General features: G+C 41.2%; 3 protein-coding genes across 5 annotated transcripts; 2 read left to right on the forward strand and 1 right to left on the reverse strand.

Annotated features, from left to right (window-relative positions):
* Window positions 1-40,346: 40,346 nt before the first annotated feature.
* Window positions 40,347-43,326, forward strand: ccdc43 (coiled-coil domain containing 43). Its single transcript, XM_071203992.1, has 4 exons — window positions 40,347-40,546; window positions 41,382-41,475; window positions 42,173-42,367; window positions 42,528-43,326. The coding sequence occupies exons 1-4, from the start codon at window positions 40,373-40,375 to the stop codon at window positions 42,713-42,715; spliced, it is 651 nt and encodes a 216-aa protein (XP_071060093.1). The 5' UTR covers window positions 40,347-40,372; the 3' UTR covers window positions 42,716-43,326.
* A 46-nt stretch (window positions 43,327-43,372) lies between these two features.
* Window positions 43,373-53,405, reverse strand: moto (minamoto). Of its 3 annotated transcripts, none has more exons than XM_034088766.2 (8): window positions 53,326-53,405; window positions 52,947-53,055; window positions 47,407-47,424; window positions 47,007-47,111; window positions 45,335-46,814; window positions 45,055-45,189; window positions 44,555-44,726; window positions 43,373-44,478 (listed from the first exon to the last, which is right to left on the reverse strand). In XM_034088766.2, the coding sequence occupies exons 2-8, from the start codon at window positions 52,997-52,999 to the stop codon at window positions 44,288-44,290; spliced, it is 2,154 nt and encodes a 717-aa protein (XP_033944657.1). In that variant the 5' UTR covers window positions 53,000-53,055; window positions 53,326-53,405; the 3' UTR covers window positions 43,373-44,287. The 3 variants fall into 3 exon arrangements, with proteins under 3 accessions (XP_033944657.1, XP_033944655.1, XP_033944656.1); XM_034088764.2 differs by having other exon boundaries at window positions 47,407-47,552; XM_034088765.2 differs by having other exon boundaries at window positions 47,407-47,552; window positions 52,947-53,341.
* Window positions 53,406-55,078: 1,673 nt separating this feature from the next.
* Window positions 55,079-57,867, forward strand: fzd2 (frizzled class receptor 2). Its single transcript, XM_034088767.2, has one exon. The coding sequence runs from the start codon at window positions 55,651-55,653 to the stop codon at window positions 57,286-57,288; it is 1,638 nt and encodes a 545-aa protein (XP_033944658.1). The 5' UTR covers window positions 55,079-55,650; the 3' UTR covers window positions 57,289-57,867.
* Window positions 57,868-71,028: the final 13,161 nt, after the last annotated feature.

Consider the following 71,028-nt stretch of genomic DNA (forward strand, 5'->3'; position numbering starts at 1 on the left):
TGTTGTTCCATTGTCTGTCTCTCGTAGTGAGTTGGTGAAGCTCTTGTCCCAGGTTCGCCCCGCCGAGGAAATCACCAAACCCAAACCAGCGGTTAATGAGATGGTCCCTGTTCCTACAGCCTTTCCATTTAGACATCCGACATCTCAAAGGTTCCGAAAATGGTGTCGGGTCGCTGAGTTGGTGAATGTGGAAAGTAGGCAGTGGTAAACATAGGGTAACATTTACACCCGGGTAAGCTATGTTTAATTTATTCTATGTAAGTATAAGCTTTGTTATTAATTTGATGTTTCAGTGTCTTGGGGACCCTTCTTTTATGTAAGGAGGTGTAATGCCCAGTAAGATATATGGAACAAATGTATTGTGTACACTGTTTAGCATCACGGAGGAACTCCTTTTAACTGTTACACTGCCAAACTGCGTGCTGGGTACAGCTCCAGAGAGATAAGATCAATAAAGAGAGTCTAGAGATTTATGACATATTTCTGAAAAATGTTCTCAACAACTGTTTATCATTTTGACTTCGCTTTGTTACTGATTTGTTAAATATAATTTACCAAAATGTTAAATTTATCTACATGGGTTTTCAGTAGGTTGTGTAAGTAAACTATGTTATACATTTAATATATGTTTAGTAGTTTTCAGGAAGTTTTGGTAGTGCACCAACATTATTAAAAAGTTCATTATATTTGTTTTGATTTGTTTGTTGTATATTTATATTATAATGTCCTAATGTGTGTGTATTTATAAGTCAAATATAACATATTATTCATTTTGTTCATTATTTCAAATGTTTTGAAAGTTCAAGAAATGATATTGTTAAATTATTATTTTTTACTAAAATGTTAAATAAATGCATGATGCTTCTAAGTCAATGAGTAATTGTCAAAAATATTGCGATTTCAATGTTACAAAACAATAGTGATTATGATTCTTGCCATAATGAAGCAGCCCTAGTGAAGCAGCCCTAGTGTCCAGTGTTTCCTTGTTGTTCCCAGGAGAGCTGCAAACCAGAGGCCGAGCAATCAACCGGTCCTGAACACACACTGCTCTAATGCTTTTAACAGTTTTTGGTTCCACCAACTCATATGGGAAACATCTGGCTCTTTAGCAGCTAAATGCTCCACTATGTTCACCAGCTAGTCGTTAACTCTCTCAGTCTGCTGTTTGGTGCTGAGCCGGTAGTATACAGTTGGCCTGTAGAGCTTTTCGCCTGCTTCAGCCCAAATCGATGCTATGAGAGCAAACCAGAACAGTTAAGTTGCTAAGCATTGAGCTGAACGACCCTATAAAGCTCTGTAGAGTGGTGGGGAACTGCAGAGTCAGGACACAATTGTCTGTGGGTTCATCACTACTAATGGAGACCTGTGCATAACAGTAGTGATAGTCCATAATATTAGCTTCTTTAAATACGTAGTTTCAGGATGAGAAAACATATTTGGATATAGTGAATAAGCAGAAATAAAAAGGAGATCAGCTAGCAGGGACACACAAGACTGAATTAAACAGTAAAACAATCTCTCTCTTTTTTAACTCATAATTAATTCTATTAAATAATTAAGGGAACATTGCAAGTTGACACATATTGTCGAACAAGCATAAGTCCTAGTGCCAAACCAACCAAAAAGACCTCCTCTGGGAACAGCAATGTCCTCCCTTTTCATCTTCCTCCTTGCCTTAACTCTAATCCAGAAAATGCATATTCAGCCAGAGGAAACAAAGGGACCGAAGGAGAGGGACCCAGAGAGCGGGCATAAGAGTTTGTGTGAGAGTCTGAGAAAGAAAAAGAGCAGGTCCTGCATCTCAAGCCCTCCAGAGATCAATTGTACAAACTTCTCCATGAGTGCTCTCCCATGCCCCTGTACTCTCTGAACTAGCCAAATCAATGCCCAGCGTGTGTGTGTGAGGATGTGTGTGTGCATGTTATTTAGAAAGGCACAGGAGCAGCGAAGGACAACTGCAAGGGTGGAAGAGAAGTAGAGAGAAAGTAGAGGGAAAAATAGAAGCAGCCATAAAGGAATTCCTCAGATCAGATATTCTTAAATGTCACCAAGCTGAATTGTCTCTCGATGGTGTCGCACGGAATATAAAGGCATCTTACAGCAGACATTCAGCTGTAGTTTACACTAGGGATTGCTCCTTAACGCGCCACACACTCACAAAAGAACTACTCATGTGTAACCCCCACAAATGTCCCATCACATGTCCTCTATTTCAATGATCATGTCCTAGTTAGCTTTTGTTTGCTATAACAAACCCATACACACAAAACATGAACGTTGTCGAGTTGCCTCAAACAGCATTAACATTTAAACGCATCCATCACATTCCTCTCACCACTGTACTGTAACTGTAACAATGTCTGTGTCCACCCCCTCACTTATAACCTTATCATCTTGTGTCTTATGATTAAGTAATGATGATGGGTCCATTTATTTCTGCTGTGCCACTCAGTTGTATGTCTTTATTTACAATAAACTTCTTTATGGATCGGTTTTGTTGTACTTTTTGATTAAACTCTGCTAGAAAAATAACAGGAGAGGTGAATATATTACATACTTCTTTGTGATTTTACAAGTTTCAAGGCGAAGAAAAAGTGGACGATGGAGCAGAGTGTCTCCTTTATTAAGGCCCCTCACACTGGGTCTTAGTGGGAGATTTTGGCTTCACGCCTTCCTGCCACAGTTTCAGTAAATCGGCTTTCTGTGGCCATGACAGTCATTAGCTTTGCCCCTGGCAGTAATCCTCTAGTTTCTGTCTCTAATGGAAGCAGGAAGGGTTAGTAGCATTCACTCCGTTGCTGCTTCTGCTGCTGGGCCCCGTGGGGAACCTATAGGCCGTCAAAAGCCAAAGCCTGATGCACCTTCAGCTGCACGGTACGAACAAACATCTACAAGCACCACAGGCCACACACAAACTTGTTGTAAACACAAGTTCAGGACAGGTACTAATGGACAGCAGTGGAACGTGGATTTACTCAATAATTGTTTGGTAAAAGTGTGTACTTTTTACATGTTTTTCACAGAGGTGTTTACTGCTCAAGAACAAACGTTAACAGATAAGATTCAACGTAAAAAGAAAAATGACATACAGGACATATTTTGCTAATTTGCAGGTTTATGTTTGCCTATACTGTGACATGTTTACAAGCTTCAATGTTCAAAAAGGTATTTATTTTTTTCGTGCTGCCTGTGCTGCTGCACCTCTTTTCACCCTATGTCTGAAACCAGAGCCCAGTCTGCTCTGATTGGTTAGCTGGTCGGCTCTGTTGTGATATAATCGGATGAAACCCTCTTTAATGGTCACACAGCACACAGTGACATTTGTTCTCTGATTTTAACAGTGGCGAACCGTCAGGGCCTTCAAGGTATTCAGAGAATACCCTGGAACACTCAGATAAAACAAACAAAAAATCGATTTAATTTTATAAATAAAATGTATATAAAATGAATAAATGAGAATCGTATCCGTGTTGTTGATCTGTAATATTACAGTGTTACGTTGATTTGTTTGTGCTTCTCGGACCATGCACAACGCATTTCAGTAGAAAAGAAAGCAACCAATCAGATCTTGTTCTGGGTCTCTGGGTAGAATATCCTTCAACCAAGGTATTCTACATCCTTGATCGAATGGCCTGGCCGTTGCACTGAATGAGAGCGTACGTTTGGACTGACAGTTTGATCAACCAAACATATATTGATTTGTAGCCAATGGGCGTATTCTTTCAGAGTTCCCCTCGGTTCCAGGGTGTTCTAGAAGGCCCGCTAGTTAACTGGCTCGAGGCAGAGGATCTAGATGAATGCGAAGAAGCAAATCATGCCATTTTATTGTTTTTAACGTTGAAATGACAAGTGCAACAGGTGAAGATGAAGTTGTTGCGGAATTGTTGTGAGTACCCTTTTCAAGACGACAATTCAGTGAAAAGATGGACATTATAGTGCCGCGGAGGGGGGGGGGGGTCGGGGGGTGTTTACAGAAGGTCCAGTTGTGATGGCCACGGTTCGCCACTGGATTTGAACCCATCCTAGTACCAGGAGTCTAGTACTAGGAGCAGTGGGCAGCTATTGCACAGCGCCCAGCAGGGAGCAATGGGAGTGGGGGGGGGGGGGGGGGGGGGGGTCGGGGGGTGTCCGGTGCCTTGCTCAAGGGCACCACGGCAGGGCAGGAGGTGAACTGGGACCTCTCCAAGTAGCAGTCCACACTCCATATTTAGGTCTGGTCGGGGACTTGAACTCCAGTCCAAGCCCCTACTGACTGAGCCACTGCCGGACGGATTGGTCAACCGCATAGAGGTGGCCCACCTTTTAACCTATCACCTACAATGTGTTGGAGCCCTAGCCACTATAAAAGCGAGTGTTACATTGTGATGTCACTATGTTAGGAGTCCATTGGAGGGGAATGTGTGGGAGAGAAACTCCCTCTGAAGGGAACTCTGGGATTTTAGCCTTTACATGCACACAAACCTTTATAACACACTACAGGAAAAGCACAAGGCCTATCTCAATATCTATTTGAGACTCTAAGAGGGAAAATGTTACAATATGTGACAAAAAAGAAAGGATTCTGAGAAAAAATACACTTTTGTGGAAAGCTTATCCTCAAATTCACTCCTATTCGTCGTATCTAATAAACAACATTAATTATATGGATCCCTAGTACATTAACTAGCTCCACCTCAACCAGGTAAACAATCAAATGCAGCTTACACAATGTTGTTTATATCTTATATGATGATATATAACAAGTCACAGAATGCAGGATTTTTTATGATACTACTTCTATTGTTGTACTGGTAACTTTTACTTAAGTGTTAACAACGGCTATGAAGTCTTTATAGAACATGCTGGCCAAGGACAGGTTCCTTGAACACAACACGAGCGTAACGTGTCTTCACGTGGTATATGTCTCGTCTGAAAGGAGTGCTAAGAGCACCGGAACGCCGCTCCAGCCCTTAAAATATTGCAATACCCATAAGGAGCAGTACACATGCCGCAGTGTTTGCATGGCTGTGTCTTTAGTTGTAAGCACAGTGGCGATCTGTTGTTATTAGCATCTGGTTAGCTAGCTATGCTAACGAATTTAAAGAGCTTTTCTACAACCAGGTGGAAGAGAGCTCTCTCCTGAGAGGCTCAAATAACCTCAGCTCAGTGAGGTTAAGGCACACCTTGATATGATCACTATAGTTATTAATGAGACTAAATGAAAAACAGGTATAAAATACTATATGACAGTAACAAAAAAGTTGTTAAAAATAACAAGAATAGAGTTTAATAAGTGATTTGTAAAATATTCAAAAAGAAAAATATGCTTACAGTTCTGTTTCATATGGGTGTTGAGAGATGTATCCATATATCTCTTAATGTTGCTCTCAAAGTGTACCAGATTGATGCTTTTAACTTCAATATTTAAAAAAAAAAAAAATCTTGACTTAAATCATGTTCACATGGATAGGATACTAAATAAATTTGCACAAATCTTGTGTCCATATCTTTCTATTTTGGTGGTCATGCCACACCGTGCACGTGCATGCACACGTGAGTCATGGTGAGATATTTGGATTGGTTGCTTTTTCTTTGCACAGCATGAAAGAAAGGCCAAATGAATGGGCTGTGATTTTATTTTGTTTAAGCAGAGGTTGAGTTCAATCATTTGTACGACCCTCGGAGGATGTTGTAAAAATGTAAAGGAAAAAGGTTCCCCACCCCTGCTGTAAATAATAATAAAAACCCTTGATTTATAACTTAACATCTCTGTCTCCTATTGATCTGAGTATATTATAAAGAATAGCCAGTTAATTGAAGCGTTATAGCACAGGCCTTTGTCAGATGATATAAATATTACGCAGTTTCTTTTCTGCTTCGAATAGTTCTCTCTTTTTTCACCATACCTGTGTTTGCATCACTGTAACCAATGAGCACCTGCATGTGTATGAGAATGGCCCCGACACCATTTCAGCCCAGATTTACAAACTCCTGGCAGGACAAGCTCCAGCTCAATTCTCACACTGAATTAAAACAAAGTGAGTGAGGGACTGCAATATAAGAGGGAAAGAAAGAGAAACTTTAAAACTGTTAAATTGTTATGATGTGTAAAGACTGATATTGTTCTATAATCGTCTGAAACTGTTAAGTCATGATGTGAAACGGTTAACAAAGAAAAAGGGAAACTCAAGCTGCTGCTACACTTTATTTTATTTATCTCAAATTAAGCACTTTTAAGATGCACACATTTTCAAAGGCTATTTTATTTATTTTCTCTATTTTATTTGTAAATGCAGCCCGAGAGGAACATTACACATATCCACAGTATTTACTGTATATCTGTATCGTTCAATGTTAATTGTCAATAAATATTGTTGTTTTTGAATTGTACTTTCTTTATTTGATTGGCAGTCAGTTGTTGATTACATGCAGACGTTGATAAAGCTACAGCTACTTCAATATATATCACACTAATTCATAAAGCAAGTTAGACAGTTTGATGTTCCGGACCTTTGCATGGGGAGATTTTCTCTAACTGGACCTCGTTGAATTTTAGTTGAATACCCCTGCTATAGATAGACATCTTAGAAAACACACAGAAAATAAGTGACAAATGTGGAGCACCACTATGTGACAAATGGCAACCAGACCCCAAAATACATCATGTTTGCAGTGTAAGCAGTAAAGTGACAACAACGGAGAAAGATTACTGATGCAAAAACTGCTGATGCTGCCCATGCGGTAGCATTACAGGCAAAACTTGGAATAAAGTAATAGTTGACCTCAAGTTAGGAACTAAGGAACTGTTGTCATCCATTCAAAACGGGCTAACTGTTGTTTACAGTAGTCAGACATTGATTTAATTTAAGCAACATATCCATCAGACCTAAGGCTTTATTCTGAAGGTGTTGATTTGAAATGTAGCACTTGACAGGACCTTTCTTCAAGTCCACAAGCTATCCATAAAACCAACAGTGCACTCTGGGACTGTAAAAATGGAATGTGACAGAGGGGTCAAAAAGTGGGTAAAGTCTGTCAACAGCCATAATTTCAGTCACATAAATACAAAATAAACTGCTAATTGTGAGAGCCTAGTCACTTGGTCCTTGACATGTATTCAATTTACTGTGCTCTTCTCACTGATCTAATTCGACAGGGCTTAGTTGGGGAAAAGGTGATGTCACTCCTTGCACCAATCACAATCAAGCAACATTTTAATGTGATGATTGTTGATGGGTTGTGCAGTGACTGTAAATCAAATCAGATCAAACTACATGTGCAAATCGTATCAAGTTTCACTTTAGTTTTTCAAGTAACTCAACTCTAACTCTCCAACTCACTCACTCAGCATCATCAAGGTTTTCTTTTAAGAATATGAGCATGTCCACATTTCCAGGTAGAAGCTGGGATGTTTGGGCATGTACAATATCCCCTGCTGTGGAAAAAACTCTCTTGCTTGGTACTGATGTTGCTGGGACAGCAGTGGTCGTGTTAACCGAATATTTTTTTTAACAATGACGGAAAAATCTGAAAGCAATTTTGACGGATTAGAACAAACTCGGAACAGCGCCAAAGTTTCCCCGCAGCGAGGCTCTGGTGTTTGCCGTGTTATGCATGCCCTCGAAAATGAAATGATATAGCTTCCAAACCCTACTTTGCCATACGGATCATTTAAATGTCTGGGAGTTTTTGCTTTACGCTGTGCGCGCTCCCGCAAGGTGCATGCATATCTCGTTGGGCATGCATAACATCGCTCCCCCTCCCCCCCCCGTTGACAGTTCTCTCTCCAAGAAGGTGAGGCTTATTGACAGGGCGAGATATAAATATACTCTTGGTACTTGTCAATGTCTCTAGGTATGTACATGTAGCCCTGTAAATACGATGTCCTTTTGTGTTATCTGTTGTTTTATGTTCATGTTGTAACCTACTTGCTGCCATGTTGGACAGGTCTCCCTTGAAAAAGAGATCGATGATCTCAATGGGACCACCTGGTTAAATAAAGGTTTAAAAAAAAAAATTAACCATGAAACATTGCGGTGGATTTTGTCAGTCTATACAACGGTATTGAGACGTTTATTTATCTATACCGTGGTATTCGGTATATCTTTACATCCCTAATACCTGACTCTTCAGCTGCTAAGGTATGTTGGTGCCACAGAGTGAATGCATGTTTATAATAAGCTTTTAAAGAGAGAATGACTCAAGGAGCATTGATGTACAGTTGAAATGTCTTATATAGTTTTTACATTTCTTTTTTCTTGGATTTGTGTCTTTTCACCAGCAGAATATGAGTGTTTGATATATTACGGTGCCATCTTCATGATATCATCCACGTTTAGATGTGTGTGTTTGACAGGTGGCTGCGATATGCAGCCCACTCACACATCTCTCTCTGGACTGTCCAGGAAAACCGAGAGCAGACAGCACCAGTACATTTTGCAGGATTTTGCAGCGATCTTGGCAGATTTAAGTCTACAGTTAGGCACTTCATGAGCAATTCTTCACTGTGAATCCTAGCCTTGAAGCAGACAAGTGACAGTTCTATCTGGACCTGTGATCAATTTCTGATTCATTATTGAGAATACATCATCTTTCCCAAGGGTTGTCAGATAGAACACTATAGAATGCCCAGCTAGTCCAGATTTCATTGCAGAATGAGATTCATTAGAATCGTACTTTGAAAATTGAGAATAAATAGGTGGTTGTTGTTGTTATTATATGGGAAGGTACGGTGTTGATTCTATTTGAAAGACATAGGGCATAGGCTGTAGGCTGTTGGATGTCATTTATGTACATTTATTTTGAGGACCTTTGCTAGAATAACATATTAGTAACTGTACCTCTTTACATTTTAATTGAATACCCCTACCCTAAAGAATCAGTACCCCAGGAATCAGCAAAGAGAGATGTACACATTAATTCAGATATGGTATCGAGTCAATTTTTCTTTTAAAAAAGGGCAAAAGAGGTCAATAGTGCAAATGCTTTCATCGCTGTCATTGCAACATTCACTCTACACTCATCGATCAGAGCGAGCGGAGCACATTTTCTCATCCGCCTCACGGAGCGTGGAAAGTGAGGGGCAGGGTTGCCTTGTCACAGTCAATCTGCTCGACAAAATATGTTTGTCTTTTTTATTTTCCTGCGTTGATGGTTCCTTCAGGACTGCTTCTTAAGCTCAAATCACACTCTCGCAGACTTTTCCGGTGTTTCTAAATTAGATGACAATATATGTGTGTCATTTAAGAGGAAAAGATGCCTGTTTTTTTTTTGTAATTACTGTCAGGAAATGTACAACCTAACCCTGGTCCGCCCAGTAGTAATAGTCAGATCGCTACTCCTGCTGATTTTAAAGCTAGGTCTGGGTTGGGTTTCATCCACTTGAATGTGCGCAGTCTGTTAGGTAAACTAGATTTTGTCCGTATCTGGGCAAAATCGACTGACGCTGACGTCATTGTCTTGTCTGAAACATGGCTAAACAAATCTATTTTGGCCTCTGACATTGCCTTAAATGGTTTTAATGTGTATCGTACCGACCGGCCTAATAAAGGTGGTGGCGTTGCAATTTATGTTAAGAATAAGTTCAGTGTAACCACATTAGTTTCCAAATCGATCAGTAAGCAATTTGAATTTTTAGCCATAAATATAGAAGTGGCAAAGGGTCAACAGGTCATGGTGGTGGGCTGCTACAGACCCCCCTCAGCTGTCAAAGACTCCTTGTCTTCACTAGCAAATCTTTTATCACAACTAGACTACAAGGAAATAGTGCTACTTGGAGATTTTAACTGGGACTGGTTAACTGCAGTGTTTGTATCTCACTGAATGTTACTCAGATTGTGGACAGTCCTACTCGCCCAAATATTAAGTCCCCTAATAAATCCTCCCTAATTGATCTCATTTTAAATAATGTTCCCCATAAATATTCATCTGTGGGAGTATTTGCAAATGATCTGAGCGATCACTGTGTTGTAGCCACAATTAGGGACACTAAGGTCCAAAAGGTTAAACCTCGCATTATCATCAAGAGAGACATAAAACATTTTGTGGAGCAGGGTTTTGTTCATGATCTGTTTGGGTTTGATTGGGGTAAAATCGATCTGTGTGCTGATGTGGAAACCGCATGGTCTTATTTTTATCTTGGTTTTATGGAGATCATTGATAGACATGCACCCCTGCGTACATTTAGAGTAAAGGGACGAGACAATCCTTGGTTTTCTGCTGAACTGTCCAGTCTCCTTCATGAGAGAAACAAGGCCTGGGCAAAGGCTAGGCAATCAGGCTCAGAGATAGAGTGGCTGCGTTTTAGGCAGCTAAGGAATAGCTTCACTTCAAATATCAAAAGTGCAAAGTCGAAGTACTATTTGTCAGTTACCACAGAAAACCTAAATAATCCTAGGAAATTTTGGAAAGCAATAAAAATCGATATCAACCGGTGAGATCCGTAATGAGCTACCTCCGTGCCTTACCACAGCATCTGGCTCGATATCGGACAGGGCTACTATGCTAAATTGCTTTAATGAGCATTTTGTGTCCTGCGGTTCTATGTTTGATTCTGTTTCTAACTCTGCTTCTGTGAACACTACAGTCTGTGACTCTGAACAACGTGGTCTGGAAAAACCCTTTCAGTTTTACTCCTTTTACTGTCAATGTTGGTCATGAAGCCTTATCTAAGCTAGATCCTAGGAAACCGGCTGGCCCGGACAACGTAGAACCTTTCTTTTTAAAGATAGCTGCAGATTGTATTGCTCCACCTCTTACTTCTCTTTTTAACCTCTCCCTCAGCACGAACACAATTCCAAAAGTATGGAAGTCTGCTTATGTCTTGCCTTTACTGAAAGGAGGGGAGGCAACTATTTTAAATAACTATAGGCCAATCTCTAAATTGTCAGTTCTGGCTAAGGTTCTTGAACGCCTAGTGAGTGAACAGGTAAAGGAGTTTTTATGTACAAATGACATCCTGTCTAATCATCAGTCAGGCTTCATAAAGCAACACAGCACCATCACTGTGACAATGAAAGTGGTGAATGACATTACTAGTATTTTAGATAATAAGCAGAGTTGTGCAGCTCTGTTTATTGACCTTTCCAACGCGTTTGACACCGTCGATCATCGCATCTTAAAGCAGAGGCTACTCAGTATTGGCCTATCCAGCCTTGCAGTGGGGTGGTTTGTGAACTACCTCTCTGAAAGGTCCCAATGTGTTCATTTTGATGGACTGTCTTCTGAGTGGTTAAACATTTCTAATGGTGTACCACAAGGTTCTGTTTTAGGACCACTTTTATTCTCCATATATATTAACAGCGTAGGTGATAATGTGGATGAAGCTACTTTACATTTTGATGTGGATGATACTGTGATGTATTGTGCAGGTCCCACCATTAAGGAGGCTGTTGTTAAATTACAGGCTGTTTTTAACACTATTCAGACTCAGCTCTCTGAATTAAAGCTTCTTTTAAATGTGGATAAAACCAAGGTAATGCTCTTTTCAAAAGCAAAAAAGACACCAGAGCCTGTTTTAGATATTGTAACTACGCAAGGAACAAAACTTGAAGTGGTTGCCTGTTACAAATACCTTGGTATCTGGCTTGATGATTGTCTCACTTTTAAACTTCATGTCAATAACCTGCTTAAAAAACTGAGGGTTAGGCTAGGGTTCTTCTACAGGAACAAGTCCTATTTCTCGCTTGAGGCCAGGAAAAGGCTAGTCACTGTGACCTTTTGACCTGTGCTGGACTATGGGGATCTGGTCTATATGAATGCACCTGCCAATTGCCTGGTCAAGTTAGATGCTGCGTATCACAGTGCACTGAGATTTGTGACAAACTGTAAAGCATTAACCCATCACTGTACCCTGTATGCAAGGGCTGGTTTGCTTTCACTAACTGTACGGAGGCTCAGTCACTGGTACATTTTTATATACAAAGCCATGTTAGGGAAACTTCCATCTTATATCTGCTCCCTGATCTCACGGAGAATTGTAAGTGGCTACTGCCTGAGATCGAATGCTGTGGTTTTATTAAATGTGCCAACTGCTAGGACTGTCTTAGGGAAGACAGCTTTTATATGCGCAGCTCCTCTGTCTTGGAATAGTCTGCAAATTAAATGGAAACTGAACAATCTGGTGCCACTAAATGTTTTTAAAGCTCGGTTGGATGCTACTCAATCGGAAGCTATTGGTACCTGTTTATGTGGATAATTTTGTAAATGATGCTGTATGATGTCCTTTTGTTGTTCTATTTATGTTTCATGTGGAACTACTTGAGCAGGTCTCCCTTGGAAAAGAGATCAATGATCTCAAATATAAATAAAGGTTTGAAATGAAATGAAATGAATCACCATGTTGTATTTTTCAAAGTGGAAAGAAAGTCTACACAGGATAAACTTTAGGAAATAGCATTGGAAAAAACAGACCAAGTACCTTCAAATTGGCCAACACAATTTGGCACAGAAAACACTTCTGATAGAATCAATAGGCAAATAATGCCAGGAAGCAGCAGAAGTGTTTAATCATTTAATCTTGAACACACCAGCTTTAGGATATTTTTGAGTAAAACACAACATTTATGCATTGCCAACTGCTTTTGAAATTCCCCAATGAGACATGTTCATCAGACAGAGCACAACAAGCACAGGTTCCTGTTTTATCCCCAATTTGATGAGTGATTAGACAAAGCCATTATCTGTGAAGATGCACGTCCTGCCCTTTAAGCAACCAAAGAAGAAGAGTGAACCTTATGGAGATTCTGTCTATAGAGACTACTGACGAACAGATTGTGTCTGCACACACTTCCATCCACATGATAAGAGTCAGAGGTCCCTTCATAAATTATCTATTTGTTCATTGAATTCTGTTTGTTTGTTTGTTTGCTGCTAAATGTTTCTAGGTTCACTTGTCCTTTTGCTTGTTAATTCATTTGTTTCGTGTAAGGGTCCGAGCACTGACAACATAGAAAGGAAGTTATTAGCTTGGCACAACACTTGGCTTACACATTACCCATGCTAAACTTATATGGTTTTTGGGCTTTCTGGGCTCATTAACACGCCGTTGAAAACTTTAACGAAGCAGTCCTCATGGTACTTTTGACCTACATGGATAATATTTGCGAGGAACCTGTCCCACATTTAGTCTTAAAACAGTCTCTTGTGTTCATGTCGGAAAACCAAACAGAAGTCAGCCATTTTTGTATTCTTGGATATTTTAAGACTCTGTATTTTGACAAAATATTGTAATTTATTTTATTGATTTGAATAGATTTACATAAAAGAAAACATTTTGTAGTCTACTTATGATATAGAGTAAAATACTGTCTGTTAAGCGTATGTTCTCTAGCCATTCACAGTGGAGACCGGATGTGGTTTAAGGTCCGCAATATATAACTTCCAGTACATTACACTCCATGCAAGGTATAACGTTCACTAAAAACACAATTAAAAATAAGAAACGGTTTCATTCTGAAAGTGTATCGTTTATTGACAATGGCAAACCCACTGTTTAAACGTTTGTTTGTTGTCTGTCCGTCCTTGTGTATGTTATTGATTATTTCTTATGTTCCCTAATTGTTCTCTTTCATTCTTATTCACTGTTCTATCAGAAAAGGGTTTCTGGAGTTGGGTCACTTGCTTGTGAAAAATCACTGTTCCATTTTCCATTCAACCTTCTCTTGAGGTTATGTTTCCCTTTTGTTGCCTATATTAGAGGTAAGTCTTTGAGGTTTATAAGGAACCACTTGTTGAATCTGCTGAATGCCACTGATCTGACATTATTGAACACACTACGGCCAAGAACAGGACATACAGAGATCCATGCAAAAGCAAATGTGAACAAAGACACAATGAAGCTAGTGAAAAAAAGAGCCCAAGAGGTGACCAAGGCAAGGACTAAGTGTCGCTGTACCATGCATAAGAGATGAAAGTGGGATTCTTGGATAAAAGGACAAGCATAGAATCCACAAAAGCTCACCTCTCACCCTATTCGCGTTGACAGCTCGACTCTGACCCACTGCTGACTACTCATAATCAATCACATTTCAGCCCATGCCCACAATTAATCAATCAATTAAAAACCCACACAAAGCCACGGTGGTGTAATCAATCAATCCGGCCTCTGTGGAGGGCCATTATTGAGAGGGAGGCCTCAGATCTATAGGCTCCGGTCCCCAGATGCTACTGGCCTCAGTCGCATGCCTGAGTGTGCATTGAAGGAAATAGAGAGGAATAGAGAGGTGAGTCTAAATGCTCGGGTGTGATCCACTACAGGGTAGAGAAGAGGCTCTCAACACTCCCATGATACACCACCAGCGCCTGAATATTCATGCTGAGGAATCGGGTACCATGGAGGCGCTCAGTTATTCATTATGCTTCTGCAAAAAGAAACACACCATTGTCCCATTGCGACGGAATATTAATAGCTCCCATTAATAAAATATCCTCCTCTCCATTTTAAGTCTTGTCTTCAACTTTCTTGGCACATACTGAGGCCTGGGACATTTAGGACAGGACCAAGAAAGTGAGCCAGACGATTGTCATTAGGCATATTTGTAAACCTTTGTTTTTGTATTACTCTGCATCCTTACCATCTGGTCTAAGTTAGTGTCTCCTCATTTGGCCGAAGCATTCTAGAAAGATAGTGTGGGAGGGGATGGCAAGAACAGCTATATAGCTGTATACTCAGAGGGGATGAATGTTTAATTTAGAGCAGCCTGAAAGTATGCTGACATTTTGCCATTGTTAGAAGAGATGAATACAAGGGACACCGTCTGCCGGAGAAATGGAAATGTGCATCAAGGCTGTTAAGAATTCAGCTGCGTCTGCATTACCCCCCACAGACATGCACATGTAGGCTCAAAATACAGTAGGCATCCTAGCCTGTTTGCCACTGTAAGTCTCCTTTGATATAGCCAGAGGATGTCATCATCTTCATGTAACGCTGCATGGGTAACAAGATGATTATGCACATTGAGCCCTGCTGTCTTAGTTTTTACTCAAGCGCTGAGCAGCAATTCCATCTCTCATCTGTCCTCCTCATCTGACCTTTGACATCAAGTCAGTCACAAATTCTCCTCAGACCTGGAAGCTTGCATGGTAGACTGCACAGAAACAACATCGACGACACCACAAGGCGTCTTGTGTTTTTGATAGAGAATAAACACAAATGTGCAGGCGTGATACAGCAAACTGGGACTGTTAGCTCCCTGACAACACCCAGGAGGCTGGAGGGCGAGAGCGGTCAGCCTGTGGCGGAGCAGCGACACGGAGCAAGAAAGTGAGAGAAACGAGGGAGAGAAGAATAGATGTGAGGGAGAGAAGGTCAAGTACCTGCCACTCCTGTCAAACACTTCCTATAACAGCTGAGATCTGTCCGGCAGGGCGGCTGGCTGCTTTCGGGGCCTTTGGAAGAGGCGATGGGTGACGAGGGCTCCTCTTCTTCACATTAAAACTCTGTCACAATACTTCCCTGTCGTGGTGACTTCAGGACACCGCTGGGCTGCTCGGACCTCGTGTAAAATGGCTCCTGCTGCTTTCACACTCAAAGAGCACGGAATATATTTAGTTTATTTAATGCACAGTTTGCTAACAATATTATCTTGTTCATTTTAATACTGTTGAACCTTCACAATGCTCACATTTTGCACCTTGCTTCCTCTTATATCTGCACGGTCATGTCTTGTCATCACTTGCACATATTTAACTTAATTTAATTTTTAAGGGTTTATCTATATAATAATAATTGTTTTATTTTTGTGGTCCTTTTGTTACAATGTATTTTCTTTAACTGTGTTTATAATAATAATAATTATAATAATAATAATAATAATAATAATAATAATAATAATAATAATAATAATAATAATAATAATAATAATAATACAAATAATAATACAAATACAAATAATACATGAGATTTTTATAGTGCTTTTTCTAATGCTCAAATACGCTTTACATAAAATCAGAACAGAAACAATACAAAGAAAACTCAAAACATAAACAGTAGTCATAATCCACATGCGGAGTGAAATGTTGTTGATCAGAGTTTGAAAGCTAGATTGAATAAGTGAGTGTTGAGAGATTTTTTGAAGGATGTATGCATCGTATACACCGAGGCGAATCACTTGTTTGTGTTAACCTGAAACCTGTTTCTGATTTCTGATTGGATAGCCAGTCCATCATGTCAGTGACAGGGTTTTGTTGTGGCTGTTAAACTTTAAACAAACTTTGTTTTTTACACGGAAGAGTTTTAGGATACAAATCAAAGGGAAGAGTTCCTCTCAAGTGGTTTCAAACTCTGATGTGTGTGACGGTGCCTTTGTGCAAGCAGAACTATCGCAGGGCTTACAGGCCTCACCTCGAGGCAGCAGGCGCAGCTGGACTGAAGGTGTGACCAGTTCAGCGTAGAATCACAGCCCTGGATCGGAAACAGAGGAAGAGGCACAGACTGAGGTTTCAGAGTTGGAGGAAGTGTTTGGCAGGCAGGGAAACATCCAGACAAAGACACCCGAAGAGAATGAACTCCTGCCTGACCACTGGAGCCGCGGACCAGCAGACTGTGACTGACTGACAGACTGTTTCGGAGATGGCGATGCGGTCACTGCGCCACACCAAGCCAACTGGCCCGCTGAAACAGGATCTGTTTTTCCGACCCCAGGGGGACCCTCTGAAGAACTCCCTGCCATGCCTTTATCTGAATCCTGCTCGAGGAGAGAATTAGCGACAGGTTTTGGTGGGTTGTATTGTTGCATGTCAGCCAAGTGAGATTCAGTGAGAGTTCTCAGAGGTAGCTCCAGATAGCCTCATCTTTAACCGGCCTCTCCCTCTCTCCCCTCCTCCCCAAGACAGAGTGTCCAAGGACATATGGCCGAGCCAGAAGCACCTGGCAGCCCCTTCAAACCGACAGGCAGATTGAAATTGTAGCAACAGGGGCTGGGAGCAAGAAGAAAGCTCACAGATATCTCCAAAGAATGGTCTGGAATTTAATTCATGGGCTTACTGCCGCTGAGAGCACAGGGATGAGAGGGTGATGATGGGATACTGGGAGAGGGTGGCAGGAAAAGAGGCTAAATTGGGTGGGAGGAATGGCGGCTTAGAGGACAAGGAGTTGGAGACGTTTTATAAATTAGATATAGACACATAACACAGTATTTTCTCAACTTAAATGACATGAGAAAAAGTATTGCAGGGCAAACACATCTAAAATGTAAAATGTCGTGGGCAACATCGAGGACTGTTGCTCAGTGAGATTGGATTGTATCCATGTTGCTATGGTAATATTTGCTGCTTCCTTTAACAATCCGAGCAAAAAAGAAGAACCAAGAAAGGCTGCAACATAGATAATATATTCACAGATAGTATGGATCCCTGAATGATACAGAAGAACTCAAGAGGTTATTTCTGTGATCACCTATGTCTAAATATTTTGCATCACCAATATATATATAGGGAGGCGTGTGCGTTGGTGTTCGGATCAGGGGAGCACAGGTTCAAACCCCACTGCATACAGCATGTCGTTGTGTCCCTGAGACACTTCACCCCAAATTGCTCCTGTGGAGATTGTCCACAGTATTGAGTAAGTAAGTTGCTTTGGATAAAAGCGTCTAACAAGTGACATGTAATGTTATGATTTATACGATGAGCTTCTGCTTAGCTTCCTGCAGATCTTTACAGTCTGCTCAACTTCTGTCTAGCTTTGACAGATCAATATAACATAAGACTTTCGGCGTGTTTGCTACTTTTTTCAGTTTATGCAGAGTCCATTTGTCTCTGACTAATAACACAGATGCCAACCAAATGGACTTTGTTAGAAGCGTTTCCCTCCATCATTTTCAATGTAGTTCTCTGGTATTCTAAACAGTGAAGAGGTGTCAATACAGAAAAACCACAAAGCATACAAGTTTAAAGATTGCACATAGTGACGCCAGGAAGGATTCATTCTTTTTCCTGCAGTGGTTAAAATGAAGAGAATGGATTATCAATATACACGCCCATAAGTCTGCATACTGTATAGCCTCTTCTGCCATGCATCATCAGCGTCATAGCCTGCTGTTTAAAATAGATTACTGTGTGCACCTGTCACAAGTGATGGATTGCCATGAGGCGGATCCATACTCTCACCATTCTGCCGATGAGCGAGGAGTGACAGAAGGAACAGATAAACACAGCTTCTCGGTTTCCACTACACTGAGGTGTCCATGGACAGAGGGGAGCATCCTTTATTATTTAGCCTTTCTGTTTTTGCAAGGTGATGAATGCTTCCAATCACACAGGATTGTTTTGTTAGCCTCTTGTCAAAAACACAATAGATTTAATGGTAAAGATTGATGAGTGGAAACAATGTGTTGTTCTTGGTCTATTGAAACAGACACACAAGAGTCTTTATGTGCACAAAGGATGATCACTCGTTAGTGGAATGTTCTCAATGCCACATTCAAAATAAAAACACAAGGTTGAGACAGATCTGCTAAAATGACATACTATTCATATATTTAAAATCAAGCAAAAGGTACAATTATTTCCGTCATAAATCCAATATATTTTTGCATGAAGAAAGAATCTGGCAAATATGAAAAGCAAGCACAAACAACCTTCCTCCAAACGGAGAGTGGCTCTTGTTGGCGTTCCCTTGCCCCCTAATCATGTGATGCTTTTTCTCTTTATTCATCCATGACCCATCAGCCATTCTGATTATGCTGGGTGTTGGAAGGGAAAGAGAAGCCCTCACATCTCCCTTTTATAAGCATTAAAGAAGAGGAGGATCCTTTCTTCCAAACCAAACATTAATCTTAATAGGAAAACATTCCTATAAAGACGTTGCTATCGCCGCTCACTGATTACCTCGGGCTGCTTGTTCCCCCCCAGCCACTGTGTCCCTGGGCTATATCTGTGACTGTGTTTCTAAACAGAGCGACAAAGGCTAAGCAAGTCTTGAGACTGACACTTTTAAAAAAGAAAACCCTAGTTGCTGAATTCTGTTCTTCTCTATCCCTCATTCCGTTTCTACAAAACGCTTCACTTGTCACCACAGACTCCCAAGCCCCTTTAATAAACGCTGCAAACGAAAATGTCTGGCTTTGAGTGGCAGAGTGTGACTGTTTAAAACCATTGGGATTCTGGTGTAATCCTACGGAAGACGCAAGCATAACCCGACTTTAAAGTCGCCCTGTCGCTCCACATCCAAAGGCAGAACCTGGAGAGGAGAGGCTAAGGATTGTGAGGGGAGGCTCTTGTGTAATAAAGTGTACACATTGGCTTTCCAGGGAAACAGGCTCCATTTGATACATGTTGAGTGGAGGGACCTAGATGTTGTGGTAATGCCTTAAATCTGACATTTGGCTTAAAATAGAGTGAAATGTGGGTTACTTCCACTGGGGGGGGGGGGGGGGGAAACTTTGACGACTGTCAGTCAATAGTTGCAGCTTTCTTCAATTGAACAGGTTGCTTAGGAACCGTTCAAGGAAGGAGCAGTGCTGCTATGTGTTCCTCAGCACGGCAATATCATTAAACAGCAGTGACTTTCTGCAATACCAGGATTTTAAGCAGGGCAGAGACACATGGCTCAAGGACGGAGAGGGTTTAACTTAGAGTAAATCAGTAAATTGCTTTTCATGCTAAACGAGGGGAAAACAACTTTCCAAAAGTTTCCTTTGTCATTTCAGCAGACAGCTGTCTGAAACAAGATGCTGCTTTCACTGGAGACCTCACTCTTTTCCCTCACACATTCGCTGGCTCGTAGTTGCCATGGAAAAGCCCAAAGATGGGGCAGATAACAGTTCAATAAGGGAGCGGAGACTTTGCAGGGTCTGCAGGGAGGTAGCAAGGTTCTAGGGCCCGTTCTGTCAAACCATCAAGCTCTTTTGATGCGTGAAAACGGAAAGACAGTGTGAGAGATAGATTTAGAAAAACATAAAATGAGGAGAAAAACTGGGAGGAGGAAACGTATATTGACTGAAGTCACAATTGTGTGTGGAGAGTTATCAGCATTTAAAAAAAAACTGATATACATGAGTAAAAAAATGGAGATCTACTTGTGTTGTGAATATAGCACCAAGAGTGATTTAGGAAAAAACGGATAAACCCCCTTATGAAATATGATCGAGGCAGTCAATATCTTGCCGCCAGTGAAATGACTCACTGTAATACTGGAAAAAAAATCTGCATGATATCCTGTCTCCGATGCAAGAATTAACTGTCTATTACTGGGATATTAATAATTTCATGAGTACAGTGTGGACGATAAATTACTACACAGTCCGTCAGAGCAAGTGAAAATGCGGCTGGCTGGCACCAAAGGCATATCCATCAAACCAACAAATCAAAATGTAATCATAAAAACCAGAAAAGGGGCTTAATTGTCTGCAGAAAACAGAGTGTGCTCGCTGTAGCTGAAAGATGGAGCTCCAATAAATCTCTGACACCAGCTTATCTTTAACTTATAACTGGGAGTTAAATCAACAATGGTGGAAATGACATGCATTCCAAATGAAGCCATCAGGGTAAACAGGTAACGAAATGGGGTTCAACCAATATCATCTGAGAAATGACTTCAATCGTACAAGATGAACTCACTGATTACAGTGATACAATACAATACAGTGATTGACAGTTGCCCATAGGCCCAAAGTAAGAAAGAACACTGAAATATGCAAACAAACAGATATGGATGAATAAATAAATACTGTAAAGTTTGAAGCTCTCCGACACATCCGTTGGGACTTGCTGTGACAGCCCCACCTCGCTTTCTGCTTTTGAAGTGGCACTGTCAGGAGAGGCCCCTCAGAGGTTCCCGAGTAAAACACCTGTTTGAAATCTAATTCCCTTTTATTTTCCTGCCTCCTAGAGACTTAGGAGCAAAGATGTTGGACTCCATTGTGTGAAAAACACAACTGTATGTGCGATTTGCATAATTGTGTTGTATGAACCTGTATGTCTTTTTACTTTCGTTGCAGTACTGCTGCTAAACAATAATTGCAGATGGGACATGATAACCTTAGAGATCACATCAATTAAAGGAAGTCTTGTTCTCTGTGATTTGATGCAGCTTTTTTTTTGTCTCTTCAGACTGAGGTTGCAGCTGGTTAAGTCACATGCAAACCTTCATGTGAAATGCAGTCTTAGATAGCAACTATGAAGCTTTCATGTACTGAGCACTCTCGCCTAATAGAGGCCTTATTGTTGTGGGGGATGGGTTTTATATAGGTTTTTGTGAATGTCAATGGTCTGCAAAGGCTAAAATCACAAAGTTTCCTCCAGACGGAATTCTCACACACTCCCCTGCCTGAAATACCGCATTATAGTCCTTTGTTTACTTATGTAACATAGTGACATCACTACGTAACACTCGCTCTTCTATTGGATAGCCCTCCAACATATGTACGTGATAGGCTAAGGGGAAGAACATCCGTTTGCAGTTGACCAATCACAACAGAGCTGGCCAGCTAACCAATCAGAGCAGACTGGGGTCTGGTTTCAGACGGAGGGTGAAAAGAGGTGCTGTAGCACAGGCAGAATGAGAAAAATAAATACCTTTTTGAACATTAAAGACTGGAGACATGTCACAATAGAGGCACATAATACTAATAGGAATCTGAAAACGAGCATAACACGGTCCCTTTAATGTTGAATACACTACCAAACCAGAAATCAACTAACTATTTCCTAACTCTAATTTGACCTGGTATAACATGGAAATGTTTAATAACTGAAAAACATAGGAAAAGGTCCATAAGCTCAAGCTGTACCATGTCTTTAGTGCTCATTAATCTCAACCAAAAATGTTGTGTTTTTGGTTAAGTTTATTTGTTAGTAAGAAAGAAAGAAAATAGAAAAACTACTGCCCCGATTGTGTGTGAAAGAGAGTACAACGCTAAAAGAAGAACATGTTTAGTTTTTTGGGTCAGACTTCTGGCAATGATTAAGATGAGAAGTGATCAAAGGGGATGGGTACAAGGATATGGTTGGTTGCTGAATGACATAAGAGGAGTGGGTGCATTTAAAGCCAGGAGAGTGATTGTTTCTCCTCAGAGACTAAGGAGAAACAGGGTGGCTCCTTCTCTGACACCGAAAATCCCTCAATTATGACCATTTTCATCCCTGCTTCCTTTTACCGGCCAGCCAGACGCCATGATAGACATCATCCTTCCATCTCTGTGATTACAGCACGTCTCCTTTCCCACCTCTGTGTTATCTATCTGCCTTCTATCTAAGCCCTAAACACAGCTGTCTGCCGGCCAGTCTTGCTTCTGTCCGTGAAGGAAATCGGGCATCAAGAGATTGGTAGAAAGAAAGGCGATCAGACAGGTTGTGACACAGATCCTCTGAATTTGTCAGTCAGTCACAAACACTTCCACCTGAAACCTCGGGGCCACCAACGGCACCAAAACCGCTCAAAGATCAAGTCAGCTGGAGTCTTAACACAAAGACGGAAAGTAAGTGTAAATCAAAACTCCAAATTACTTTTCAGAAAAACTCAAACCTCCTTTGGTATCCTCTCTTTCTCCCAGTTGAAAACAAGGTGGAGGCCCTGAAAGAGAGAGGGAGAAAGAGAAAGGCCATGGACGAGAAGAAACGGCACGGACACAGATGAAAGAGAGAAGAAACAGTGAGATGTCATGGGACCATGTAACAGGCATGCGCGTCCAGCAGGCTTTGCGTTAAGATGATAGAGTACACAACGATGGTCTCTGAGGAGCCGCCATGCTCTGAGGGGAATCAACAACAGCAAGGAGGCCAAATCTCAACACTGCTGGGCCCTCTGGCCTTCTGCATGCTCAGGCCATTTGAGCATCCAAATCAAACTTGTGTCTGTCTTCGACTTCTATATACTATCACTTGTTGTCATTCCATAAACAATGCTTGAAGATGCTTTTCTGCTACTCGCTGCTTTGTATTGGCTATAAACAAACTGACTGCAATTAAATCAATGTGAACATCCCTCTAAAATTACATAATCAATACACATTATAATCTTCTCGCTTTGTCAAGGTATTATTCTATGAAAATAGTACAAGATCATATAGTAACAAAACAGTGCATGTAGGTTAACAAAAGGTAGGTATGGTTTATATAGTTAATGTTTGTAATGTTGTTGTAAAGTTAGACATGGTTATTTAGGACGTATTTGCAATGAGCAGCTCAAATCTAAACAGCCTTACATTGCTGTATGGCCAAGTTGCCTTATGAGCCAACCACAGTACTGCAACACTGCCGGAGAGTTCAGGGTTTCTTTTCTGTCTGACCAATACCTTTTATTCCGATACTCGACTAGTTCTGCCTTAAGGAAAATCTGTTGTTATGTCTTCCTTAAAATACAAACTGACTGACCTGTTTCTTGTAATGTGTGATGTGTATGATCTCCAGTGTTCGTAGAATCTGTAGTATGTACACCACAGGCAAACCCGTGTTATTCTTTAAGTTTAATGTTTTCAGAATAAATATCATAAAGTGCTGCAGGCAACTCAGCTTCGTCAAGATTTTACTTTCCTGCTTTTTTCTTAGAAAGAAATAAAGACCGTGGCAGACCGGGGACATTTTGTCTCTGCACCTCCTTCTGTAAACTCAAGCCGCACTGACCAATGGGAAATCAATGCACTGACTGCTGCTGTGAGTGTCAATTAAATATACCAAATACACCCACGTGGCTTCAGACTCAGAGAAACAGAAGCAAATGAGAACACACTAAGGCACTCACATCTAAAGTCAAACCAATACAAGGACAATTAAAAAATAAACAATTCAACAGGGTGTCTTTTACGTGAATTACTTCATTTGGTTTAGTTTTTCAGACCCATGAGATATCTAAGTGTTTTTGCATTAAGATAAAAGACAACCAACCTTAATCCAGTGAAAAAAACGAAAACCAACAAAAGGTATTAGGGAAAAAAGTGTTACCTGTTTCACTCGATTCTGTAATGACTCACTGTCACACCAGAGTAAATGAAGCTCTGTACTGTAACACATCAACTCAAATATGACTAATATACTTCTGAATACCATCTGGGTGTTTTTAACATAACCCCAACCATCTGTGTCAAGTCCCTCACAGAAATCCATTCGAGAGGCAAAAAGGATAGAGGTACATGTTAGCCTTAGAAAACACTGAATAAACTGAAGTCAACAGCAGAAGCAGGCATGAATAAGGGAGAGGAAAGAGGACAGAATATACTTTATCAGGGACTGTGGGAAAAAGAGTAATACTGTACGACGTTGCAGTACTTGTCGACCAATTTTACATTTCACCAGTTCACTTGTAAAGAAATACCACCACCTCCGAAGCTCATTACTTAGCATGTTATATATATTTGTGTTAATCTGTATAAAGACTGAAGGGTAGAAACTACAATGCATCTCGTTTCAGGGTTGGATGCTGGACCGTAGATCCTCTCTCTCCCCATCAGAAAGAAGATAAGTTAATTCCCAAAATGTCCAACTACTCCTTTAACAGCAGTATAAAATATGACTGTGTCAGAATCCAAAGTATATGATCACCCTCTACTCCTTATTTATTCAACCTTGCAGATGGTGTTAAACTAGACATCATACTTGATGCTAATTTTTTGCAGTGCTGGAAAATATTAGTAAAGAGTAATACTCGTTGAGGAATAATTTCAATATTTCCACTACCATTGCGAAGTTATATCTTGAAAGCAGACCAATTAGGTAAATAAATATTTTGATCATGATAAGCGTGGGTCAATATTCATGGACTGTTTTCCTGTCTGATTGTCTGCCGAGCTGCTGCCTCGTTGCTCATGCTGTTCAGTCCTTAATGTAGCCTTCACTGAGCCCAGGAAGATTACAATGACCTGCAACAGGCCAAGGTGCACTCTGGTGCTCTGCTCTACAACAGGAAGTGATAGAGGGACAGCGGGGTAAATCAAGATACATCTGTGGGTTGATAGATGCTGAATGGAACCGATGGAGAACATGGAGCAAGGTCGGCATCCATTAGCCATGCCTTGAAGTCACAGTTGGATAACTCCACAACAGAAGGGCCGGTCTGTGCTGGTGCTGTTAACACCTCTGTCTCACACTGAATATTTCATGGCGTCTGCCAGCAAACATATAAAACATGCACATGCACAGAGGCATGATGACATGTTGCAGACACGTTTGTGCACCAGACGTAAGCTGGCCTGTGTTGTGTTATCTTTAAACATGCTTTTGTGTGATAAACAAGTTTGCAGTCATCAACGTTGATATTTGGTCATATATATACTAGTGTTGCACGGTGTATCGATACTTGAAAGGTACCGCGATACCCTACCGTTAAAAACGTTACGATTCCTCCGTTTCATTAGTATCGGTACTTTAAGAATGACGGGGAAAAGTACTCCGGTGAGAAAGCGCTGTTTTAAGAGCCGTGTGTGTTCAGCACTCTGCTTCCACTCCCTGCACTGCAGTCCCTCCCCTCTCAAGCACGCACTAAGTCCCTCCCCTCTCTCGTGCACGCGCTAGCTGCCAGAGCATGTGAGAAAACGAGAAGCATGGCTGCAAGTGGGAGTGCAACTGCCGCCTCGCCTCGGCTTGTTGACAAAAAAGACGGCAGAAGCGACATTTTGAAGTATTTTAGCTATATCTCTGACAGTGAGGGCAAGCCTACGGACACCACGAGGCCTGTCTGTAAGAAATGTATTAATTTTATTTAATACGAATTCTTGTCATTTATTTTATTTATTGTTCTCATTGTTTAAAAGTTTGTTATGGTTCTGGTGTGAAATAAAGCACAATAATTATATTTAAGACTGTTTCCCTTTTTTCAAGAAAAGTATCGACAAATAATCGGAATCGCAATTCTTGACTTGGTATCGGTATCGAAACCAAAATGTTGGTATCGTGACAACACTAATATATACTCTATGCAGCCAAAACACAATCATTTAACACAATTAAAACACTCAAATTAACTATCTAACATAAATTAATTATAGCTGTCAAGGAAAATAAAAAAGAAACACAAAAACCCGAACCACAATTTAATAAATAGTCCATATAAATGTCCATTCCCAACAGACACAGAAGCCGGAGAAAATGGCACCACTAGACACATGTGGAAACATTTCAATTTTAAAGAACAATTAAAGAGAACTTTGACAGTTTGCATACTGACACATGGGTTTACTGCACACAAACAGTCTTAAAACAACACACTATCCTCACTTCACGCAGACTAAGCTCTTGCCAACTGCCTGTCGGGACTTGTGGTATCGCACCAACAAAACAACGGATGGTACAACAGCTTCTTAACAATAAAAGGCAGATCTGGCCTCTTTCATTGCCCCCCACTCCTCCAGGATCTCAAACACACACACAGCAATGACGGCGCCAATGTCATGCTGTCACCTGAGCAGAGCCATTATTGCACAGGCATTCTTAATAGCCCTATAGATTAACGTCCAGAGGAACAAGACACCAACAGATTAAAAAAGAAAGATAGGAAAGAGGATGATGAATTGCCTCAGATTGCCAGGCAATCATGCATAAATTACAAGGATGTGCTTAGGTATAATAACCAGCGCTGTTCTTAGTGATCGCTCACTCTCGTGGAGCAAGTGTATAGGGGAGTGGGTGGAGGAGTAAGGGGGGAAAGATGGGTGGCGTGTAAAGAAAGGAGCGGGTCGCCGCTGTCTACTCAATCACATCACCGTCAAGGGTATCGCCCTGACACTGTCTCCACTCTGTGCCCCCGAGCCTCCACACAAATCTCCTGATAGACCGACGCGGCAGTCTACCCTCCTCCCCTCAAGCCGGGGCCCTAAAGGCTCCCTCCGCATGTCTCTGTGGCCCCGCAGTGTGCTGCTGGGAGCCCCGGCAACAACTGATTATTCAGGATCTAGGCTAACAAGAAACTGTCATGTGGATCTCAAAACAACATGTCCTGGTTGTGAATACATCATGAAGCAGGGGGAACAGGCTGTCTTGTGCTTCTTTCTCTCTGGATGTGCTGCACTTTCAGTTGCAGATTCCTCAGGTAGGAGGATTGGAATAAGACTGTTGACTGTCGCATCTGAGTACACAACAGTAGAAGTTTCACAGTAATGTACAGTGAGATGCAGCTGCTTTACCATCCTCAGACCTCTACCCTCTGTAAATGAAATACCTACTGACACAATGGTAAATAAAAGAATATAAAAGTTTTGGGGGGATGAGCATAATCTTCGAAACAACTCTGGTTCATAGTTCTTTGTTGTTGCTACAAATGGACTCGTATCCAAATGAGTAATACACACTTTAGAAGAAAACATGGCTTTATTAGTTGGCCAGTGAAAAAGAGATTCAGTAGTGGATCTCGGAGTGTAAGTTTGGCTTTGTTTAATGATATAAGTGAAAGCAAACCCTTTTTTTAATGTATGTTATTATTACTATGCAATATTTATCTGAATTTCATTAAAAAATATCTTAACTTGGCACTATTGGAACTGTGAGTTAACATCAATGGTGCTTGGTGCTGAAACGTCAAAGCCAATGGGCATGTTTCCCTGAAGTCCAATTCATTATGTTTAAAATAAGATCCTGGCCATATTATCTTCCCAGAGGATTCACCATTGTTTCATTAATCGCAAGAACATTATAATGTTGTTGTTTGGTTTGTCATATAGTTCTTGTGTAGCATAAATGCATCAAAACTGCATTTCGTTTCGCAATTCTGTGTTGCAGAATGTCAATACATGATCCTTGAATCATTCAATCAAGAGCAAATATCTACCCCGCACACACGGAGGATTATGGTGTACCTGTCTCATGAAGGGTGAACTGATCAACATGAGGATTCTCTTGACTTCATATGGAGGAATCTATTGTTGCATATCAGTTTCTCTCACCTTCCTTAATGTGTACCGTGCCACATCAGTGTGACTGTCTGTGCCATCTGCAACAACTCAACAGCCAGTGAGCTTGGCAGGAGTTCAGGCTGGCCAACAGTTGACTCTCCACGGCGGAGGGCCATCTCTCAGACTAGAACAACAACACTTCAGGGCCCGCGCATCCGTCTCCCATCACCACTTCCTTCTTCATCAGCATCACTTGGTGTGCTCCTCATTTAAACATGACACTGCCGTCCCTGTTCCTCTGTCTGTCCCATATAGCTTCCAGCCTGAGTGATGGAGTATTGCTGACGCGGCAGGGAGCTGGGGAGCAAAACAAACTCTGGCCACTTAACTAAATAGTGTTCACATTGGCAAATTAGGCAGAAATGCAGAAGTGCGGTTGCCAGCCATCCCACCTTATAACGCACACATATATGAAGACCAGGAGAGTGTATTCCTCCATAATAAGCACAACATATGGGTGAATGGGCAAATTTGTTAAAGGATACACTGGTTAATATTTACATGGCACTTTATCTCCATCATATCCTATCCCCAACAGCGTAGAGTGTGAAATGAGGAGTAATAGTTCACATGTAACTCCCATGTATCCATGAAGAGGATAAAGGGCTATTCTCCTCTCCCTCTCTTTGACTTCTCTGTCCTTTATATCCGCAATGACCCTGCGTTCAATGTGGCATTACACAACGGGGTTTGTGTTTGTACAGACGGGGTCTCTCCAGCTCTATCTGAAGGCAATGAGGAGGCAGAGTTGAAGTATGTCAGCATTTGTCTCCAAAAAAGCAGGTGGCAAAGGGGGGGCACAGAGGGTCTTTGGCCCCGACGACATCATAACAATGTGAGCATCCACACTGATGAACGAGGATGTTCTGGAAACAGTGGCGCCAAGCATGTGTTGCACGCTCTAGCCCTACAATGGATATTAATGACCTGTTACTTCTGTGCTGCGCTGAAACATAAATGTAAATAAGGATATCTATAGACCTAATTAGGAAACAGTTGAAAAGTGTTGTCGCCTACAGAGTGCTACAAGGCACACAACGCCATGGAGGCGAGGAAAGAGAGAGATGCTGATATTTTAATAAGTAAACTTATTGCTGACAGAACATTTGTTTGGAGAGGTCCTATTGCGCTTTCTTTGGTGATCCCTTCCTTAAAGTGTGTTATACAGGTTTTGGTGCACGTAAATGGTCTGCAAAGGCTTAAATCCCTTCAGGGGGGGTTCTCTCCCACAAACTCTCCCCCTGCCTGAAACACCTCACATTGACTCCTTTGGTTGGTTCCACAACATCAAATAGTGACATCACTACGTAACACTAGTGATGTGAGCTCCAACACATTGTGCATGAGGCTTAGGGGCGGGATATCTCTAGGAAGACATCTCTAAAATATTTTCCAGTGTTTCCATCTTTCATCCAACTGCTCCAAAAAATATGATACGATAATGTCTACCATCATCCAGTAGTATTAACTACTTTAAAAATCTATCATTTGAAAGTTTTTGTTATAGATATTGATGGATGGCCCTTCAGTGTGCCAACATAAAAACATCCATTACCCCTTTCAAAAAAGGAATGTATGCACACACCCACACATGGACAAAGCCACACGAGGTGCACATTAGATTAAACTGAATTCTGAAGTTGAATCTTAGCTTAGCTACACAGCTTAAGTCAGTTAGCCAAGGTTTGCTCCTCTGAACTGAGCTCCAATGGATCACACCAAAGGCATAACGCTACACTCCAGTGCACAGAGAAGATGCCTCTAACCAAAGATCAGGCAGCCAAATGATGGATGGCTGAAGTGCTGTGGTGTGCGATCCAAGCTTGGCACCACAGACGTGCAGTTGTGCCATCACTGGTCTCTGCAACATCACACACACGACAGGCAAGCACACAAAGCGGGAGGCATGAATAAGCATCTGACCTGAGAGGTTTGAGCTCGCCTCCAGGGTAGAAGCAGTTAGCATCTAATACTCTCATTCACTACGAGCATATAGCACCCCCTCAGTGACCTGTAGACACACACACACACACACACACACACACACACACACACACACACACACACACACACACACACACACACACACACACACACACACACACACACACACACACACACACACACACACACACACACACACACACACACACACACACACACACACACACACACACACACACACACACACAGAGGACAAACTGGATCTATGTCTGTGGTCAGTGGCAGTTCACTACTCTACCATTAACCTTGGAGAAATGAACTAATACAAATGTGTGTTTGTATCCTTGGCTCTTTTTAATTTGTCCTTTAAATGAAAATCCCCCGAGGGTTTCAGTAGACCTCAGAATAATGAAGGAAATGCACACACATTTCACTGGTGTTGTGTTTTAACTTTTGTAAGAGTAGAATCTAGGCTTTGAGTAGAACAACTAATGGGAAAGCAGGGAACGAATAAATAATGCCTGTCAGTAAACAATGCTTTGGAAATCCATCCAAAAAATTCAAATGCTATCTTCCATCGACCTGACCCTGCATACAGACATTTGTGCCTTTTGTTTCTGTGAAGCACTTGATTGGCCAGCCTTGTCACTGCAACACAACACAGACAACAAATAGGGCATGGCTCGGCTCTGTTATGCAGCCACAAATGGAGGTCAAAGCTGCAAGACAAAAGCTGCAAGTTGAGCAGGTTCCTTTTATTTCAAAACTCAATTAGGGTTGATGCCTTAACTTTGTGTTTTATCTATCTAATATCTAATACCTCAAGTGTCCCTGTCTTTGTTTTGTCTTATCCACTAGCCAGTTTATACCATTCTTCTGTCCTCACACAATTTAGGATGCTTCCGTGGCGGAATAAAGAAAAAGGAGGTAATATAAGCAGGTACAGTAAGAGATTGAAATAGAGCTTTTTGTACTCGTTATTATCTTGATCCAAATGTGCTAAATCAATAAAAACATGGAACCCATACAGTAAAAGCTTCTCCGCGCTAAGTTATAAAGGCAGAGCAAGAAAGAGAAGAGGGATATTTGACAGAAGGGCAAGAAGAAGAGCAAAGGGCATGGAAGAGGGACTCCCGCTTCTAAAGGGTGAGCTTGTTAGTAAAAGGGGACGGCATAAAAAGCTACGCTCAAGTGCGCCCTCACAAATTGATATAATAACACACATATTCCTTCGACAGGCGTGTGTGTTTTTTAAGAATGTGTCCCTGTGACATCAATACAACTGTAGCAGTTAAGGTGCCAGGTTTGGCCATATTGCCTGTCGTCCATTCTGCTCACCAACCAATAGACTGAACCTTGCACTTGGTGGACGGAAGAATGGAAAGGGGGAAGGAAAGAAAAACAAAAACAATTGATATAAATGATCTGCCGGCCGAGAGAGGCCCCCAGGCAGGGGCGAGCGAAGGTCCGCTCGATACCAATTGATCGTGGGAGGCCCAGGCATTCGTCTTAATTCTGACTAATTAGGGCAGCGGCTGATGAGGAGGGGGTAACAGGGACGTGTTGTCGGCGTGTGTGTGTGCATGTGTGTCTGTGCATCGATGGGACCTCCCAGATTACAAAACCATGCCCCCATGTTTACAAAGCGTGGAACAAGTGGAGGATTAAGGACATCAGTTTAGGAAACAACAACCGTCACCACATTAGTGTTGTAATAATTCCCCTGTCTTCGGCGGGTGGCCTGACAGGCAGGATGGGGGTACATCCTTCAGCTCACTTGTATCTTGTTAGTGTGAGAACTACTGATTATCTTCAGACAGCACAAGTCTGGCCTTGGTAGCCAAGAGGCAGCAGAAGAGTGACACTTTTCTAGCCTCACCCATTGCACAGATAGACATCAAAGTATTGTAATTGGCAGGAAAGAATGGTTGTGCTAATCACCAGACAAAATTGTGATAGTATTGCGTGGTCCTCAGCGTGAACAATGATGGGACATAAGCTCCTGGTCCAGGGATAAAGAGACAAGTCTGTGGACACCTGAGGCAGATATTTTAGCGTGAGATGCTCCGGGAGATAGCAGAGAGAACAGACTAAGAGGTGTAACAGTTTAGAGGCAAAGCCCTTTTAAAAAATCGCAGCATTTAGGAGCAGACATGAGCTGCTCAGAGCCTGGCTAAGACTCTGATTTCTATCTGTCACTCCCTGAGGATATTAGCAGCGCGAAATGGAGGGAGGTATCACCATGAATGAGAGGCAGAAGCGGGGACAATTCTACCTAACGGGAGATCACAATCTTGCAAAAAAACAACACAGGCATTCATGTAAAGGTGCACGGGCCAACTCGCGCAGCACGGGCCGCACAGACAAAAGTGACAAAATATCAGCGGGTAAAAGTGACAGACAGGCGGCGTATCTGTTTCAGACACGATCCCATTGTTGCGAGACAAAAAAGCTCAGATGGGCCGGGTTGACTCGCGCCCTTTGTCACTCACTCTCATATGCGAGGAGAGACTGACAGATACACTTGAATACCAGCTACTCGCTCTTGCTCTTTGACAGATACACTTTAATGCCCTTTCCACCTTTTCCGACCTGTTCCCCGCCAGCTATTCATATCAAGGTCCGCCTCGCTTTTGCCACCAGCCCCCAGTGGGCAGCGCTCTATCAGGGGCTCACGAACAGAAGCGCAGAAACTGTTAAACTAACACTATGAATATCCTTTTCTTTGTTACCTCTACAGTTACGTAACGGTGAGCATCTGAATATCCTCAACTATAAATACCTCAATGGCTCAAAACGAGGTGTCAGTCTGCTCACATCAAATCAACCAAGCGGGGTGGACATGTCCCCTGAAATCTCTGCTCGTCAGCTCAAGTGTGATGTCCTAATGACTGCCTGGCCGTCGATACCGGTCCACATAACAGTGAGCCCTGAGGGGGACAATTAGGAGAGGAGGGGATGTTTTCCCTGATAAATGTTGTCACTGCTGGTATTGGTACTAATAAGATGTAATTTGTTGTTGTACACTCTGATGACACACAGTGTAACAGCACAACCAGACAGATGGGTGAGCCCTACAGGATTTACATGAAAGTGACACAAACGCTTTCATTATTTATTATTAACGCAGAATGGTGGGATGCACAACATTTGTATGCAGTGCTTATGAGATCAGGCCTGTGTGACATATTGGAAATTCCTAAATGTTGCATTACTGAGCTCGAGAAGAGGAGAGAGATGAAGAGAGAGGCGGGAAGACAAATATTATCATCCAGTCCCACAAGGAGTTTTCTTATAATAATTACAGCCCAAAAATATGGCTTGCAATTCTTACACATTCTTTGAGGGATTGATTATTGTTAAATCTATTATGTTATGATTAAAGGGGCATTATTATGCTCATTTCTGGTTTCATTATTGTATTTTGTGCCTCTTCTGTGACGTGTTTCTATTCTTTGATCTTCTCTGTTGTGATTGTTCCACCCTTTAGTCTACATACAATGTGTTGCAACACTAGCCAATAGATGCACGAGGGTTTCAAAGTGATGTCATTATGTCACCGAAATGAACAAAGGACTATAATCAAGGCGTTTCAGGCAGGGTGTATGGGAGAAATACTTCCTTTGGATTGAATTTAAAAGGGATTGCAGACCCTTTACATCAGGGGTGTCAAACTCAATTTCATCGCGGGCCACATAAGAATTATGGTTGCACTCAAAGGGCCGGTGGTAACTTTAAGATTATATAAAAATACATAATAAATATAAAATAATGTATTATTTTACAATATATCCTCTGCATTGGATTATTATCGGATAGGGTAATAACTTAATAATTAACTACGTCTGAAAGCAGAAGTCTAGGGCAAATAATTGCAAGTCTCTTCATTGCGCATGTCACACAATGAGATGCATTGTGGGACATGTAGTTTATGGGCAACGTTCTCCTGTAAAGCGGCACGTAACTTTAAAATAAACTTAAATAAATGATATTCTTTGCAAGCTCTTGTGGGCCACATAAAATGAAGTGGCGGGCCGGATTTGGCCCCCGGGCCTTGAGTTTGACACCCCTGCTTTACATGGACAAAGAGCAATAACAGCAAAAAGAGAAGGGAAACCCCCAAAAAGCATATAAGGGCCCCTATAACAAGTAATCATGTAGAATATCTAAGTAAAAACCCAATGCATGTCCCATTTGACTAACACTGAACACTGTCCAATAAGCCATCAAATGTACAATGATATGCGAGTCTAAGCACTTTCACTTGATATTTAACTTCAATCAGAATCAGAAACAGGTTTATTACCAGGTAGGTTTACACGTACGAGGAATTTGATTGATTATTCTATTAAGAAAACGGTCGCACGTAAATGTTCTGCCGGTCAAACTATTGAATAATCAAATGCTCATTTCAGTGCTGCTTGATGGCTAGAGAGAAGCCCTTTTGATGGATTCTCCTCTTCAACATGCATGTGCGTGTGTTAAGCTCTTTCCCATCAGATCAAAAAAGCTTCTTTTTTTTGTATTGGCTCCAAGCAGAAAAACAAGATGAAGGATAGAAGGCCATAGAGACAGACAGTCATCCAGACACAGGTGGTGTGCGCTGTCTGATGTGTGGGAGAGTGACGGCTACCAGAAGAGCAGGGTTGCCTCAGCCCATCAGCAGACGCGACACCAGCAGCAGTCTGCAACACCGACCAACAATGAGCAGGAACAACTGAGCGTTAGCCTCACCGGACTGCTCTCGCTCGCTCTCCAACTTTTATTTCCCCCCCTCGGTGTCACCATCCTGCCAGAACATTGATGGGAGGATGTGTATTGTTGTCAGCGTCGCAACATGGTGTCAGCATAAACTGTCATGTGCTGATTCGCTTGAGTCAATATTTACCCTGATTTGAGTCGTCTTGTTAGGACCAACTGACAGCAATTCATCTGATTACGGATTTATTCATAGGCGGGAGGGAAAATCCATGGGAATTTGCTTAGACTTGGCTGTGTATTGCGGGAAATATTGGAATATATTGGAGCTCGCATGTAAACACATATACTGTCAAATAGCACTATGACTTTTTTTTTCTACGAGAGAGGGTGGAAAATTGTATTCAGCCATCAACAGCAAAATAACAATTCATTTTAAAATGAGGTAACTGATGTGTCACAGTGGATAATAAGTGATGGCTGTGGGGGTTGTTCCGCTGTCGGTAAGCAGACAACTCAGTCAGCGTTTCATGCATTAATTTACACAGACCCTTAAAAATAGCCTAAGTACAGCTAAATCTACAGTATCCATTTCCTTTTCATATCATCTTGCCGAGAAGCTCCCAAAATCCATCGTTTATGCCCCACACCAAGCCAGGTCTTCAATTGAATTCCCCATCTGTGGCCAGCTTGAAATATTATCCAAGAAATGAGATCCGTGACTCTGAATACCGAGTGTGAGGTAGCACAGGGAGCAAGATGGAGACATGGCCTGATTCTGTGGCTAAGAGGCATGCCTCAGCGGGGGGAGGGGGGGCATGGCTAAATATTTGCCCTCCTCCACTTGGCTGTCTAGACGCATCCACTCAGCCCCCTTCCCATCATTCCTCTGCTCTGCTCAGAAGAGCTGGCACGGTCAGCCAGGCAGGGCGCCAAACCAACGACAGAAAAGTTTCTTCTCACTGCCAGAGGTCACGAAAGGTCAACAACCTGGATAGAATGGGCTCTGCATTTATAAAAACCTCTGGGCCATCATTCGGGGAGTCACATGCACACAGAGTGAGGGACGGGAGGAAAAGAACGCTGTCAAATAGTCTTTGTGCTACCCGATGATTTGGAGAAAGGAACTCTCAGAACTCGACGAGCGGTCTCGACGGACTCCTGCACGTTAGTGTTCCATATTCATTACCTTTTACCCACATTCACATGGCAGGGTTTTAATTGCCTGCAATTCAGAGTAAAAAGCTCGACGAGCGGAGCGAAAGCACCATGCCTCCTGAGAGAGAGATGTGGGAAGTCCAACACCAGCACACTCAACCTGATAGAAGCATAACTACTAATAAGAGCCCTCATTACTCATAACCAGATTATTCCCTCGGATGTATCAGCTCAAGTTAATTTTTCTCCTCCAAAGGGACATTAGGCTTAAGCAAACTGATGAACCAGCATGCATCACTGCTTTGCAGCCAATGCATTTCAAATCTAAGTAGCCCTGTACAGACCATTGAACAAGTCAAACAAAACATATTTTAATGAATGACTCTTTATCCGTCAGAGGTGTTGACTCACAAATATGCTTATCAAATATTCAAGAAAATAAATGTTAGTTGCAGCCCTACTGCAAATAGAGTGGTATTGATCTGCTAACTCTCAAACTCTCAAATAAGTATATATCTGTTCAAACTATTGCGTTAAGCTTTAGTGAGTTAGTTATGGCTTTAAGCTAAGAGCCAAGTAACTATTCGAACATTAAATCAGCAAACTCTTGACACAGTAAATGGTATGAGACAATCTTGGCAACAAAGATCTGATATCCTTAATGTTGTGTTGCAGAATCAATAAGCCATCAGCAATGTTTAATAATGGCAATCGGACACTGAAGGATGGACGGACATTACTAAAGACTGCTGCACTGACTCGCTGGTGCTTTATTTCTCACTTCTCTTTTCAACCACAGAAAAATAGTTTGTGTGTCTGTCAAAATGTGTGTAGAGGGGAAGAGCAACGTGTGTGTGTGTGTGTGTGTGTGTGTGTGTGTGTGTGTGTGTGTGTGTGTGTGTGTGTGTGTGTGTGTGTGTGTGTGTGTGTGTGTGTGTGTGTGTGTGTGTGTGTGTGTGTGTGTGTGTGTGTGTGTGTGTGTGTGTGTGTGTGTGTGTGTGTGTGTGTGTGTGTGTGTGTGTGTGTGTGTGTGTGTGTGTGTGTGTGTGTGTGTGTGTGTGTGTGTGTGTAAGAGAGAGATAGAGAGAAAGAAACAGTGAGTACATATTAAAAAGAAAAAATAAGTATGGTGCCTTAACAGTAAACAATAACAATACAACTTAATGTATACAAATAAATATAATTAATATGTCTTGTTGTTTTAATTACTGTTAGTTACTTGTCCATCATATCGAGAGGTTGGTAGCTGACATCATCTAGTTGAGTCTGAAAAGATGAAAACAATCACTTTAATCATACCATCAATTTCCTTCAAAATAACACACAACATTACCATTCATTAGTTATCGCCTACAATGTAACTAAGGAAAAGTTAGATGATATAAATGTAAGTCCAGTCTCTGAACTAACACATACTAAAGTATATTACTTATTTGATAGAATTAGCAGTATTTTAAAATACGAGCTAACGTGTGATGAGGCAGCAGACTGCGAGAGCAGAAGAGGGAACATGCCCGGTACACTTGCTGTTTTTCATGGCTCTGTACTGCCTGGTTGTTCTGGGCTCTGGTTATATTCCGTCACATCAACGTTGGGATAGAGGATATGTTGACAGAGAGAGGACATTGCACATTGAGACTGCGAGGCTTTTCTAAGGCTGGTGGCATTGGGACATGAAGACAAGTGTGCGTGTGCGTGTGCGGTGTGTGTGTGTGTGTGTGTGTGTGTGTGTGTGTGTGTATAGAAGGAAAGGGTTGCCTGTGGAGTGGAGCATGTGGATGCCCACCCACTCAGCAGCCTCGCGGCCCTTGTCATTTTGCATCAATCCACAGCCTCTCAATATAAATAGGACAGGCCTCCTAAAGCTATGCAGTACTAAGAGTGGCAATGGCATTATGCATCGACCCTGGGCATCTAAGCCTGAAATATGACTATACGCCTGTTGTAATGACAGTTTCCCTCTAACTTGCATTACACTATGTTAACAGGGGACAATTTGGCAGCATTATTTGAAATTAATGCACTAGTACTGCCTGCAATAATACAAGGCAATAAAACCGCAACTTTGGAAAACTACTTCCAATGTTTAACTTTGAAACACACTCATACTGTATACAATTCATAAACATATAGACATGTATTCACATATATATATATATTTTTAAATGACTGATAAACACTACTCGAAAAGGCAGTGAATTGCACATTAAAATGTTTTAAAAATATGTGCATAATGTAATTTGTGTGCCTATTTTGTCTAGCCTAATGTACAATTTTATCAATAAGAGATATTTTTTAGATAATGAACTTAGATTTTAGTTTTACTCAAAAGTATACTTGCAGTGAACAAGCAGTGGCAGACAGACGGAGTTCACTAACATATTTGTATTTATCGCAAGTAATATCTTTATTGCAATATTCAACAACCTTCACATATTTTACACCTTTTTATATTATACCGTAACAGTAAGATGCACTTTTATTTTAATCATGGGAATGTCAATCAGCCCACAAACAACAAAGTGTGCTTTTCATATTTTCTAATACAGTACTCAATTCATTGATAAAAGTATTACCTAACAGCAGGAGGGACACAAAATCTGTCTCTTTGGTCCAATTTGAAACATCTGCAAAACACTAGCACAACATTGTAGTACGGAGCATGGTGCACCAACTCAGTCTAGTTTCACAATTGTTTAAGGGTGTTTGATGAAAGTTAGTTTGAATGCTGCCTGTAGAAAGTACAAAGTGGACTTAATATGTGAGCAAATGTATCTGGGCTGTGAGGAATTGAAGGTGGTGCACAAAAATAGTGCAGTTACACACGGTAGCTTCCCCGTGGCGTCACAGAAGCTTCACACTTCATTACTGTAAGGCCAGCGACGTGTGAATCCATTATGTGGGAGCAGTGGGAAGGGGAGCGTGTGTTTGTGGGTATGTGTGTGTTCACTGTGTTGTTGGGTGTATGACTAGGGGTTGTTGAATGTGTTTGTTGATGGGTGGGGTAAATAATAACTCTGCTTGCTCAAAGTGCTTTCTGGAAGCAGGATCAAGTCATTCACATGGAAACATTGTTTAATGTATTCAAACAGCTGGGAGGTGTTGTCTGTTGTCCCAGTGTCAAATGAAAGAGGACGAACAAACAGCTGGCAGGGCATTTTCTTGCTCCACAGCTCTGCTTACAACTATACTTTAATTAACAACGTCTGATGCACAAGCATGCAGTAATTTGTAATGAATCACATACTACATAAATTCCAAACTACTGTCATGCAACTAAATCCAAGACTCCGCTTTATTCTCTGTCTCTATCATGAGGGGAGAACCAATCCATGTCCTCTACTTCCACCCAGTGGCCAAACTCAGGATGTCATACTCATGTTATTCTTGGTAGCATCATGTCATCTGTGCTTGTACTCACAAACACTCCAGAAAAAAAATAGCCATGTTAAACAGTAGCAATTTCCAAAAAAGCAATAATAAGCACCTTTAGACACTAGGTCTCAACTATTCCTTTCACCCATTTTCAATAAAGATTTGTAACAACCTTCTGGAAACAACTGTAGCCTATCTTCAAAATAAGTCATCCTCTCAATAGGATGGTAGAAATACATTGTTTGTTTTTGTATATGTTGTGCTGTCCACTAAATGTAAAGATAACAACTGATTATTTTGAAATCAGCTTTTCAATAGGCTAGTAATGTCATGACGACAGCCTACGGGTGAGAGCCTGAGTACTTCTGTTAACTGCTTGACAATCAGACATTATTATTTATTTATTTTTAAATCAAGAACTTGGTTTTTGTGGCATGGGCACTTTATGTAACTGCCAACACTCAATTTTGCACGGATTGAAACGTTGGCTGCAGAAATTAGTTTTGCAAGCCAGACAAGCAGCATGGCAAAGTTATAGCGGTTAACAAAACCTGTGCTTATATAAGCTTTAATGTAGCATATAGTTTACAGGGGTCAGAGTACATACAAAAAGTACTTATGTGGAGCAGGTAGAAATTAAAGGGCCAACAGCAAGATGTGGGAATATGTGGTGATTTGGTAAAGGGATATAATGGAAGGCAAAATATAGAAGCAGTGGCCAATTATTTTGTCTATTTTGTGTACATATATGAAATGTTGCATTACATCCTGATGCCAGATAGTCATGAGAATTCAGATGACTAGCATTTCACATTTTCTTTCATGAATAAAAAGTTGTGGGTCTTTTTTTAATTAGTTTAGTTTTTTCTTTTTAGGTGGATGATTTCATTTAAGTGGCATTTTATGACAAAACAAACGTTTACTTTGCATGGTACTTAAATGAACCGTATCACTGAAAACTGAGCAAATTACAGTTGTGGAAATGGAACTCACACTGAATTAATTGATGCAGTGATGCTAAATTAATTACTTTTCAAAGAAACAAATATGTGTTGCTTACTTGGGTAATTTGAGGTCTGAAAATAAACCACTGCAACAACAAACTGTTAATGAACATGTTTAGCTAGCTAAAATGCATGACTACAGAGTTTTTCTTCGAGTTTTTTTTCAGTTTGCACCATGACAGCAACAACTTCTTTGTTATACTTCAACCGTTAAATGTGTATATGCGTACAACAAAATTACTGTCAACATAATTAAGTTACCTGGACGGTTACCCTCAAGTTTGTAGGAAAAAACGCTGAAATTTCAAACACGTGTACCTAAGTTGTATCATGTACCTTTTTCGACAGGCATTTACAAAGGACAGCCATGCACCGCCGGAAAGACCCCATAGGGCCAAGATGGCTGCGCCCGTGACAGACGCCGGGGAGTTTGAAAGCTGGCTAAATGATCGTCTTGACTCGTTGGAAGTGGACAGAGAGGTGTATGGGACCTACATTTTAGGGGTCCTGGAGGAGGAGGAGAGTGACGAGGAGAGAGAAGATGCGCTACAAGGAATTCTATCCGCATTTGTGGTAAGTATACAGGGCGGCGGCGGCGCGGCACGTCCCGCTCTGCCAGCGAGGCTTTCTCATGTGTTGCTGTCCGTCTCGTCTGCCGCTCGCTGCCAAGTGACAACGCTGATGTCAGCCAGCTTTTATGGAGCTAAATGTCGACGGTGTTGGTCGAAACTATACAGTCTCTGATCAAAACACCACCGGCAGTTTAATGAGCTGTTCTCTCCTGCCATGTAATTAGCAATATGACTGATCAACCAAATTCGGCAAAGTAAAAGTGCTGTTTGGCGGTGATACATGTTTGAAACTATTTAGATGTCTTCATATTGCAGTACATATATCATCCTCTAACAGCAGGGGTCGTTTGCTGTTAAGATTGTTAAGCCCCCTGTGGCAAAGTATCCAACCTTATATATGTGACCGTGTGTGGTGCGCATTGGCAGGCTTTCATTTGATCCTTATGTTTTTATTATGAAGGAATACAGAACTTAACACTGTTTATGTGCTGTTTTCATATGCTCAGTGTGCCATTTGGCAGTCAAACTGCCTCTGTATCAGCCTCTGGTAGACCAACCTGATGTGTTGCTAATTTTTGTAAGAAATAACCCCCTGGAAAGATGAACCACCTTGTTATTAACGCATAAATACAAATGGATAATTCATTCATGGATAAGTGTCCTTTTTAATGTGACATAATGGGATCACAGAATCACTGCTTGCATCTCTGAAGTAGCCTACATGACTGCCTCATGTAGTACTAACAGGTTGTAATAATAACCCGGTTCGATAGCCCGCATTTTATACAGTACAATGAACTGTTGGTACATAACATTTACATGTTTTTTGTGTGCAGGAGGAGGACAATGTAGAAGATGTCTGCAAACAGATTATTAAGCAGTGGACCGATTGGCGCGACAGATCAGCTTCCAAAAGTGATTCTGATGATGGTATGTCATTTAAATTCATCCACATTCCCTATCTCATTGAAAAGTCATATTTAAAATGTGTACCTTGTCAGTATGAATAAAAGTTCAGGGAACGAGTCATCAAAGCTTGCAGTGCACCAATTTGGCAATTATTGCTGGACATAATCATAAGTCAATGAAAACAAGAACAATATAACACAATCTTATGACAATACAGTCAAAACTTGCAAAGTGATATAGTCTAAGAATTTATATAATAATTCAGTCTAGTAAAAAAAAAAGGAGGCTTGTCAACTCTTTTACATCTTGACTCAACAGAGCAAAGACAGCTTGCTACTGTTGTCAATACCAGTTAAACATACAGAGAGAGGGGTTAGCTGTTTGAGTTTTAAATCATTTCTTTGAGTTTGGAGCAGAGTGCTCAAATGTATTTCTGTCTTCCAGAGAGATAAACATTGTCTGGAAAAAAATAAACTTAAAAACAGCTCTTGTTTTTGATGTTGAAAAGTACTTTTTTTCCCGTCACTGTTTTTCCTTATTCATAAGGAAGAGTAAACTGTCTGGAGACTTGAGCCCAGATGGGGGCATAAGAGCCTCCTTCTGTTCATGCACCTTCATGGAGACAGTGAAAAGCAAGGGCTTTAATTGAAGTCAAAGTATTCCATGTTATTTGGGTTCATTTACACTTTGTCTGTGTTCTTACTTTTCTTTCCTGAAGCTGAAGTCCAGGCCATCGCCAGGATGATAGAAAAACAAGCCCAGATTGTGGTGAAACACAAAGAGGTTTCCGGGGAGTCGAAGCAAAGGAAGGACGCCCTCCTGGCTCAATACGCTAATGTTACTGACGACGAGGAATATCCTTTATTTTCTTTCTATCTCTATGGGCAATATCTCCAATACTTGCACCAAAACTGTTAAGATTGAGTAAAAATACTACAGGTAAGAGGAAATCTACACACACACACACACACACACACACACACAGACACACACTGGTGATGGTAATATGCAGTAAAGATCTTATAGCACAGTACATTTGCTTTCATCCTGCTGTCCTTTACTGAAAGTGTCAGCCCTGTTCAAGAACACCAACGTGGCAGAGGTGCTGAACAGACAGAAGGAGAAGCGGGACCAGGCTCGTGAAGATTCTCAGAAGAAGAAGGAAGGGGACAAGATGCAGCGGGAGAAGGACAAACTTACCAAACAGGACAGAAAAGAGAAGGAGAAGAAGCGTACACAGAAAGGTGAACGCAAAAGATAAAACACAGAGAAAGGACACTTTGTATGTGGAAAGGTTTTCAGGAGACGGAAATCAAAAACAGTCATTGCCTCTTTAGCTGAACCCCATTGGCACATTCTATTATGTGTTCATCAGTCCCCTTACGTTAAGTTCTTTCTCTTTATATGTGTAAAGAATGTGTATTGTCCAAAAATCCCTGCTCTTCTTGGATACTGATATGACCAGTTCCTGAAACATGTATTGGAAACAAGCTGCCAACCGTTATGCGCTGAGTGTGACTGTGTCCTCTGTCGCTGATCAAACTGAAACCTCTGCTAATATGTTGTTATAGCAGCGTATGAAACACGCTTTGGCTGAGCTACAGCAAGTATACACTAATTGGATTGGTCACGGTAAAATCAGAGGAATGCCTGCAATGCAGCCCAATCCAGTTTGTACTATTAGCCTCTGAGCCAATATGCCTTTCACTTCTGCAGAACTTCTAACAAAGTGTTTATTTTGATGCATTTTTGTCCAAAATGAAAACAGAAGATTGGTTACTGAGTTATACCACAAACATATCATGTACCATCATTTCAATGTTTATAATGAGGTTCATCAGCTTTTGAAATGAATAAAAAAGAAAAACCTTTTCAGCCGTTTGGGTTGCTTTATTGTTAAAGAGTTGGTTAACAGAACAAGTAACGGTTAAAATCACAACACGAACATTAAAATGACAATAGAACAACTCGTATTCATACAGCCTCCTCAGGGAGGATTTATGCTGCTAGAGAATTGTCACTTTTATAAAAGATACAAGCTTTGGTTCCTTGCTGACAAACTGTCAAACTGATGAGAATATTTAATAATACAATCTTAAAAGAATGAATCTGGAAAGTGTGATTAGTACATATACATTTAATACGCTGCAAATGTCAGTATCTTGTTAAAGTGTAGAAGATATTCTGATGAATATGTTAAGATAACGCAATAAAAATAAATGTCAGAGATTAATTGAAGCATTCAGAAAACATTTTATAATTTAGCATGTTTATATTTAACTAATTATATGAATTGCGCCTTCAAAGAAAACAGAATTCAGAGAATTATTATTAACTTAACATTATATTGTATTGGGAATATTGTTTTGTTTCTTATGGAAAGTGTGATTATAGATTTTAATTTAAAACACTGAACCTTGCTTTCTGAAGTTTGAGCTTCTTTGGCATAGTTTGCAGATAAATACATTTGTTCTGATTATAGGCATGTTAACTACTGCCCTTATGATTCAGTTATTGCTTGGGATGACCCAGAACCTAGGTTATAATACATTTCAATAAATTAGTAATAACAATGAAGAATTCATAAATAGTGTCTTTCAATACAACGGTGATGGAGCAAGATTCATGTAAATCTTGAACTGACACTAACAGCGCCGCCATCATTGAGCTTCAAACTGCTCAGTTCATATTTTGCAGTGATCTCTGTTGCAGGTAAAATGTCACTATAAACTTCCAGGTAACACCCAGTTGCCTTTGGGAATATTATAATCGGGACAATTGGAGTGGTTATAATGTAATCGTGACCTTTAACTCGTGCTTGATGCCTGCTAAATCATAACTTAAAGGAGTATCCCTCAAAGGGAGAGGGGCCCCTCTCTCTGTGCGTCTCCTGCTTGTGGACTTCGGGCTCCGGACTCTTGACAGTCTTTGGCAGTGTCAGCTGGAGAGCACACCACAGGGTGGTGCGGATCTTCCTCGTGGCAGCAGCCAGGTCTTTCAGTGCATTGACCATCAACAGGGTGTCTATGAAAAAAGCAGCAAGTAAGTACCAGCAGCATTTGAGAGAGGAACATACGCCAACTGATGCAATATGACTTACCTGTGTCCTCTGTGAAATGGGCTCTCTGCCGCTGGTGTTTGCTGGCTGGCTCCTCCTTGTGCCTCGCCTGGGTGTTGCAGATGGCCATATGATGCCTGCTCAGGGCGGTGTGGATGTCCATGTGGAGGGCAGTGTTGCCCAGAAACTCCATCCTATCCAGAAGGCTTGCCACCTGCAACAAACCAACATAATCAACACTGCCCTGTCACTCTTAGAAATACCCTTCTTAATGTGATATCCTCTCACACAATAAGCCATCACATGAACATTACTTAATTAAACAAAAAATACATTACAAAAGTTGTATTGTGTGTAAGTATGGCATTTATTCAGGGATAAAAATAACAATTATATAAAACAAATCTCCAGGAGAATGCATATATTTCTCATGAGTGTGCAAAATAAAGCTGCTTATATCACCTTACAAACATTACAGGGCTGCTGGGACTAAATTCACCTGGAGATGGCAGTATGGAAGCAATTCATTTAGGAGGTCTCACCCTTGCTTGTTCTCTCATCTGATTAACAATGAGGTGGTCGATTCTGGTGGGATTTGGTGAAGTTTTGGGGAGGTTAGGGCTGACCACTGCCGCCATCCTTTTACCAAAAAATGCCTTGGTAAGAATTACCTCTGTCTAAGATCAAATTAAGAAAAAACACGTTAGAACTTGACAACCGTGTGCAACAGCAATACTGACGCTGTGACAATATGCAGCTTTTTTAAATATAGATACGAAACATTTGTAGTTAATGACACAAAATCAGATTTCAAAAGCATACCCTCTTTCTGTCCCGCTCCAAAGACCTCCACTGCTCATAGCACTCGTCCACGTAGACGTAAAGCTGGATCACAGGTCCTCCCTGATTCATCACCATTGACGGTGTTGGGGCTGAGGCCATGCCATGATAGGTGTTCTCTCCCCTGCAGGTCATCATCTCACTGATATAGGAGTTGAAAACTGCTGACTCGCTGGCTGACATCCTATCACCCACATTCATGGCTGTCACACCGCTGCCATTGGGCAGTGTGGATTTGGGGCTGAAGTAAGAGGCGTTCATGGGAACGCTGGAGTATCTTCTGGGGTCATGCACAGGATACATGGAAGGCCTGAGCTGCTGTGTATTCCCACCACTCACCATGCCATTTTCTCCATTAGTTCTCCGAGACTGCATGCTCCCCAGGTGATCAAGGCTTAGATTATGTGAGAGGACCTGCTTCCTATCCCCCCCTCTCATGTGAGTGTTAGTGGAGAAGCCTTTACCTAGAAAGCGAGGCATATGCATCCTATTCTCTTCTCTCTGCATCTGTGGCTTGTTCTGTATCAGGCCCTGCTGGAAATTATGCTTTGAATACTGGTTCATGCTCATGTTAAAGGGGAGTGACATGTTCTCTCTGTGAAGGGTCATGTTGCTTTGGTTTTGGAGGTAGTACTCTGCGTTTTGTGGGCTGAAACGAGGTGGATCTTGAAAGGCATCGCGCTCAAATGTTTGTTTCCTCACTTCTCCATTTATTTCAATCTGCTGTGTCCCAAATGCTCCCACCAGCTGCTTCTGACTCTGCATTGCGGGATGACTTTGTGTTGACATTGCAGGACCAGAGATTTGCCATTGTTCAGCCACGCTGTCTTCATGCTGCATGCCCACTGACTGCCTGTGAATGTTTGTGAAGTCTCCACGACATAAGCTATCAGGCTCACCAGCCGTCAAGGACCGGAAACTGCTGACCAGTTGGTTAATGTCTTGTGTCCCAAACTGCTCATTACTGATGGGTTTTGTGCTGCTCTGGGTGAACTGCTTTTCGTAATAAGGAGTAAAGTATGAGCTGTTCATTTCACTTTGAGGTCTAAAGACATTACTGAGGTCAGATAAATTGTTGCTAGGCTGGCTATTCCCTCTGTTTTTCTCAGCTGGCATGTCGTCATATCCGCTCTGTTGTACCTGTGACAGGTAGGTGTTTCCTGTGTTGGGGATTGATAGACCTGGTGGCAGTTTCTGAGGACGTGGGCCAGTGCTGTTTCGGTCTCCATTAGGCACATTAAAAAGCCATTGTTGATTGGTGGAATGGCCATTGGACTGTTGATAAATCTCCTCAACATCTTTGCCCACTGATTGTCCCTGTGCTTTATCCAAAGCCTCACGGGATACATAGTTTGAATAAAAGGTAGAGTGTTGTTGCGCTTTACCCTCTGATTGAACATACTGAAGCAGTTCTTCACTCAAAGTCTTTGGAGACCAGACAGTATTACATGTAGGAAGACTCCTAAAGAAAGAATCAAGGACATATTTGAATATATAACAAACTATGAAAACATATTTAACTAACTATATTCATTAAAACAGACTCTTTTTTTGTGTGTAGATGTTATGATATGTATATGTTTAATAGCCATAAATCATACTATAGCAGTTGTACAACTAACCCAACAATTTGAAAACATAAACCTTGACATACCCTTCACTGAAGTAGCTGTCTTGTGAATCTTCTTCATCGACAATATTTGACACTAGGCCCAGTAGATCAGTCTCTCCGTCATAGTCAGGTGTATTACTGGGTTTCCTGTAAAGCAAAGAAAACATGGCCCTTGATTTATTCTATAACTTTTCATTGTCACCTAAAAGCATTTATTTAACAGTAATACTTGAATTGTTTTCCTTCCACAATACGACTTGCACGCAGTATATTTTTATACCTTGTAAAATGATAATAAAATGGATATTGAAATGTGGAAATTCCCTGGTTTCGATATCGACTAGTAAATATCTGATATTGTGGTATTCCTAACCAATACTACAGAATAGTGCACAGATGAATAATAATAACCAACTCAACCTGAACAAAAATAAAAGAATACCTGCTGTTCTGGGCACAACTGATGAGGGTATAGGGATCAAAAGCATTGTGAGACCAGGGCATGTCAAAAGCTGTTTTCTGATCCTGTGGTGAAACGAAGGGCAAGGCCTCTCTACCATTCTCTCCCCCACCTGTATTGAAACTTGCCTAAGAGAGAGAAAAACATGGTTAATCCAGGGGTGGACATTAAGGGAAAAGGCCAGTGGCTTTTCAATTTCACTGGCCCCACCATTGTAACTACTGGCCCATAAGCATTCATCAACAATGTACCCCAATAATAAAGAAAATGAACATATTTTATGCAATAGTAATTTATTTAGAAACTAGATTAAAATTCAATGAGTTCTTCCTCATTTTCCTCCTTTTTTTCCTGGAAGCCTACATCTATATAATTTACAAATACTGCATCTAACACACTTGCTGCCTTCTGCCCCTGCACACACAACTTGTGTAATAGATATTAATAGATATTAGATATTGTAAGATATGTAATAGATATTACACAAGTCTGATTTAACGGAAGTCATTATGTCAATTTCAGAACATTATCCTACAGTGCTGCTACTTTATTGCCCTAATGAATATAGCTATTTCGAGGCGTGGCTGAACCTATCACTGTGGTCCTGCCTGACTCATCATACTACTTCCCTGATGGCTCCCACAGGATTGTTGACATCCTCGTGGATTCATCTTATTATTATAGACACATGCATTTCCAATCATTTGGACTACCTATGTTGTAAATGTATTATCTCTTCAATTTACACACGCACGTCTGAGGGATCTCTCCTCTGTTGCTTTCCCTGAGGTTTCTCCCATCTTCCCCTTTAAACTGTGGGGTTTATTTGGAAGTTTTTCCTTGTATGATGTGAGGGTCTAAGGCAGGGATGGCAAACATACGGCCCGCGGGCCGGATCCGGCCCGGGAGGCATTCCAGCTTGGCCCACAGAGCTGAAGGACTTTGCTAAGTAGGCTAAGAGGAGGGGAAAAAAACTGCTATTTTGAATCCTTCCACTAGTGGGCGCACTACCGCACCGGTACCAGTGAGAGCACAGCCAGACTGTAAAACAAGTGATGAGTAAGAGTAGTGATTGCAGTCAATAACCTCTGACACTCTCATCCCCAAATGTCTCTGTCAAAAAAGAGAAAAGTGGACACGGAGTGCCGAGTTTTCCAAGAAAAATGGACCGCATCCTATTTTTTTACAGAGGTAAATGGAAAACCTGTATGCTTGGTGTGTTCGCAGCAAGTTGCTGTGCCCAAAGAATATAATATTCGCCGCCATTATGAGACTCACCATGGAGAGAAATACGACTGCTTGCAAGGACAACGGAGAAAAGAAAAGATAAATGACCTGCTATCAGGTCTAAAGAAACAACAGGCCGTTTTTACCCGGAGCCGAGATATAAGTGACGCAGCCGTGAAAGCCAGCTATCTCATTGCTAACGAAATAGCATCAGCCTCAAAGCCATACTCTGAGGGTGAGTTTGTGAAAACATGCATGCTGAAGGCTGCAGAAATCGTGTGTCCTGAGAAGCGACAGGCTTTTGCCAACATTAGTCTAACGAGGAATACAGTGAAGGATAGGATTGCCGATCTTTCAGCAGATTTGGATAGCCAGAAAAAAACAAAAGTCAAGTCATTCGTAGCATTTTCAGTTGCAATCGATGAGAGCACTGACATTACAGATGTTGCTCAACTGGCCATATTCATTCGTGGTGTTGATGAGACTTTGACGGTCACCGAAGAGTTCCTTGAGTTGGTTCCTATGACAGACACCACTAAAGCGGATGACATTTTTAGCGCTCTCGTTGAAGCACTGGACAGGGTCGGAGTGGACTGGACCCGTGCTGTCAGTCTGGCTACAGACGGCGCACCATCAATGATCGGGAAAAAAGCAGGTGTTGCCACGAAATTCAGGGAGAAAGTACAAGCAGCAAATGGAGGAGATCGTTTTTGGACATTCCACTGTATTTTGCACCAGGAGGCATTGTGTTGCAAGTCGTTAAAAATGGATCACGTCATGAAAGTGGTTGTCCAAACTGTTAATTTCATCCGAGCCAGAGGGCTGAATCACCGTCAGTTCGACAGCCTCCTCAGTGATAAAGACATCACCTGTAGCCTACCATATCACACTGAAGTAAGGTGGTTGAGCCGAGGTGCCGTGCTGAAGCATTTTTCTGATCTACGCCAGGAAATTGGACAGTTCATGGAGAAAAAGGGTAAGCCAGTGCATGAATTAAAAAACCCAGAATGGCTGCAGGACCTTGCATTTATGGTGGATATTTCAGAGCACTTGAATAATCTGAACATAACGATGCAAGGTCGCAAAAAAGTTGTCACAGAATATTATGACAGCATACGCGCATTTAAGTTGAAGCTGGCTTTGTGGGAGACACAGCTGTCAAGTGGTGACCCTGCTCATTTCCCTCATCTAAGAAATGTGCATATGACCGGAGTTACTGCTGACATGAGTCGGTACAAAGACAAAATTACGGAATTGCTGCGGGAGTTTGAGCGGCGGTTTCAGGTCTTTGGTGAGCTTGAGACAGAGTTTGCAGTTTTTCGCTCGCCATTTGCAGTTAAGGCTGCGGATCTGCCCGTCGACATACAACTTGAGATAATCGACTTACAATGTGATCAGGATTTAAAGGACAAATTTGCCTCATCGGACTTGGGCACATTTTATCGGTATCTTTTGCCAGGATACCCCAAATTGACAGCCCTGGCAGCAAAAGTTTTGAGCATGTTTGGGACCACCTACCTTTGTGAACAGGTTTTCTCTGTAATGAACATTACTAAAACAAAGCTGCGCTCAAGACTCACACACAAGTGCCTGAATGAAATAATTAAATTGGCTGCTAGTCAGGATTTTAAGCCTGATATTGATGCCCTTGTGAGGGCTAAAAGATGTCAAGTTTCAGGAGCAAATTAATCAGTGACGTGAAAATAAGAACCTACTGAAATATTTGAACATGTTATATTATTCTGTCATAGAACATTGTGTATTATAATGTCAATCAGCAGCTGCATTAGGCAAACAATAGTTTGATTTGATGTGACACTGTGGCTGCACTGCCCCAACTTCTTTTTAAAATATAGAAATGTTATATCTTCAAGGCAATGGGGGTAACTCAAACTCCTCACTTAATAGCTCCCACGTTTTTATTTGTATTTTGTGGTGAGTCAGTTCAGGTGGAAACTGTGATCTGTTGTAAAGAACATGTGTGTAGCACTTGAAATTGCACTTGTTTGTCTTAATAAATGTCAGTTTGTTCATAACGTTTTGCGTCTCATTACATGTGGACATTTTCCGAATGTACTTGTAGCCTACTTATTTGCACTTAAACAGAAATATTGTCGTTATGTAGGGCCTGTGGGTTATTATGCTATGATTTTACTGGTCCGGCCCACTTTAGATCAAAGTGGGCAGTATGTGGCCCCTTAACTGAAATGAGTTTGCCCCCCTTGGTCTAAGGCATACTTGCCAACCCTCCAGATTTTCGCGGGAGACTCCCGATTTCATTGCCCTCTCCCGGTTTCCTCCCGGGGTCATATTTCTCCCGATTTCTGACTAAATCAGATTTACTCAGGACTGTTTCCACTCGGACTTTGATACAGCTACACCATTGTTTGGTTTCCATGGTAGCACATCTCTTTAGTGGCGTGCGCGACTGAAAGTCTGAGTGTGAGGAAGATTGTCACAGAAAACTGAACAAGAATCGACAACACGACCCTCTGCTCACTCCTGTCCTGTAAAATACAGGTCCAGCCCACACATATGCTCCATCAAGAATGGTGCTACAGGCCGCAAGGCAGTGCATTTACCACTACAATAAGCATGTTAATGTTAATCTCATCCGGCGATGATCCACTAGCACCCCCCTTCCTTTAACTCTTCCGGTGAGGTGACGCGTCAGTAGTGAACATGAACACGCGGGAGCGCGCTTCCTGCTCGCTGTGCGCCGGAGCACACAGCGGGCCCTTCTCACTTCGGTTAAATGTATTCCTTGCTTCCCTCACTTGCGTCGTTTCCCTGTGACTAGTCCCTCCCACCAGGGAAGTATGGAGAGATGCAAGGAAACCACGAGAAGCAGGGATATGAGTTTTAAGAGCAATGGGACGTCCTTTCCTCCGGTCCGTTTGTGATGACGCTGCACAGCTGATCGTCTGACAGCAGCTCTGTCCCCGTTATTTCCACACACACCCCCACCTCTGTTAGTACACATTTACTGACTCAAACATTTGAATTATCTGTTGTAGACCCAAATAAATAAAATTAAATAAGAACTCATTCTCAAAAAAGATAAACGCCATTCTTAAAATGTATAAACGAACATTAGTTGGATTAATATTGATTAGAGTGCACAATAGAAATAAAATAATTGAGAGAAGAAAAAGAGATATGTTATCTATCAAAACCCAGTTAAATTAACATTAATTGGATTGCACACTTTGTTTGTTTGTGTGGATATGTAGCAAATTAACATTTTAAATAGCACTTAATGACTGACTGAATGGAAATGACAATAAATGTAAATGTAAAACGAAAAAAGTGATCATGAAAATGTTTCCAATAAATGAATAAAAATGATTTTTGACCACTTTGTTGTTCAGATATATCACATATTTGTAACTAAATGATACATTAATTGAAACAAAACACGGTATAAACTGAGGAGTGACTCCCGTGAGTTTCATGTGTTTTCTTCACTCCGCTGGGAAACTGCTCTCATGTCAAGAAGCATCAGATCAGTGCATGCACTGCATCGTCCAATCAGTGAGCGATACACAGTAAGGGGGCGGGGCGAGTGTCTGAGGATTTCATCGAAGGGTGGTCTGGTGGTTCCTCGATTATAGCTCTTCCATTATCGCTCCTCCGGCACAAATAAGGCCATTGGGACGCTACTCAAGATGGCGCAGACAAATCAACTTTCGGTGAGACCGACGAGCGAGGAAATGAAAAATAAGAGAAGTGAGAAGGGCCCTGGGTCTCCATTTCATCAACTATGACATCAGCCTCACGGAATGCTATGTCGAAACGATTTCCCAAAACTCCTTGACAAAATTCCAATATCACAGGGAAATAAGCAATATTTTTGACTGGCCTGAGCGAGCAAGTGCAACATTTACAATGTTGAGCCCTGGCTGCTAATCAATCTAAAACTCACTAGGCCTAAACGTAAACAAAATACGTCGTAACTTTTGTGTTATTCCTTGCACATAGCAGATTGAATCAAATTACAAAACTCATTGTAAGTGTCACAGAAGCTTCAGAATATATAAGAATACCGTTGAGAACAAAACGAGACAATTATAGCTGAAATGATTCGTTTCTTAATCAATTAGGGTGAACAAAAGTGAACGTTAAGGGATCTTGATCCTCTGAATATATCTAAGGCCTAATGAACACGTGTATTGTGCAATAACACGTTATATGATTCCACCATTTTACAACATGTATTTCCCTATTATAAACTCTCAACATATGTGTAAGGTTACTTCAAATGTCAAAGTTGTGTCCTAAAAGTGGTGTCTTACCTGATGCTGGTTTGAAGGAAACAATGAATTTGGAAATCTGCTCTGATGCCCATCAAATGCCATTCTGCACTCCCTTGAAATTATTCTTTAACGTTAATTTAATACCGGCCTGGAAAAACACAAGATACTAGTTAATATATGATGTTGCCAGATGAAACAGAAACATTTGGGTCAAACTAAAACTATTAGTTCACTACTATTTCAGGGAAAGGAAAATTAACTTCGCCGTTAAAGTTAGGAGATTAAGCTAGCAAGCTATCGATGCTAGCTTGGCTAACTTGAACTCAACTTTCGCCCATATTAAAACTGATTAACTGCCGTTTAAATGTGGTTAACTTCGCTAAACAGACAACGTGATCCAAGTAAAGTACAGAATTACCTGCGCAGTTTTGTTCAGCGGCCGTACATAATGTTCAAGTGCTGCTTGCAAGGTGGCCGGACCCAAAGTTCCGATGTTTCCCTCGCGACCTGAAGGCACATTGGCGGCTCTAGCCTGACGAATTCTGTTTTTCATCCAATCAACATCCAGCAGGAGATCCGAGCATAGCAACCATAGACTGTATATATAAATATATATAGCAACCTATAGCAACAGATAATAGTGACCCACCCTCCCCCACATCTGAGAGCATTGTGCACTGGCATTATGGCACAGGTGGTCCTCTTATTAAATACAGTCAGAATATGGTAAGTATTATACATACAGTCTATGGTTATTATATTCAGTCTATGTTTATTATGCCCACATGGAGTTCACCCATTTGTACACAACCAATATATAATACGTTTCCAGTAAATAATCTATACATAAATAATATTAGGAATGATAACCAGAATACCTTTATTCGTCCCACAGAGGGGAAATGTACATTTTTTACAGCAAGTAAAGAGCCAAAGATAGCTTATCTTATATAATTAATTATACCATTCACAAAATACACATACCAATAACAGTTTTGTGATATAGCAGCCAGGTGAAAGTATTAAAGGTAGAAGTATATATATTCCACATAGAAGTATTTCACAACAGGGGTTAGGGTTAGGCTAACCCTAACCCATAAACCAGAACACTATTTGTTTTTAAACTAGTGAATAGCCTACATTCATTTCAAAATTGATTGTAAAAGTGTAATTACACACTAATAACACATTTGCACATTCATCAATTAAATCATAATACATTTCATATTTAATCAATTGTGCACTTGTTGATTATTATGTTAATATTATACGTACATTAAAAATAACAAAAGCTACCCCCCAAATGAATTGGAATTGTTGTTTATTTTGAAGAATAATTAAGATTATTAAACTTTTAATATTTGGTATGAAGTTTATTATTACTTTTATTTCATGCTTTTCATATGTTCACTTGTTGATTACATCTCTGAATTGTTTTACTTTTAAAAAGGTAGTAAATAAGGGTTTTAATCAATTAAATAATTATAAATAATGTGCAAATCCTATTGTAATATATGTGTCGATGTTGTTGTGATTATAATGTATTGCATTATTTTCAGTATGTTCTGTAATTAAAAATAAAAATGTTTTTACAATACATTTGACCAGATAGTACATACATAAATGTGTTAATTTTCAAAAAACATATACTGTCTGCAACCGATTCCTCCTCCTCCTCCCATGGACATAACTTGAAAGTCTGGTTGTGCCACACCAGAGCCCTTATCTCTCTAGGGCTCTGGGCCACACAATCCAGTGGTGGAATCAAGCTCGAGAATATTTTTCAAAAAATACAAGCAGGACACAAGCGACATTACTTTCAAAATAAAAGCACAAGTGTTAAAAAACAAGTTTAACAACATTGCCTTTATATAGACATTTATAATATCGATTGGGAGATTATGGAAATTATGCGTAATGTGTATAATTGTGTTATTTGTGTTTTTGAAATAATATAACAAGATACCATTATTTTAAAAAAATGAATGCAATGTCATCAATTTCTAATGAGTATGAGGACTTAATCAACTTTACTGTAATGCATAGTAGAAATATTATATGTATTTGGTTGATGAATGCAATAAGAACACATCATAATTATAACAACATTAATAATAACAAAAATATCAATGAGAAGAATAAACAAATGGTATTATTTATTGTCTATAAACATTATTTGTGCTTTGCATATACATTTATTAACATTGTACAAGTCATGTTCGTCTTACAGCTGCTTACCCAGAAGCCTTTTAACTTGTTTTAGCACCTAACGTATTTACAATGTTGTTTTTAAACTATTCTGCATCTCTTTTATGCATGCATGGTTTTAATGAATCTGTTATTCCATTATGTTTATTTATTGTGTTCCTCTCTGTTGTCTTATTATTAAGTGTTAATGATGATGTAAAGCACTTTGAATTGCCTCTGTGTCTTAAAATGTGCTATAGACCTATAAATAAACGTCGGCTACCTTACCTAAAGGATTTTATTTTGAAAGTTTTCACCGGAGGTTATGTTGCTTAATATGGCTGCCTTGATGGATTGATCGGAGTTGTGGAAAAGTAAAAAGTAAGCCAACAGTGTTAAAAGCGGAGAGCAGGCACTCGGAGAGCAGCGTACAGGTCTATGCCGCAGAGTTTTCACTTGTGTAAATTAAAGAACTGCTTGCAGAATTTATGGTAGGACACTAAACCACTTCAAGTCCAGTTAATCCGGTTATAAACTGTTTTATACTTTTTCGAAGATGTTTTTTTACAAGACCTGGGCTGTTGCACTCCTGCTGCCTCTGCTGTTATCAGCCCAGTATCAAGGGGACAACGGAATAGTCGTCCCAGAGCACGGATTTTGTCAGCCGATTTCCATACCTCTGTGCACGGACATTGCCTATAACCAAACCATCATGCCAAATCTCGTGGGACATTACAACCAGGAAGACGCAGGGCTCGAGGTGCACCAGTTTTATCCTCTGGTGAAGGTACAGTGTTCGCCGGAGCTGAAATTCTTCCTCTGCTCCATGTATGCGCCTGTGTGCACAGTTTTGGAGAAGGCCATTCCTCCCTGCAGGTCAATCTGCGAGAGAGCTAAGCAGGGCTGCGAGGCTCTCATGAACAAGTTTGGCTTCCAGTGGCCGGAGCGCTTGCGCTGCGAAAACTTTCCCGTGCTGGGAGACGGACAGATCTGTGTGGGCCAAAACGATTCCTCTCACGCCACCCTACCACCCCCAACTCCTGTCTCGGGGACCCACGACCACACCATGGCCCCCAGACATGACAGGCCTTTTCGTTGCCCATCTGTTCTCAAAGTACCACCATATTTGAATTATAAGTTTTTAGATGAGATTGACTGTGCAGCTCCCTGTGACCCCTCAAGGAGCGGTGGGTACATGTTTTTCACTGACAAAGAAATCAATTTCTCCCGCATATGGATTCTGGTCTGGTCTGTGCTTTGTTGTGCATCTACTTTATTTACAGTTACCACCTATTTAGTGGACATGCAACGCTTCAGATACCCTGAGCGACCGATCATCTTCCTGTCTGGCTGCTACACTATGGTCTCCATAGCCTACATAGCTGGATACTTCCTGGGAGACAAAGTGGTGTGCAATGACAGCTTCACCCCAGAAGGCTATAAAACTATCGTCCAAGGCACCAAAAAGGAAGGTTGCACCATTCTCTTCATGATGCTCTACTTCTTCAGCATGGCCAGCTCCATCTGGTGGGTCATCCTCTCTCTCACCTGGTTCCTGGCAGCAGGTATGAAGTGGGGCCACGAGGCTATTGAGGCCAACTCTCAGTATTTTCACCTGGCAGCGTGGGCAGTGCCGGCCGTCAAGACTATCAGCATCCTGGCCATCGGGCAGATCGAGGGCGACGTGCTCAGCGGAGTCTGCTTCGTTAGTCTCAGCAGCCTGGACCCTCTACGAGGCTTTGTGTTGGCCCCTCTCTTCATTTATCTCTTCATCGGTACCTCTTTCCTGCTTGCCGGCTTTGTGTCTCTGTTCAGGATCCGCACCATCATGAAACACGATGGCACCAAGACAGAGAAGCTGGAGCGACTGATGGTGAGGATTGGGGTGTTCAGCGTTCTCTACACCGTGCCCGCCACCATTGTTATCGCCTGCGTCTTCTACGAGCAGGCCTTCCGCTCCCACTGGGAGAGGAACTGGGTCAGCCATAACTGCAGGGGCCTGGCCATCCCCTGCCCCAAGCAGACCGGGCCCCGCATGACTCCAGACTTTACCGTCTACATGATCAAGTACCTGATGACTCTGATAGTGGGCATCACCTCTGGTTTCTGGATCTGGTCTGGAAAAACTCTACAGTCCTGGCATAAGTTTTACACCAGGCTGACAAATGGCAAACACGGAGAGACCACTGTGTAGAATAATGGGATATCTAAATGTTGCTGGGACTAAGTTGTGTATTATTACCTGTTTCTCATGTGATAGGTGAGTAGCATAGTGAGTAGCCATTGGTTCTTACAGCATTTGTATTCACCTCAACTTTATAGCCACACATGCATGCCAAACTGAGGGTCAGGGCTTTGACAAAAGGGCAAGCTGGATAAACAAGGACTGAGCCTGACTGTCTGAACAAATAACAAGCATGGCTATGGATGACATGTGCTGAAATGCTCTCCCTCCCCCTCTCTTAAATCCACCATAAGCTCAAGGGGAGTGATGATCCAGCAGCCAAGAACACAGAGAGCGGGCAATGAACTTTGGTTTATTCGCTCCTTAAACATTTCATATGTAATTAAATGAAATTGTAAATAGTATTTGTAAAAACATGAAATTATATATTTGTATTTATAAGTAAATACTCTTCCTGCTAGTGTACCTGCTATACTTTTGCACTGTAAGAAAGCCACATACCGTAGATCCAAACATGCTCTTTTTTATTAACTGCTGGTTATGAATTACGTTGTTTTTGTATGGATTAAAAGAACATTTTTACATGGATGATATCGAACAAGCTTTTTTGGTCAGTACTTTTTAAATGAAAAACCTTTAGCAAAGGTTTCAGATATGGGGGCGGTGGTGGAGAAGTCGATAGGGACTTGGCTTGGCAACTGGAAGGTCACCTGTTCAAGTCCCGGCAAGACAAAGTGCTACCGAGGTGTCTCTGAGCAAGGCACCGTTCCCCACACTGCTCCCCGGGCGCCGTTCAAAATGGCAACCCACTGCTCCTAACACTAGGATGGGTCAAATGCAGAGAAACAATTTCCCCACGAGGGATTAATAAAAGTCCATCTTAATCTTAATATAATCGATTAACTATAAATTAAATGCTTGATTTCAAGTTCCAAGCGCATGATAAAAAATGAATTAAGTTTGTTTTTTCTTAACTTTTTCCCTTACTTATGTTGAGTCCCTTTAGTGATTAAATATCTTGTCTTTATAGCAAGTTACTTTTTGATAACAAAAAGTAACTGCTCATGCTGTTTGCTTTAGGGGGTGAGGGTTTGTGTCACAACTGAACATCTGCTTCCTCAGACTTGCGGAGAACAGTAAAAGAGACTATTGAATTCCTAACGGAAAAATCCCTGAGTGTAGCCCTCTGGGAAATAAAAGAAGTGAGTTTAAACCATGGTTTAAACTAAGACAAATTAAACCACCTTTTGCGTTAAACCTTTTCATCATAGTTGCTGAAACTATCACTTTTTTTGGACAGTAAGGAATGATTCAAATAATATATTTAAAAGTCAAGTTATCTGTCTCCTAGTTCTCCTAATATTATTTCCAAGATTCAAACCCAACAAAAACAAACCAACCAATCAGAGCCGAGGAGTCTAACACAGACAGAATCACTGCTCATGAACTATCAAACTGCGTTGGTCAGATATGATTATGAATCAAGATTATTTGAGTGCATTGGCCATTTATTGCCTGAAATGTTTTCAGAAACATATTTTGGTATACTTATTAGCTGTAAAACAGGAAAGTTTGCTCCGACAGTTGGACGGTGCTTAGTTTTGGCTGGACTGTTAACAACATGTCGCCTGGTTCACAAATGTCCTCCTTTGGCAGCATCTGATAATGCACAACTGTCAGGATATAGTGACAGTTTGAGAAAAAATAACAAATATATCTAAATGAACCAATTGAAACTTTATTCACCCAAATTGTTAACTTATTCTGAAATAATTCCCATGTGTTCTGTGTCTGAAGACACTAGTGCCAACCGGTGCCAACCTGTATGAATGCCTTCTCACACATGTACACCTCCAAGTGCCAAACAAAACAAAAAACCTTTTTTATTGTGTCCTGTTGTCAGAGAGGGCTCGCTTAAATCAACAGGAGTCATTTGGCAAGAAACCGTCTGTGCATAGGTGTGAAAAAGTCCCTGCCTGCCTGGTGAAGGGAAAACAAGGGTGTTCAGGTTTGCTATAGTGTTACTTCTCTGGAGCCGCCATTGCTTTGTGCCAAGTTGGAATCCCCCGAGCCATGCATGGCTGAAACTCAACCTTCTCTGCGGTGATGTCATGAAGTAGATGGGTGTTGGAGAAAGTTGATCCCCTTGCCTCAGAGCGAAGCTTTGGGCTAGAAGCAAGAAGTTTGAGGATTGCACGCACATACAGTTACTACGTGTGCAATTAAACATTATCAATGTATTAGCCTCTCTAGGTTGCAGTATAATTACTGACACATATAGCAAAGCCTTACTGTCTCTCTTATATATCCTGTCCCGTCGGACAAGTTGATGTTTGTCTTTCTTGTATCCTTATGTGAGGTTAAATAAAGAAACGTTGTAATAACAGACAAGTGAGAGTGATTAAAGGTAGAAACAGATACTCCAAGGGGCAAAAACACATAAATCTCCCTTCTTACACTCCCCCTGTCTTCACCCTCCTTCTCTCTCTCCACTCAGATGAATGAGGGGAATGCAAGTGAGTCAGTGGAGCGGTGCTGGGCCTAGGAATAGTGACAGACAGTCTCCTGTGTGCTGCTCACTTCAAAGCACCGCTGAAACCTGACTAGCTCCTTGTAAACAGTGCCGCCTGGCCCGAAGGCCCACTTCCTGCGCTTAACTCAACTTAATGGTTGGCTTGTTTGGTTTTTCACCGAAGCAGAGAAATGAATGAAGAGCAAGAGAATGAAGTGAAGCGGCATGGGGTGGAGTGCTGCAGCAAGGGAGTGAGATTGTTTAAGGGTTTAGGGGAGGAGGGGTTTGGAGAGCATGATGGAAAATTCACTATTATTTGGTTGCTTTTGTCTTTCTCCACGAAAAAAAAAAACATCAAAGAAAGGGAAGCAAAGCAGAATCCAAATTAGGATAAATTACTGTGATATTTCCACTGAAACCTTGGATCTCAGATCATTAAAACTAAATGAAATCAGATGAAAAAGTTTTCTCTCAGTAAATCTTCATGTGTTCTGGGGAAGTATTACCAACTTTGCCTATTGGCCTTACTTGTGGAGAACAAGGCATTTTGGTTATAAAGGAAGACACTGTGAAACCTTCTCAACCTGTTAATATGTACTGGTAGTTGTCTGGAGTAGATCCCTTTCTCTTGAACAAAACGGTGCCCAGTTTTTCAGTAGCAACCGTCTACCATGTTGTTGATCTCAGATCTTAAATCTTGCATGCAGCCGCTTCCTGCTTGCTCGAAGGCAAGAAGGGACAAGCCACGGAACAGGGGTAAGACAGGAAGAATGCTCCTGGAGTTGATATTATGGTGTCGCTCTTATTGGGAGAAGGGATAGTGTGAAAGCCTTGGCATGTCAGAAAAGGATCATGTTGTTAGTCACTAGCGCCACTGTTCTCATTGTTGCTGCCGAACCATTGTCTAAGTATGTGTTAACGTACCATTAACTTATTTCTTTGCTGCGATTTATATCAGGCCTATGAACTGGCTTAAAAAGGACAAAGGAAATCAGGATGGGGGGAAAAGGAAAAAAAAGGAAAAATACCCATAGTAAGCCTGTTTCTAATCAAATCTTGGCACAAACTCAAGAAGAACTCCTGCTCTGAAGGCTAACACTGGATTAGTTGCAGTCATACATTATCATAACCATAGGAGAGCAGCTGAGAGTTGCCAGAGCACATACTGTATCTATCTGTCTCGCTCCCCCCTTGAAATCTCAACAGGAAGTTTAATATGTTCTTTCTCTGTCTATCATTGCTCTCAGAGTGGTATGGAGCGTAACAAGTTGGCAGGAGACTGAACATTTATCTTGCGTCCACTAGAAGCCCTTTTTTGATTTGACAGCCTGCTTCACTCTTGTTGAGTTTAAAGCCCTATTTTTTCACTGAAAAAAAAATATGATCCCACTGTAGTTTTTATGTTGAAGAACGACTAACTAACCAAAGAAAATCCAACCTAAAAATGTGTTTTGTGTTGATATCGCTTGGATTATTGGTCCTGCTGGTCTCTTTAAGGCTTAAATATGTCCAACTAAATCACTAAACACAGCCTCTCATACCTTATTTCGTAAATAAACAGCCATGTGTTGGCCTTGCAGTAGTGAGTAAAAGCATTACAAATAGTGGAAAGAAGTTTTGCATACAGAGCTTCCATTTGTCTGGGATTGTATGTCTCATAAGTGCAGGGATCACTCACTTCTTGCTTTGAAAAGAAAACAAACACATTATGGACCAACTGTGATACAAGAAGACACTCCTCCCCCCCCCCCCCCCCCCCCCCCCCTCTGGCCCTCAGGGCGAGGTAGAACTGCAGGGTAAATGTGAGGGAGTGCCTCGGAGCCTGTCCAGCTGCTGAGCAGCGAGAGGTGCCGACAGCTGCGTGACAGATATTTTGAGAGCCTGCAGCACGCCTGGGATAATAATGGGCTTGATTGGGAGGAGTGTGTGTGAAGGGAAGGGAATGGTTAATGTGTACTCAGACACCACAGTGTGTACACAAATCGTGCCACTCTCATAAACCTTCGGGTGATGGAGCAAGTAGCAAAGGACAACACGTGGAGGAATGATGTTCTAAGCTACTGTGGCATCTGTTTCTAACTTTTTACATTTATTAAGTTGCACATTTTGAGCTGAGCAGGCATAAACTAGATTTACCAGTAAACATAATGGTGTCAGAGTATTATGTCTAAGAACTACAGATACAGTATTGTTATGCCTCCTGTTTAAAATGTTGGTTTAACAATATGTGTGCTATGCTGAGATGGATCATTTTTCAGAGTATGAATACACTGATAGCCCAAAGCAGTGTGTCTGATGTGTCATGTTTCATCACTTGTCTTGTAATGCATCTAGATGTTGTCCTCTAGTACTGCAGATAAAGACGTGTAGTGAAATAATGAGACCTTTATTGACATTTATTTTGAAACTCTTCTCATTCCCTGTTCGATTGTGTTGTTGAATACTTCAATGAAACATCTGAGTTGTTAGATATTATTTTGGCTACTAAACAAAGCAACTTTTTGATCTGTAATTGTCAGTAGGTGTAAGTAAAACGTTGCAATTTCTTCAAATGGGCCAATTGGAGTTTTGTTTCTATGCAGCCAGTCCTTAAAAGCAAGTCTAGAAAGCCACATCAATCAACAGCTGTGCAAGTAATCATTGAGCTTTAAATTGATGAGTCAATGAACCCCCTGCTGATGCATTACAAGGCAGTCCAATTATTCTTAGTTGCCTATTACTGCCAGGATGCAGCATTTTAACCACCTGCATTTCCAGGTAAACAAGGTGTGTTAAATGGAACGACGTCGCCCTAATCCAGTCTGTGAAACGTGGCTCTCCCGTGGGCCCCCGTGAGGCCTCAGGCTTTGACGATGACTTATTGAGTCGGCTCCTCTCTGGCGAGCGCCGGCCCCCCCTGCTTTAATGGAGGCGCTCTTAACAGCACTTTCTGAGGAATTTACAGCCCTGGCCCCGACCCACTCCCATCCAGGAGAGAGAGAGCGGAGCACACTGCAGCCTTGTCCCAACAGAGCCAGCAGTGGAAATGTACAGCTTCAGGTAGGTGTGTGTGCCCATTTGTCCCTGTATATCAGTGTGTGTGTGTGTGTGTGTGTGTGTGTGTGTGTGTGTGTGTGTGTGTGTGTGTGTGTGTGTGTGTGTGTGTGTGTGTGTGTGTGTGTGTGTGTGTGTGTGTGTGTGTGTGTGTGTGTGTGTGTGTGTGTGTGTGTGTGCTCACTTGGCTGCATGGGCTTTCTGCGCTTTTGCTCATGAGTGTAAATCTAAGTGAATGAGTGAGCGGTTAAAGGAGGGCTCCAGTTCTGTAGGTTCTCTCTGTAATTCCACTCTCTGCACGGCGTAATCACTTCCATGTGGGCCCTCACCGACAGCAGTGGTGGAGGGGCCTCATCGCAAAGGTGGGAGTTAAACACAGTGACTCATGCAGGCTCACAAATGCTCTCTCTTCACTGACGTAACAGAAGGCCAGAAGATTTTGTTTTTCTTTGGACTGGGTGTTTCTTCATTCTTCATTCCTGTGTTGAGTAATTTCCAAAGGAACATAGCGTATCAAACCACAAATGCGTAATGTCTCAGACTTGTGTGATACAATACATCCCTCAGTTTGAGGAGCAGGAAAGCCAGTATGCCTAACCTATGCTAGTTAGTGTCCAATAAAGATATTCTGGTGAATTTTCCTTTGCATCCTGTGTTGTTTTGGTGGGTCCCACTTCACATGATGCTTTCAGCCCCAAGGACTTCTGGGCCAGACAGTCACGGTCAATGTGTGGTGTGAAGCCAACAGAGCGGAAAACAAAAGGGCCTTCGCACAACAGGATTGACATTTGCTCTTTTAGCCAAATGGGAGTGATACTATAAAAAGGTACAATAAATCCTGATTGGAGAGAGAGAGAGAGAGAGAGAGAGAAAGAGAGAGAGAAAGTCAGTTCAGTAATACCTCATTCACACCAACGCAACTCCGGTTCAAGCTTTTCAGGTTCAGAACCGGTTATTCAGTTTAGCTTTTCACACAGCCCAGAGTCCGACTGGTGCTGCGTCATTGCGTCATCGTTTGCGCCATGACGTAACCGTTTGCGTGCCTGCTTCATAAAGCCAAACCGCGCGGAAACCCCTCACAGCTGACACCGACAACAACAACAATGGCCGATTGTGCTCCAGCTTCCTCTGTACCTCTTACCGTACCGTACCTCTGTAATCTGTACCAGATTCCCAGTAGGTAGCTTCTCTCTTCAGTGGACCACTGCTGCTTGTTAAGTTTCTCCATCGTTGTGTACGAATTGGATAAAACGCCGGCTTTTTGTTGTTGTTCAGGAGTTGATCCCGCCCCTGCCCCCGCCTCGACGTAAGCGTGACGTGCTTTTGCTCTGGCCGGACAATTTTTTGGTGCTCGAAATGAACTAAGAGCTAAGAGGCTGCTCCGCTGCGGTGTGAACAGGAAAACCCGGTGCTTTTCAAGCTCCAGCTCCGAACCGGCCCTGAAACACCGTTGGTGTGAATGAGATGAGAGAGAGAGAGAGAGAGAGAGAGAGAGAGAGAGAGAGAGAGAGAGAGAGAGAGAGAGAGAGAGAGAGAGAGAGAGAGAGAGAGAGATGGTATTTAAGTAAAGTATGTAAGAGTCAGAAAATGTAAAGACACAGACTGAGTTTCTGAAATTAACACTTGGAGTTTCAAAAACTTCATGCAAAGATCCTTTTATTGATAGCTAGTGTTAATAGTGTTATGGTGAAGGACCCCCACTGCTATTTCGGATCATAGTGCTACAATGCACGCTTATGAACACAACCATGCAAACACAACATGATGAAATGTTCCCTAAGCAGTTATTTGGTGTTGTGCAAGTTGTGACCTTGCATACAATGCATAATGAGTTTAGTTTGACAGTCTAATATTATCCAAAATAAGGAATTTTGCAGAAACACATCCACTTTGAAAATAGTGAGAGTAGGTACAGTCAGCAGGCCTCTCAGGACTGCAGCCTGAGGCAATACATGACTTTCTGTCCTGTCAGCCTGCAAGCTGCTAAGTCAGGGGTCACTGGTCAGCTTAAGAGTTACATTTTTCACGTCGCCTTGAAAGTTTCATAATATTCCTGCTGAACAGTTGCATGTGTATGTGAATTGCTTTATAAAGTTGGCAGTAAATTCTTCAAACCACAACACTGTTAGTTGTGAAGGCGTGAGAAATGTTTATTTGGTGCAGTTGGTGTAAGATTTTCATGATCAGAGTTTAAACTTAAGCAACAGTAGCATTACAAGTGGAAGTCATTACTTCAACTTACTTTCACTTAAGTACAGAATCAAAATATTAGTATCAAATATGAAAAGGGGAAATCATTTCACCTAACCCTTTAACAGCCAGCGCCACCATTTGGTAGAGCACATTTTGTGTCTTGATATCTTGTTGAAAAAAAATAAACAAGTTGAACTCCATCTGATTCAGCCATCTCTACGATTTGGTTGACATGTTATGCACAAAACAACCTCTAGATGTCGCTGTGGTCCCAACAGAAAGCCCTTCAGCTAGCTTCCACTGAGAAACTTGGCATGCTAAAGATCACTGCTTATGAAATCACTCTTTTTGGTCAACCTTTGTAAGGTAACCATATCATTTTTGACATATTTTAGTGTCAGAGCACTGACTGAACAGAATTAGATAACTTGATGCACAACAAAAGTTTCAACAAGGGTGTAATTATGTTTTGGAAAATATGCTCAACCAATCGGTCGAATTGGCCTTCATATTGTAAACTAGCAATATTACTTTTTCAGAGTTTCAGAGATGTTTTCCAATAAAAATATGGTAAATAGGTGGCTAGATTCATGGTAATATTACTAAATATAGTACTGCCTTATGAGTATCAGAGTGAAAGAGTGATAATAATTTATATAGCACCTTTCATGCATGGCATACAGCCCAAAGTTGCACACAGATGAGCAAGTTAGGCCAACACAGGATATAGACATTTGCTGTTAGGCCAGTGGTTTCTTGTTAGGCCAATTCAGTATATACAGTAAGATAAGTCTTTTTTTTATTATGAAAAACACTTAAAGGTGGGGTAGGTTTCTCAATACTCTAATTTCCCCTCCTCGACTCCTATCCTCGATACTTAGTCCCGCCCACAGGAGATGCGAGCGAAGGACTGAGGAGGGGAATCGAGGAGAGAGGAGGGGAAGCAGCAGGCGGTTAGAGAAATGAGAACTCCTCTCCTCTGAGCGGTCATTTTAAAGAGACGTCCATCAATGATGACAGGAGGCACAGCAGCCCTCTGTCTGATGGACAGATGTGTTCATGACGACTTATATTTACTTTTAATAATTGACAGTGCGGTATAATGAGACAATATAACATATACACACATAAATATATACAATTTCAGAATCAAACACGTTATTATGAGAGTGCTCTCATACTTAACACAATCAGAGACTGGATATATCCCCCCCTCTCTCTTGCTGAAATGGGAAATTGAAATTACGGGCCAAAAGTTGTATTTATAAGTATTAAAAGTAAGCATAGGACACCAAACCAACTGAGACCCGTCTGTCCGCCGCATCTACGCATTGTACAACCAACACGTTCTCACTCCCATCCCGTCATATATTGACGGACGGTCAGGGCCCCTCCCCGTCGCTATATTACGTACAGGGTACCCCTTGCCCGTCAGGCTTCTACGGGCAGGGCGTCCCATAGACCTTCATTGCGGACAGCGGACCCCTTGACCCTCAGGCTTCTACGGGCAGGGTGTCCCATAGACCTTCATAGACCACGTGATCAACAACGATGGCCGACCTTCGTGTTATTCTCCGTGGAAAATGCCTATTTTAAGGTTCATTTGGCCATTAAAATGCGTTTTGATGTCATTTTATGCGAGTAATGAGTTTTTATTTCTGATTATGTGTGCAGTACATGTACATGATGTTTAGTTTGCTAGTTATGACGAAGATTACTTCATGAATGTGTACACATTCATGGTTGCTAAGGTGGTTGCTATGGACGCTGCAACAGCTCCCAGACCACGTGATCAACAACAATGGCCGACCTTCGTGTTATTCTCGGTGGAAAATGCCTATTTTAAGGTTCATTTGGCCATTAAAATGCGTTTTGATGTCATTTTATGCGAGTAATGAGTTTTTATTTCTGATTATTTGTGCAGTACATGTACATGATGTTTAGTTTGCTAGTTATGACGAAGATTACTTCATGAATGCTAACGTTTTTTTGGTGGAAATGTGTTTTTTCACAGCAAAGTCACCCTCTGTACTTGGACTTATTGGGAGAATCTAAAGGCAAGAACATCCCAAATATTCATTTAGGTCTTTATTTTAGACCTTTAGTGTTGCCGTCTGTGAGGAAAATACATGGGGCTCAGAGCCTCGTAAATCTTTTTTTCCTTCTAATTTGTTATTCTTTTCAAAATAACACACTGTTATGTACTCACCAATAACACACAATTATCCTTGCTTTTATTTATTGGTTTAATTCCATAATCTCGGGCTTTTTTGCGTCCGTCAGGAACTGAATTTCAAAATAAAAATAACCGGAAACAGACGTAGGCCTATAAGGGACATTTCGAGCATCATTGCGATTGTCAACATTTTTGAGTTTAGGATGGCCGAAGACACTACACTACCCATAATCCCCAGCTATCGTTTAGGACTACAGTCCCCGTGATTACTCTTCAAGGTCTGGGATTGGATGTTGGAGTGGCAGTGCGCCAAGGTTACGCCGAGCGTCAAACAGCTGTTTGAAATGGAACGAAACCACGCCAGACTATCCAAAACTGGAATCGAACGCCCCCCCAGAACTACACACTACACTATTGTGTTTCGCAAAATGTTCTATGGGACGTCTCTACTGAACGTTTTCGTTTTCCCCACAATTAGAAGTTGCCAGTATTAAACACATTGGTGTTATCAAATGTAAAACATATAATTAATAAATGGGTGAAAATCGCTGTCCATAATGCGCAGCATCAATATATAGCATTAATATATACCCACATGACAGCTCATTGATACTTTATAATTCTACTCCACTACAATTCAGAGGTTAACCTGGTATTTTTACTCCACTACACTTATTTGAGTTACTTTGCAGATTCTGATTAATGATGTGAAATATAAACAACCCTTAAATCAGACTTTAGTTACACCTGAGTAAAATAATCAAATTTTCTGTTTTGCACCTCGTCCTATTAATATCTTTGTACATCCTGCACTAAACTGTTTTATTGTAGAGATCACTTATAGTATCTTCTTGATTTTTTATATTCTATATTTCTATCACAGACCTTCTACTTTCCCCCTATAAAAGTATATGTACTCTTAATATTTTTGTAATCAAATATAACACATAAAAACAATAATTCAATAACGTGCTTTAACCACTAGGCGGTGCACACAAGGTACACACAGCCATAATAACTTTGTATTATTAGTGTAGGACACTTGTGTACCACATCTGAAGATGTGTAGTTTTATTCATGCTTTCACATAATTTTACAGCATATTGCTATACTATTTCAGACTCAGTATTTACATTCTTACATTCAAAATTCAATCCAATTCAAATCAGTAATATCTTTAAAAATTACAAGTCCTTTTATATCAGCTGTGCACCGTTATGGTGTAAATATAACCTATCTATGAATTATATCAAATGTAAAAGTTCGACCAGTTGGTTGAGGCTCATAAAAACAAAACTGTGTGGTCAGTTACCAAAATAAAAAATAGTTTGTGTGGTTATTTGTGTCCCATTTGATAAAAAAAAGCAAACAAATAATTTGTTTTCATAGCTTTTTTCTTGGTCTGGTAGTTAAAGGGTAAGGAGGCGTTTCCTATCCAAGCATCAGGTGTGATCATGTGACCTCTTAATGGGGCATCTGACTTGTTTATTAGATTCAAGTACATATTGAAGAATATACTTTCTACTGCTGATATGGTAACGATAACATGAAGCTTTAACATTGGTCACAGAGGGGAAGATGGGAGATGTTAATGTGCTATTTTAGGCTCCCTTCTAAGTGTTTTTATGCACCTGCAATTCTTAAATATGATAGTAATGTTGGATCCACAAGGTGCTGTACAGTGTTTTACTTTTATGCCCGAGAATGAAGCATCCTTGTCTCCTCTAAAGGTCCCAGTGAGACTAAAGAGTGTTTATTAAACCAGCAGGAAATGACACAATGTACCTGTAAAGATTGATGTTATGCTAGGTTTTCTATCTGTTTCTATTTAAAATGCTGCAGGTAATGAAATAAAACACATGCACTTTTAGAAAAAGCTTCTAGAAAGTAAAGGGAGATTATTGGAACCCTCTTACAATATAGAATGTATTAAATACAGATACACTGCTGCATTGACAGAGTGAACATATAAGAAAGAAGCATTATGGGCTACAGTTAACAGTACGTAGTTGTCCTCCAGGTGGAGCCAGTGTCTTCATTCTGATGGTGTGAGGGCTGACTACTGCTGCAGCCACAGTGGAAAGATGTCACTTTCTGAAGAACACTTGCAGTTTTAGATCCTTATTTTTAGGAGTCCTTGTTTAACCCTTTGACTGCCACATTTTACTGTCTGACTTTTACTGGAGAACTGACTCAACCTGAATGTAACATTAGCATGTATGTGACAGAATTACATGTTGTTTACTTTATGACCTTTAAGATATATCTTGATATAAGAGACAAATGATTTGCTATAACACCCTAAGTTTTTGTGACTAAGGAGATGTAAGTATTGGCGGAAGTTTGCATGTGCAACAACTTCCTCAAATATATCAAGAAACTACGGGTTCCTTTACCGGTTAGAAGTAATAGTCTGCTAGGCCCAATATATCTTACTTCCTAATTTCGTAGGGTTTACATGTGTAATGTCTGATGCAAACAGTTCCAGTCGTATTTGTTCTAACTTTCGTAGGAAAATTATTCATAATCCATATATTTTGTTTTTTGCATTTGTTAGGTTTCATTGTCACTCACATTGCATTACTTTCACTTTTGATGCACTACGAAGATTCTTCTCCAAGGACTGAATCCATTTCTTCAGTCTGCTGTGACTATCTGTAGTCTACATCTCCCCCTTCATGTTTAGATTCAGGAGTCATGTTGGATAGTTCTGCAAAGACAGACGTTTTTTGTTTGTTTTATCACTCCAGTCGTTCACATACATACCAACCTGCATGCCATCATTTATAGCTGCAGAATCTAGACAGGGAAGTAGATTATTGGGTCAGTCAGCATGCCTCCTGGTCTAGACTCTATTGTGTGCAAGTGGCCCTGTGCCTGAGTGACATTAATTATGTTCCTAGAGCCAATGCTCTGTGGGACTCATTATCACCGTTTCCTCTTAATGAGCAGCTCTGCAGCGTCAGAGTCTCTGCCAACTTTCTTTCCGTGTGCTTTCTTTTTCACAGGAATCTGTCAGATATTATTTAGAGCAGGGGTTCTCAACCCCCGGTCCGGAGGTGTTACTGCCGGGCTGCGAAATAGCTGTGAGTTTATCGTAATATTTGCAGAATTATAAATATATAAAAATATTTTGTCATAATATTTTTTTCAAAAAGTGTGTAATGTTCACACCTATACCAGTCATTATTATTTCATCATTGTGCGCACGAGAAAGTTACCGGTGCGCCAAGAGGAGCGTACAGGAACCGTTTAATTGCAGACTACTATGTTTATGTGGGGAAATGGCAGTGCATAAATTATTTGAGATATATTTCAAACTCGGACTTCATTTTAAGGACATGTCGGCCAGGGGTATAGAGCTATATGTTTATTTTATTAGCTTTTCATTTTAATGACTGATTTAAAATGCCATTTTCTTAACCAGTTAAACCCCACACCCCCGCGGGCTGGGGCAAAACGCAAGATCTTGCAAGAAAAAGCGTCTGAGGGCTTCTTAATATTTAACAAACTATGAATGTGTCATATCAACTTAACGGGAAGAAACTCAGCTATCAGACAATATTAACCGTTTTTAGCTAAACAAAACAAAAGGGTAATAACAAAGGCTCTGAATTAGCCCTGAGCGGAAAAATGCTAACGCACTTAGCACAGAACTCAAGGTAAAATACCCTTATTACTTATCGGATCTGCACAAAAAAGATATCGATTAGCAAGCTGAGATTCCACAGATTCCAGACATATAAGTATCATCACTGAGCGATCAGAACTCGTGGCCAAACGACAAGAACCAACAACAAAGAAATGTGCTTTAAGGAGCCAAAACGTCTTACCT

This window comes from Pseudochaenichthys georgianus, chromosome 8 (assembly GCF_902827115.2).
Source record: "Pseudochaenichthys georgianus chromosome 8, fPseGeo1.2, whole genome shotgun sequence".
Taxonomy (NCBI): Eukaryota; Metazoa; Chordata; class Actinopteri; order Perciformes; family Channichthyidae; genus Pseudochaenichthys; species Pseudochaenichthys georgianus.

Bases quoted from the DNA above. Each gene is read 5' to 3' on its own strand.
- ccdc43 (XM_071203992.1), top strand. From the start codon at position 40,373: ATGGCTGCGCCCGTGACAGACGCCGGGGAGTTTGAAAGCTGGCTAAAT. The intron at 41,476-42,172 runs GTATGTCATTTA...TCTTTCCTGAAG, and splicing joins CAAAAGTGATTCTGATGATG to CTGAAGTCCAGGCCATCGCC. The intron at 42,368-42,527 runs GTTAAGATTGAG...TGAAAGTGTCAG, and splicing joins CCAATACTTGCACCAAAACT to CCCTGTTCAAGAACACCAAC.
- moto (XM_034088764.2), bottom strand. From the start codon at position 53,009: ATGGCATTTGATGGGCATCAGAGCAGATTTCCAAATTCATTGTTTCCT. The intron at 47,112-47,406 runs GTATTCTTTTAT...TTTGCTTTACAG, and splicing joins AGTTGTGCCCAGAACAGCAG to GAAACCCAGTAATACACCTG. The intron at 44,479-44,554 runs GTAAGTCATATT...CTTTTTTCATAG, and splicing joins CCATTTCACAGAGGACACAG to ACACCCTGTTGATGGTCAAT.
- fzd2 (XM_034088767.2), top strand. From the start codon at position 55,651: ATGTTTTTTTACAAGACCTGGGCTGTTGCACTCCTGCTGCCTCTGCTG.